General features: G+C 41.8%; 1 protein-coding gene and 1 non-coding gene across 2 annotated transcripts; both read right to left on the minus strand.

Annotated features, from left to right (window-relative positions):
* Nucleotides 1-2620: 2620 nt before the first annotated feature.
* On the minus strand, nt 2621-34528 carry LOC145394106 (uncharacterized). Its single transcript, XM_080268085.1, has 11 exons — nt 34396-34528; nt 33637-33828; nt 22877-22921; nt 17004-17142; nt 13503-14065; nt 12806-13216; nt 11389-11545; nt 8372-8503; nt 7420-7529; nt 6011-6154; nt 2621-3819 (listed from the first exon to the last, which is right to left on the minus strand). The coding sequence occupies exons 1-11, from the start codon at nt 34420-34422 to the stop codon at nt 3538-3540; spliced, it is 2202 nt and encodes a 733-aa protein (XP_080124211.1). The 5' UTR covers nt 34423-34528; the 3' UTR covers nt 2621-3537.
* Nucleotides 34529-37357: 2829 nt separating this feature from the next.
* On the minus strand, nt 37358-37476 carry LOC145394319 (5S ribosomal RNA). The gene has a single exon (XR_013896392.1). It is a non-coding gene; the product is annotated as a 5S ribosomal RNA (ribosomal RNA).
* Nucleotides 37477-72089: the final 34613 nt, after the last annotated feature.

Here is a 72089-nt window from a genome sequence, read left to right on the forward strand (position 1 = left end):
CTCATAGGCTCTGCATCTTCCTCAACAATGTTTCTATTGTTGACTAATTATCAGCATTATAGCTGAGCCTGCTATATAAATATAAAACATCAGATGAGTTTCACTGATAAACATATTTTAATCAACCAGACAGGTAAGTGCTACTTAACACTACAGGACTAGAGACATAACTGGAATTTGTTCTAAGGCTAAAATATCTCTTGACCAGAATAACAGTAATTCAGCTTACAAAATCTTAGGGCTAATCATATTGACCTGCCTAGTTCTCCATCATTATTCTCCAGGCTCAGCCCAACAGAAACATTCACATATAACTGCATTAATCCATTTCATGGGCAACAACTATTTAGGTTAAGGGAGGACAATATGAATACGGTTTAAAAAGCATAAAATTAATAATACTGTACACTACGTATCCAAAAAATAAAGACAACTAGAAAGCACTTTGAGAGCGCATACCTTCGCCAATGCCAGTGCTGTTAAAAGGGATCCAGATCCAAATCAGTGGAGATATTGTGTGGAATACATGGATGTGGATCTGCCCCCAGATTTAATCACTTGTTCCTTGACATGACTCACTCTTCCACATAATTTTTTTGAAATTCATTGAGAAATTTTGGAGATGATATACCTAGGATCCGGATCTGGATCAGCCCCCAAAATTAATCACATCTTTCTTGGCCTATGGCCCACCCTATTACAAAATTTCATTGAATTCATTGAGAAATTTTGGAGATACGTGCGGACAAACAGACAAGCTTAGGTGAATACATAACCTCCTCCAACTTGGTTGGTGGAGGTAACTGTGCTCAGATTAACCCATGCTGAGCTGCAGACCTCATATGAGACACAATGAAGGTCTGTGTAGGCCAAGCTGCAAGCCTCACAAAGTACTTGAAACCAATGAATCCCAGGAGGTACACTACTTTACAAAGAATCAGATGGCAGGGATTAAAAATAACAAACCCAGTAAATATCACCCACCGAAGTTTTTTTTTTTTTTTTTCTTGTCTCTGAATCCCTACATTAATTTTTTTGGATTATTGAGGGCTAATCTCATCATCATCATCTTAACCCCACTTTCTACATCTACACCAGGTGGGAAAATCCAGGGCATGACTCTTGGATCTCACTAGGTGATGTCTGCATTAAAAGAAAATGGAAGCCCATGGTTAAATCTTGTTCAGTACTGTGTGCTACATTAATTATGAGGCTTCTTGCAGCCAGAGTGCTTAGCAGTTGGGTCACCACACCATTAAGCTGATGAAATTCTTGTAATTTAGCATACCTGTATAATTATCACTGAACTAAGCTGCAAATGCTCTTAACTGATTACTCCCTATTTTGTACTGTACTTCTGTTCTTGGCCCATTCAGTTTCCTGACCTTAAATGTCAGAACCAACTTACCTAGCCCCAGGCTCCTAATCTCCTCATGGGGCAACATAGGATTGGATAATGGATGGATGGATGGATTCTAAATATCACCTCTCTTTCTAAGTTTCCCCCATGCTCTGCACTCCCTAAATATTTCCATTATTTTTATGCCACCTCCTCTTCCTTATTCCCAAAATCCAAAACACTGTCAACCTGCACACACTTGAGATGTTTATTCACAATCTTTATCATCAACTTTGTCCAATTTCCCACATTCACACTGGGTGGAGAGATCCAAAATGTGGATCTCTGGTCTCCATTAGGGACATGAAACAGAGGAGAAAGTCTACAAACAACCCTCCTGCCTCCCCCCCCCTCCCCATTTCTGTGCCACTGCAGATATAAGGATGTTTGCAACAGAAGTCAGGGGTGGCTAGATTACCGCATTCCTACACGAACATGAGTTAGCCTCTCCATTTCATAGAACATAACACTAAATCATATCTCCCCTCGTACTTCCTCTTCTTTCAGATACGACACCTCTCTTAAACAACACCCTTATTTCACCTCATTGTTTCCTTCACTGCAAGAGCTTCAGTTTACTTTTTATCCCGTTATTTCTTTCTTTCCATTTGTCTTTCCCCTCTTCTTCTTTTATTTACCTCATCTCATGCTGTACTCACGCAGTTGCAAGCGCTGGTTCGAATCCCCGCAATATTTAATTTATCCCTACGTGTAAAGTGGGGTTGGTGGAGGATTAGTGCCCCTCCCTGTAAAACAATTAACTCTAAAGCCCTTGGCCACCCCGTCTGGGATACATGGCGTCTGGCAATGAATGAATGAATGAATCTCATACTTCCTTTTATCTTTTCTCAACCCAACCTTGTTTGCTTCATCCTCCCTCCTCTTTTTGAGTTTTATGCCGTGTCCCCTTTTTTCAATAAGGGCTAAGGCGTTGTCCCTAAGTAGAGGACTTTGGTCTGGAGGGTGTAGAACTTTTTGACCAGATGCCCTTCCTGATGTCTACCAATGATCCTTGAGTGGACTTGAACCTCTGACCCTTCAGTCAGAGCGGAGCACTCTAACCCACTGAGCCACAGCTGCTATTTCTTTATTATATTTATATATACTGTATTTATAATTTATATATACTGTACAGTAGATGACAGCCAATCCCCGCTCCCTTTTCTTGAATTTTACACAAAATTGAGTTCTGTAACCAAGGCTTAATATAAAAGAAAATTTTTCCGATATTTCAAGCTATTTTCTGCTAAATCCTTGAAGCCAACCCAAACCTAGCAAACTATGCTAACTCTCAGTGCTACACACAGCAGTCTGAACCCATAATTAATACCCCCAGAAATGCATTATTGTGTATGGAATTTCCCTAATGGAATTATGCTTGATTTAACGGAAATTTTCCATTAGATAGGGCAAAAATACCAGAAAAAAATAATTCCGTTATCTCAGGCTGCTGAGCTTCTACTGTATATATTTATATGTTTTTAAATATCATTATTTCATTTTATATCCCTGCTCCTTGTTCCATTCTTTATCTAATTTTCTCCTGTCCTTCACCTGTCTCCTGCCTTACCCCATCTCATTCTTCTCTCTTAATTTCTTTCCTCATATTTTTCCATACTTCTGTTCTCTCCTGTCTCCTCCCCACTCTCCTGCTTTTCTTACCTTTTAACTAAGCTCTTTTATCCTCACTGGCCTCTTCACCAGTCTTTCTTCTTTCTTCTCTTCCCTCTACTATTTCTTCTCCTGCTGCCATGTGTCTCATCTCTCTTTTCTTTGTTCTGGCCTCTCCTTCCTTTTCTCTCTCATTAGCATCTTCTCTTTCATATTTCTCCTTACAGCCACTGAACTCATCTTAAGGAGAGAAAAGCACCAAATAATGAAACTGATAATAAGAGTATTTACATACATCACTGCATTTTAACATACAGAAAGACTAATGTATCTACAAGAATCATATTCCTTATACCCCATTTTTAAAGAAAAACTGCCAGACAAAAATCTAGTTATCCCCTAAACTACCACTGTACAGACCTTTATACACTCATGATTCAATGTACTGTACATGAAAAGACAGCTAGTCTTCTCAAAAGCTACATTTTTTACATACCTTCACTACCGACTATATACAGTACAGTACTTTATCTACGTCCGCGTTTTCGACGGAGCTTGGGAAACAGTGGTGGTGGGGAAGGGATGCGAGATGAAGCTACAGGAGACACGGCAACTCCCTCACCATTCTGCTCCTCTCCTCCAGCTTCCTGAATACCCCTATAGTGAAGGTTGAGGAGAAGGGGGATCCGTGCCTGCACTCGCCGCACTGCTCCCAAAGTTAATCGTCGGCACCCACTCACATCCAAGTATCGCAATGTCCTACACCCACTTAGGCTATCCAGGGAATCATCTGTTAGTTGCACACATTTCTGCAAGTGAGAGAGACAAGATTTTGTTTCTTTTCAAAGTAAAGGCTGTTTCATGCACATTTGCATCAACTTAACTGCTAAATGGGAAGATACTTTACTATCCATCACAAAAGAAATTATGGCACCAGTGCCACCAGTTTTCCTTGGAGACTGACAATATGCAAAGGAAGTCTGATCAGACAAACAGTTTAGATGGAGGTAGGTCTAGGTTATGTGAGTACAGTACATGTACTGATGTTATTTACCCTCAACAATTAGTCTTATTAATCTTTCAGAAGCCTGGCTTAATTTCAAAAATGGTACAATACAAAGATTTCTGCCAAGTCAAAAAGACATTTTTCACACACAACATGTGAGTTTTGCAGGCACTCTTATGATGAGCCTTTACAGTAACTAAAGTCATCACACACGCATTTAAAGTGGTTTGTTCATATTGTTTATAAAGGCTCCAATATTTTCATGCATCGGCCTTGGCCACCTAATGGCAGCTCTCCATATTGCTCAGTCTCTAGCAGCCTGCCTGTTCAGTCCCTTATTCCTGATGTCACACTCTATGACCTTGTTCCAGGTCTTTTTCGGCTTACCTCTCGCAATCTTACCCCCGCTGTTCACACTTTCCACCTTCCACCCCCAGCTGTCATCCTCTATCCTCTCAACATGCCCAAACCATTTCACTCTACCCCTTCTCATCACAGCATCAATACACTCCAGTCCCATCCCACTTTCAATTATTCAGTCATAATCCAATTCCCCCCAGGCCTCGCATTCAAGGATGCATTATGCAGTACATCCATCTAATCGCTGTCGTTTCTGTACATTTGAGCCTACAAATATGCTCTTCCTTTACTGCCCAGGTCTCACTACCATACAGCATTACACTTCCAACAAATGCCATATACAAGGATCCCTTAGCACAGAGGGGAGAGCCCTCTCAATGTTAGAAGAGGCAACAGCTCCCTGAACTTCCTCCAACCACTCCTTACCCTGGCCACATAGCTAGGTCCAGCCCTACCTTCAGCATATACCATGTCCCCCAAATAACAAAACTCCACACACTCAAGATACTCTCCACCAAGATCAGTCCTTTCGCACCTGACAATTTCTACATCCTCTTCCTAACACACCACACACACAAAATCAGCATTATTTCACAGTCTACCTCTAATACCACTAGTCTCTTTTGCACCCACTTGTCACAAACGCTGCATACAATAGGGTTACTTCCCGCACCCTTGTGGCAGACTGCATGTGGCCACACTCCTTCTACTTTAACATTTACCGCCACCAGCCCTAGTTATCAAAGTTACAATTTTTTCATTCTAATATTTTTCTCTTTACCTTTCTCTCTTAGACAGAGGGTGGAGGAACCCCAAATCCCTGCCACATTCTGCCCCTTTGCCCTCAGGCCTGCAGAGATTAAAGAGGGATTTTTCTCTCTCTCTCTCTTTCTCTCTCTCCCCCCCCCCCCATATCATAAGGACTGGTTTTAAGGTATTCAGTCCACAGGGATGGAGGAAATATTTTCTCTTCCTTACCCCATAGACTGTTATAACGTAATCCCCCAACACTGTAAACTCACTCAATGTTGAGTCAACCTGAAGCTAGCACTACTTCAAGTGAGTGTTTGATGGATACCCTACCTGCCATGAAAGTTATGTAAGAAAACCTTGATTAGCCGACCCCGCAGAAAGCTGAATTTCCAGTAAGTCGAACTCTGACCAGGGTGTGACTTAGTGTTTATTCAAAGGGTTACATAATAGTTTCCTATATTACAAGTGCTACAGTTTAGTTTATTATATTCCAAGTGTTACATTTAGTTTAACTGATTGTAAACTGAAGTAAATAAGTGCAGAACTTTAAATAATTAAGTGACTTGCACCCCTCCACCAATGCTACCTCCTATCCTAGTGTAGCCTATGACATGCACCGAATTGTTTATTGTTTATTTTTATTGCTTTATAAATGCTTCTTTTGTTAGTGTTAATAAACAAGTAATCACATATAATTTGCAATTATTGGGGGGGTTAATATAGGTTTTTTGCAATTATTTCCAGGCAGTCAGAAAATTCAGTAAGTCAAACTACCCTAGAGCCCCATATAGTTGAACTTATGAAGGGTTTACTGTAGTTCTAAAATTATGTACAGTGAGGTAGAAAAAAAAAATGTTCTAATAGAGGAATGGGTACCCTACCTGAAGGTCAAGCGTTTTAATGCGCCTGAGGTAGTGTGCAAAGACAAGGACAACATGATCAGTTGTATTGCCACATTCCTCCAACATGACCACCTCAAGGCTTGGACAGTACCGTGCCACAGCCTCCAGCCCACTTTCACCCACCTGCATCAGAATGAGACTTAAATTAGTAGACAATTATTTTTAAAACTACAATCAAAACTTAACTTCTGTATTCTTTTTACTTATTACATGGCCAAACATAATGGGCTGTGAAATTCGTCAGCTGTTTATGAGGAACTCCATAATGGAGTGAGGTAGTTGACCGAGCTAACAAACTGAGGTGCAGGTGTTTATAGTTGACTGACCACTTCCATGACTATACAGTACTGGGTACAATGCACTAGTATATTTGACCATTTGTCACATGACTCTGGAGTCTCAGGCTCTTATTGGTTGCATCTGCCCCTGAGTGCACTTCATCTCTATGGAATGGTGGAAAAAAGATGGAATATGTATGTTTGTAGGTATCTACAAACAACACCCTTACAGACATGGCTGTTCGATTCTAGGGCAACTTTCAATTCCTGCATGTTTAGCAAGCTCTGCCATATCTGATGCAAGGTATATAGTCGATAAATTTTGACCACCAGTTGCTCACTTAACATCACTCCAGAAGGAGGCCTCGCATACAGTATCTACAGTGTTGGAGGTGACTTCCAATGGACTGCATACAGATAATGCTCTTCTGCATCAACAGATGAACAAAAAAAAAAGGAGTACGCAAACTGTTTTGTTTCTGGACTGTAAATGAATCTGTAATTACTAGAATTTTGCAACAAACATTGCTGACATGAAAGCTTTTTTGGAATCATGAAAGGTCATGAGTAAGTGGATTAACCCCCTGACATCGGTACACATCCGAGGACGTGTGGTTGACTGGCGCCAGTTCACGTCTGAGGACGTTTTCATATTTCACAGGCATGTTTTGTTACTTTCTAGTGAAATTTTCCAATTTTAGTTATAATACTGTGTTCATTTGGCATTCAGAATGAGTGCTTGCCATGAAGAGACCCTCAACCACGTCCACCATCCATGTAGGCTATAGCTGGACTAGTGTTGTTTTACTGTGGCCTCCCATACAATACTGACCGCCACCACGCACCTCCTCCTTCCACTACACTTTTCATCCCATACCACGACCTTTGCAATGGCAGGAGAGGGTAAGTACACACTTTTTTGTGTGTGTTTTTACCATTTGTGATTTTTTTTTTAAAATCCAAATTATGAAAATGTGCCCAGTTGTGGGAAGGGGATAGGGTACAGGGAGCCCAGCATCAGGGGGTTAAATAACAGCATGCTTATACCAGGAAATATGGTACACTGTACATACAATACGACAATACAAACTGGGGAATGGTATGACTTACCCCTTGGCAATAGGAGAGGTTGAGGTACTGAAGCTCTCTCAGGGAGAAGGAGTGGGTAAGTGTGATGTCTGTCATCCGCTTGCATCCACAAAGGTTCAGTTCACGAAGTCCTGGTGTAGAAATGTTGGGTCAAAATGATGTAAGTACAATAATCACTACAGTACACTACACACCTATCATTCAGCAACAATGAGCAGTCAAATGACGGAAAAGTGAAAACTGCACATCTGGTTATTAACCGTTTCAAAGTTTTGGATGTGTCTGCAGCATACTATCTTTTTAGGGTCCTTTCTGCAATGGCCTGGATCATCATCATTGTCATCGTCATTGTCATCGTCATTGTCATCTAATCCTGTGTTGCCCCATGAGGAGTGTAGGAGCCCAAGGCTAGGCAAGTTGGTCCTGACATTTGAGATGAAAGTGACGAGCTGTACTTATCCCTGAGTGGCATTATGTGAGCAGTAAACCCCAACCATCTCTTGGATATAAACCTGCACAGGCTCAGTCTGATTAAGGATGCTCCAAATTCACATAACTTGCTCCAGACGCAAAACTTTTCAAAAATGTAGCTTATATTATACTGCACTCTCCTGCATCATAGCTGTACATGGGATACAAGGAAACAATCAGCATTTTCTCTAATCCCACCCAAGGTCATAAGTGATATGGCAAAAGCTTGCAACTCAGGTGTCATGCTCTGCTAGATTTTTTAAATTTTGTGTGTGTTTCCGTAAGCAGAGGGAAGTACTGATCACATAACAAATTTGAAACAAGCTCAAGAAATTGTGTTTCTTGATGTACTGTTGCCGGTACATCACAACAGTACTATAATGAGTTTCTAGAAATGTTGTTACTGTGTGTATTAATTCCCAGAACTTTTTAGCGATAACATTAAGAACATATTTACATGCTGTAATGCTCATTAATATATCTAACATTATATCCTACACACCTGCAAGGTTGGCGAGGCCATACTCTGAAGACTTCACAATCTCCTCCACATTGGCTTCCAAGTAGCGCTTCACCTCTGCTTCTTGCCTGATGATTTGTTCTGCTTTTGACCCTAGGCTTACTTTCAGTGGATCTGGGGAAGAAAAGATTAAAGAGTAAATTGCCCTTCTACACCTTACATGACTACTAATCAGAACATTCTTCAGTTTTATTTTATTAAACCACTTCTTTCCTCCCTAACACATTTTTTATTTTCTCTTTCAGTTCTTTTTCCTTTCTCTAAATGAAACTACTGTTAGATAACCATAAATATTAAGAAACAAGACCATGATCAGGCTACTGCAATTAAAGGAACATACTGTACAGAGCAGTTACTGTCATCCTGTGCAGAGCTGAATTTATGAACCATCATTTATACCATTACATTATCAAGAATATACTACATCCTGTACTTAGATTTTCTAAGAGTGTTCCATGAATGCGTGGACTAGAATATTTTTTTCAGCTGATTCCTGCTTTCCTAGCTGTGCAGTCTCTTGCAACATTCTGATCAAGTCTCTTAAACCTGAGGTCCCTTCTCACAACTTAATTCCATGTGTTCCTTATCTGTCAACAAGGGTCCTTTCCACATTCATTTCTATGCAGCACTTAATTCACTTACTCTCACACAATCTCTTTACATATTCAAATCAGTTTTTCACAACCACACAGTGTGTTTCCACTTAAGGAAACCATAGGCGAACCAAAAATTGTCAGCAGTGGCAAAAGCACTTATGCATCTAACATCCACTTCCCACTCTCCCAACTCCATCTCCAATGCTAGATACATTTCTAACAAGGCAAAGCTCATCAGCATACATGTGTAGGTCCCTTTAGGTCCATCTGATTAAATAAAAATGTAAACTGTTTTATATCATACCTATGGATGCATATGCCAAAAGTCAACCATATCAGTGCAGTGGTTTTTGAGATACACTAAATTACCTTTAAACAAACTTCAGTTTACCCAACTTTAGCTCTAACAAATTCTTTAAGCTAACTGAACAATTTATTCATACACCTTAAAACGTTACAAGCACACAGTAGATATGGTCCACCCACTAACCAGCCAAATGATGCCCTAGTGCCTAATGAAGGTCAGAGATAATTATTATACATTTGCTATCCCTGGTATCCACAGGGGTTGGACCAATTCATTTATTATTATTCTGGCTTGTTTTGTTTTTATCATATTACTGTACTTTTATGGTGGTAAGCAGCTGCTCCATGGAGATATAATTTAATTTCCCTGTCATGTTACTTCACTTTCCCGACGTGTTTTGTTTCTCAGATATACTCTACTGGTGGGCACTTACTAAAATTAGCCTAAAACTACCAAAATTCATTTATTTTTGCATTTTACTGGTTTAGGACTGATGGATTGAAATAATTGTTATAAATTACTGTAAGTTAGGTTGGGTTAGATTAGAATAGGTTCAATTTGGTTGTTTGGTTAGAATAGGTTAGGCAAAGTTAAGTTGGGTTTATTTGTCAGATAAGAGCAGTGTTGTTTGGTTAGGTTAGAAAAGGTAATGTTATGTTTAGAAGGTTAGCATAGTCTCAAAAATTTTCAGCAGATTTGAGGCGTTTTTTCTAGTCTCCCATCATTATGCTTGGGAAACATACACACACACACTGGGAAGCTGAACACAGATAAAAACAATAGGAAAGCAGAATCAGTAAACAGTTATTTTCCATCAAAAAATGATCAGAAAAATACAGAAAGCAACCAGAAGGATGAGGAGGTGAACTGGTATTTCTGTTACTTGAACTAAGCCATAACTTGACCATGTTAGTTCAGCAAATGGTTTTTCAGATACTGAAGTGGTTATAATGGTAATCTCCAGGGAGACATTGAACATCCCATAGTGTTTTATATCCTTTATAGTGTTTTATCCTTTATTTACTTTTTTTTTTTTTTTCATTCATTAGGAAGATCATTTATTCATTTGTAACATGCATCAGTTTCATAACATTACAGTTAAAAATTGGGGCAGGGGAATGAAATGATCGTAATCATTTTTCGATGTCGCACAAATCACTGAGTGAGGATTGTGGGGAGCGTGAGGTCTGGGCGGGCGAGAGTGAAATGATAGGAAACAGTTCACTCAAAGCAGCCAGGAGTGATGAATGACTATTGTTATTCCGTATGCCATAAAAAATTTTCTAGCATAGCTAGAAGTGTCATTTTTTTACTAAATGGATCGCAGATAAGTGTTCTACAATATTCCATAATCATTGCTGAAATGTTTATGTGTCTGTAAGTAAATGAGCATTGAATAAATGAGTGAATGATACAATATGGTGATTCCTTTTTTTTTTTTTTTTTTTAGATTTTTTTTCATTCATTAGGAAGATCAAACAAATTGTTGTGGGGGGGGAAAAAAAAAAAAAAAAAAAAAAATACAGCAAATTATATGGTTGGACTCAACCTACGTCAAAAGAGTGCGAGTGGTTGATTTTACTTGGACGAATCCTGAGTCAAAAGAGTGCGAGCGGTTGGATTTCACTTTGATGAATCCTGTGTCGAAAGAGTGTGGGTAGTTGGATTCTTCACTGGGACCCCTTGTATGAAAGGGTTAAATTATGGTCCAAAATAATTGTGAAAACTTAGCTGGATACACTACTTTATCGTGTACTGTATAGAACTAATCAAGAATTATAGGGGGATCATCAGGATCATGAGATGAGGATTCAGACAGTGGAATATTTCTGATATCCAGAATATTCTTGACCCCATGCCGGATCGAATTTGTGTTCCAGTTATACGGATGTGCCGATGCATCGGATGCCTGTTAATCGAGCTTTTACTGTGTGTGGTACTAAGCCTGATTTTTTTTTTTTTTTTTTATATAATTATGGCAGCACCCAATCCTATATTGCCCCTTTCAGGTACAGGGACCCCAAGGCTGGTACAGGGACCCCAAGGCTGTCATTGCAGTCCTGTGCAATACATACAGGAAAAAAATTAACACTTACCTCTTTCCCTAATGCCAAGAGCTTCCAATGACAGTCCAGTGCCAGTAATGTTGGGTTCCCTCTGGCCCAGCCCATGCCCTGCCAGGCCGATGTCTGACACCCCCATACATCCATTCAGGTTCAGCGTTCTCAACAGTCTCAAGGACTTGCACACTGCCTGCAATTCATTGCACACTTTTTTTTTTACAGAAAGGAAAGACAGGAGGAGCAAAGAACATGGAGAGAGAGAGAGAGTGTGTGTGTGTGTGTGTGTGTGTGTGTGTGTGTGTAATTTACCGGATTCACCGGGTCGGTCAGGATCACTTGATGGTCGTGATCGTCAGCTTTTACGCTCCCGGAAGGGAGCTGAGAGCTCATATAGTCCGATCTAAGGGCAAGGCTGTGACCTTCACACACGCACACACCCGTCCCCTTGCTCAAGGGGGACAGTAACCACCCACTTCGTCAGTGAAACTTTTTCGCAACCTGAGCGAGGCACGAACTCTTGTCCACTAGTTGGCAAGTGAGAGCGTTACCACTGCACCAGCGAGCGGTGTGTGTGTGTGTGTGTGTGTGTGTGTGTGTGTATAAAGAAACCAGCCAGTAGTTACCAAGAACTCCAATATGGCTCAGAGAACAATAATTGTACAGTACAGTACTAAGTTTCAAGTGAATTGGTGAAGAAAGGAGAGAATGGCACCAAACTGAAGTGTTTACAAGAGGGAAGCAAGAAACTAGAAAAAGCAAATACAACAGTCTTCACTGTAGTGTAGAGACTTCAAATGGGAAAGAAAGGATGAATAATAGGAAGGGAGAGAGGAATATAAAAGAAGAAATAAGAAAAACAAAATAGAAGGAAATGAGAAAAAGTAAAAAGAAGAAAAATAAGGAGAGAATAGACAGAACAAAGAGAAAATGAGACTCGATAATCTGAGGAAAAAACAAAGAAAGGATAGTGGTCACAAACATGATACAGTAATCCTTATGCTATAGTATGAGCAAGGCAACAATTGTGAGGAAGGAAATAAACATGGAACTGGAAGTGCTGTATAAGGCAAAAGAACAGCAAAGTGAAAGCAGAGACTCTGAGAGGGAAGGAAAATATTGCAAGCCCTGCTGATAATGTAGACAAAGTCAGGTGGTCAGGTAAGATGAGAAGTTTTTCTTCCTCTAGCCTTATCTTTCCTATTATGGTTTTAGCACAGAAGCACAGCCAGAGTTCTTTCTGCATGCCAGAGCCTGAGGGGTGTGGTAGCTTATTACCCATAGTAGCTGCATTTGGTGGATCTGAGTATCAAAGTTTACATGAAATGATCAAAACGAGTGTATAATTTTTTCAGGTACTGTCAGTAGGTGGGGCTGCCCACCATCCACTAACTCAATGCTGTGCTACCTTCGTGTAATTCTGTATTACACAACTGTACCCACAAACTCTTACCTGTATACTTTTGTCATTTACACCAGCGACACACATGGAGAGGTCAAGGTGTGTGAGTGAGGGAGCCAGGGAGGGGAGCTGCGCTACTGTCTGCCATCCCAAAGGAAGTGAAGCCAGGTTTAGTACACGCAGGTGGGGTCGTGCAACCTCCTTGCCACTATTTGCTGAAACCTCAGTACCATCATTACAATTTTTCTCACTGTCATTGTTGGTAGTGTCTGCAAGAGCTGCCTTGTTATTGACACCACAAAGGCTATATCGGCCATTACCTTCGTATGTTATGCCTTCTGTTACCTCGTTACCCACGCCACCACCCAAAGCTACCAAGACACTCTCTGATGTGACATTTTCCAAGTGTGAGATGTTGAGCTCTTCTAAGCAGCTTAGTTGTGCCAATGCACGAAGACCATACTGGGGGAAATAAAAAGGAATTTTCAGTCAGTCTCTAGTGCTGATTTGGGAGGCTGCCTTACTCTAGCACTGTTATTGGTTATTTCAGTCAAACTGTATGACACTACCTCATGCTAAACTATGCACCGTACTGTATTACACTAATACTGGTGTATTTGTAAGATACATAAAATTTTGTGCGCAGTACAGAATGCTTCGAAACAGGTGCAAGTTTCAGTATTGTACTTATGACCAGACTAACTATCCATCTGACATCATACATTACATGGGTAGTTTAGTGCCTCACCTCAGTGATCCCTCTACACCTGCGTAAGTTGAGTGACTTGATATGAGGAAGGTGGTATGCAATGGCCATGACAGCATAGTCAGTCACTCGAGAACACAAGCTCAGGTCCAGGTGAGTGAGGGAGGGCTGGTTTTCACACAAAAGCTGCACACCACTCTTAGACAGCTGCTCACATGACATAAGATGCAGCGACTCCAGTTTTAACCTGGGCACAATGGCCAGGCGATGGAGTGACTCACTGTCTATGTAAGTCCGCCCAAAACTCAGCTCCTTCAGTGTATGAGCATTAGCTTCGATATACTTGAGTATGTGCGTGAAGGTGAGCACATGTTCTGATGGATGCTTATGCTCTCTGTCATGTGGATAGAAGCGCTTATGGAGGGAACGTTGGAAGGAGATCTGGCAGCCAGCAAGGGACAGGCGAGTAAGAGACCCAACCACAGAAGTTAGGCGAGTGAAGAGGGCATCAGTAAGGTAGCGGGAGCATGCCAGGTGCAGATGCTTCACATTAGCCAAACTCTTGGAAAGAAGAGCACGGTCCTCAGGGTCACTTAGCAGGGTCCCTACATGTGAAGTTAATAAGCATCAGCAAAAGACTGTAACAAGATATCACACAGGCAATGCAAAAAACTAATGGCTCCAAGGTACTTCACTACAATTATTGTACATCATAATCATCATGAGTGAGTTTAGTTCAAAACTGTAAGTGCAGCTGACAATGGCAATGGAACATAAAGAAACAAATCTTTTCTTGTGTGATGCAAACATGTTCCAGTGCATGTTCTGTGCAGTTCAGTACTATCACCTTTGGTACAATTGTGAAATTCCATAATTTCAAAATGCAATAGACTGTGGAGCAGTTGGCTGACAAAATAGTCGAGTGGAGCCAAGCTGTTAAGAGAGCATAAGTATTATGAAATAAAAGGTGGTTTCAAAATGTTGCACTGCACGCCTGCATATACTCTTACATCAAAGCTCCTATGTTTAAATGGAGTAAAGAGATCTAGAACAAAACCATCTAGCCACTTTAAAGACACAGTACGGATGGGAAAGAAGTTACAGGTGGAGTCTATCCTCCATAATGTACAGTATTAAGTGAATTCCAAAGTTACACAACAAATATGCTAGGAAGGAAGGTCACCACACCACTAAAAAGAGGCATGGTGTCTAGTTTCCCCTCCCCCCTCCCAATCTTCCTTTTCTCATATTAACCTTATATGTCATGCAGTGGATGTATGGATAATATTTTTAAATAACTTCTTTATCTATTTAAAAAAAAAAAAAAAAAAAGACAGGCTTCGTCTATCACCATCACCATGATCATGATAGTAATCATCATCCCATCCATACTGGCCATCAATAAGATGAATTGATGTAGGATCCAGGTGCAAGAAAACTACAAAAGTAGAACCATCAAACAGCACGTTCAGTGAAATGGGCCACACAATCAGACACACATCATCTATGCCTTCAACTTCCAGGCAACACCTCGCATGCAAAACAATCTGCACGTTCCCTAGTGTTGAAAAAGAGCAGCACAATCATTTGCTCAAGTGGGAAGAAGCTACAATCACTGAGAAATATCTGAATAAACAATTGAGAAAAATGCTGGATGCAGCAAAATATAACTAACCATAGGTAAGGATTTTTCAGTCTAAGTAGGTAAACAGCAAGAACAGCATTAATGTCGCAATCAGGTGTGGGGGAGGATGACAGAATTTTCCTAGAGGTAGCCAAGCAGGCTACAAGATGAGAAGGGGTAGGGAATTTCCTGGGGTATAAATGTCTCAGCTATATCACTTTCTATTCAAACTCTCTGAAGACGGGTTGTGTGTAGCCCAAAATGTTAGAGAAAATGAAGATTCAAGCTCAAACCTTTGTCTTTCTCCCGCTCATTTCCATTAACGACAGTGCAACAGAAAGACCTTACGAACTCTTATTCTTTCAGTTTTTTTTTTTTTGTAAATATCTGCTTCATGATGCTTTCGTTTCCTTGTTGTTCTTATACATGCTTCGCTTTCCTGACACATCTGTTTCTCTGGCATAATGGTAGACTCTTATAATAACTTGCTATAATCCACTGAAATTTTCTTTTTGCACTTGGCAGGTTAGGATGTCAGAACATTCATTTTTATCTACCTATCTATCTACTGCCAGATGCTTTAATCCAGTAAGGAATAGGCACAGACAAATTGCCTTCACAACACCCTTCCTTCTGCCATGTGCTTACCCCCTCCAACTCATACCTCCCTTTCGCATATACCATCATTCCATCCCTCCATCTTACCAACACTGTGGGGTAGCATACATTCTTTTGCATTCTTTATCAAAATATTAGACAATAACCATGGCCTATATTCAAGTATCTGATGCCCTTAAGCAAGGTGAGAAGTATGGTAGAAGTCCAAAACTTTGGCAGTGAACAAAAGGCTAAATGTGACTGAAAAAATATAACAAAAAGGTTTACTCCCTCACATATGTTTACAGGTATTGAAAAATGGAATTTTGAAGCAGCGTCAGATACTGTATCCTTAATTCCATAAAATTAAATAGGGAATGGGAAACGTCTGATATGAGAGTAAGAAAGGTTGGGAATATGAACATGGAAGAGATTGTGTATAAATGGTACATATGGGACCATGCAAGTAGACCTCCACAAAACCCTTTCTTTCTATCCACCCCAACCACTTTCTTTTTACTAGATTATAAGTGTTCAATTTCTTTAAATATACAGTATGCATCTATGAACTCTGGACAAATGCATTTCAGTATTCATATCTATAGTATATTCTCTGAAGCTGCATACTGGACAGCTGTATGGATGGATTAGATGAGGACTGCAAAGGAGCAACAACATCAGACTGATGGATTATAGGAGGACTGCAAAGGAGCAACAAAATCAGACTGAATCATCTTGAAGTCCAAGGGAAGTGAGATCTTCAAGAAACCTAGAAAAGTTTTTTTAAAAAGTCACAAGTACTGTATAAAGCACTAACACTTACCATGCACAAGGGGAAACATGCAGTAAAGATGGCAAAGGATCAAAATGTGAACAAAGGAACTAAAAGACCATGAGAGGGCTACAAGAGGTATTTAGAAAATGCATGATATGGCTAGAAGTGATCTGGAAAGAATAAGAGTGGATTACCAGAGATCATAAAGAAGGTGGAATAGGCTATCAGTAAGCTAAAGAACACATGAGAGAGCTAAAAGATCTCTAAAGAAGCATACAATGGCTACAATAGATTTAAGAGCAAGAGAGTCCTACAAAAATTTTAAGAGCATGAGACCTACATAAGAAATAAAAAATATTAGAAGGCTACAGGCGATCTAAAAGGAGGACGAGAGGACTATCAGTGATGCAGAAGATTAGAAGATACCATTAAAGGGATGGGAGATTTAGAAAAAGCATGGGAAGGCTACAAGATATCTAGAGGGTACATAGGAGGACTGATGGAACATGGAAGGGCTACAAGAAATCTAGAAGGGAGCACATTCTACCTGGCATAAGGAGATGTGGAAGCGAGTCTAGAGAGAGACGCTGGAGAGAGACACAGGACTGCAGGAGGGTCACAAGTTCCCGAGGGGTAACGTCTGCTTCCTCTGCCAGCCCTAAGTACTGCACCCCTCCCGCCACCCGCTGCCACAACTCCCCCAGACTACCATCGCACCGGATTTCACACCTCTGCAACCAGTCTTTAGGTGCTAGATATTCTAGTACAGGCTTATGAGTGTGCACACGCATCAGTGTATATGGAAATGTCAGTACTGTATACAGTTAAATGATTGCATTAATAATATTTTCCACCATGATCAGTATTTTATAAAAACCCTTCTGATTTTGCTCTTTAAAACATTATCTATATACTGACATTTCAGCATTATTATGATAGCTGTTGTTGTTATAGTTGAGACTTCAGACTCATGTGGATGTGAACCTGGTGGACTATAGGCTGAAGCTGCCCTTCTTATGCAGTCCAACATTTTCCTCTCAGGGGACAGGGAAAGGTTGAGGGAAAAGCTATAACTGGAAAAAAAAAAAAAAGGTTATATCTGTGCAGCTGCAGGAAGCTGTCCCTCTCCATCTTCATACAAGGTCATATATGAGCTTAACCAAGTACACATGCTTTGAGAACATCTAAATTACAAAGGAAATACTCAGAAATGTCAAAAAGGTGCTTGGTAATACAGCAGACCCTTGTTTCACAGTGAACTGATTTGCAATGAACTGCTTATACAATGAAAAGTCAGGATCTTTTTTTTGACACGAGATAGCATTTTTACTTATATGATCCCTTATGGGATTAAGGCGTCTGGCCACAGATAGAGACATAGGCAGTTGATGATCTAGTGATTTCAGATGGATATGGCATCTTATGTTGAAGTAGAGACATAGGTAGCTGATGATCTAGTGATTTCAGATGGATATGGCATCTTATGTTGAAGAAGAGACATAGGTAGCTGATGATCTAGTGATTTCAGATGGATATTGTATCTTATGTTGAAGTAGAAACATAGGTAGCTGATGATCTAGTGATTTCAGATGGATATGGCATCTTATGTTGAAGTATGCATAGATGATCCCAAGGATGTGAATCGCTGAATCCTAGTTTTGCATATTATGCCTGTAGTAGTACCATTGTAACCTCAATCTCCTTGACTAAGCTGACCCATCTACCACCATCAAGCCATCACCTTTGCAGGGCAATCCAATGTATAGAAGTGAACCAGTGTTCCTTTGCAATAAACAGTGCCTTGTCACAGCAAGATGCAGGGAAAAATGTGGAGGTTTGGTTCCTAGATCGAAACCACAATTGCATCTCTCAAGCCAGTTAACAGGGCTATCATAGTAGGCTCCACATCACCTAATTAATATAATGACAGTATTTTACATAGAATATGCTGTATCCATTTACAATTTATTATTACACGGTATGCTACAAATTAGACTTTTAGTCATTATCAGAGGATATTTACAAAATAAACAAGTCGCCAGGCATTTGCATAAACATGGATGAAAATGAATTCTGACATGACATACTGTACCATTAGGTTCGTGGGATATGACATCACCCTGTAAAAAAAAAAAAAAAAAAAAAATTCTGCCTGCTTTCTAGCATAGGGGCCCTAAGCTAGGTCATCGTTAGTCGAGAACATTTAAGGGTAAGAAACTGACTCCCCCTGCAACATCAACATGGCAGGAAGACCTCGGGCCACCTCTTGGACAAACCAAAACATGTAAGCCATAGTACACTCCAACCTGAGTGCTCTTCTAATCACACCACCAGGCATCTCTTAATTTTAAGTGTGAGGAGGATTTTCTGCCATGATCAGCCCATGAACTGTGTAACTCAGTTTGGAAACCATGCAACAAGGTTTGAGGTCACAGTTGTGGTTCCTGCATACAGGAACTGGGAATCATGTGACTATAACTCGGGGGGCCACTGCAACTAGGTTTGGGATCACAGTTTTGGTTCCTGCAAACATTAACTGGGAATGTGTCTATAACTGTACATGTATTTTGAAGCCCTAATAAGAATATACTGTACAATATACTCTAAATGTTGGAAGCAGACAGGGAATGCAAGAAGACAAATAGTTTGCTAGTTACCCTGTGCTGAGGCTCAGGGTACATTCGGCCACCTAGAATTTACTAGACAAAATGTTACAACATTAAGCTGAAGAAAAAATATAAAGATATTCAGAGAAATACAGCAGCGGCAAGAGAAGATGCATAACATGGCAAGCAATGCCAAGATTACGTAGACAGAGTTAACATGTAACCAAGCCATTGATCCAGGCAGTCAGTTTACTGTATATAAACACTTCTAGGTAGCTAAGAAATGATTGGAAACAATCAGGTACGAAAGAGTGGTGCAACTTGAGTAGTCCTGTGCAGCTATAAAGGCTGCAACATAGGGGTGATTGTAAGACACCTCATGGTTATGTGCAAAGGAATATTAGTATATAGCAGCAGTACTTGTAACCCCAGGCTCATCTGAATGTGAATCTATTAAACTGCAAGCTGAAGTTGCCCCCCTCAGGCAGTCCACCATCCCCCTTTCAGGGGATAGAGAGGGAGGTGAGGGGTGTTTGCATTACCAGGCAGCATAGCCACCCAGCTGTCAGAGTCAATATGAGAAGCACCCTTCTCCAGGAAAACAAGATAGACTCCTAACACTTAGAGTACAGGGCAACTGAACTGTGAAGAGGGACCATGCAGGGGCAAGCAGCTGCAGAAAGATAACCAAAAGACAAGAAGAGTCAGTAACAGCAGTTACCATCTCAGGAATGAACCTCTCAGCACTTTTCCAAGGGAAGTGTTTGAAGTGCACTGAACTGCACTTGATTTGAATAAACAGACAACACACTGACAACTCCGTGGGAAACTCACCATGCCTCGCGAGGCATTTTAACTGGAGATGTGAGGTAATGCAATCTAGCATCGTCTCTCCTTGTCTCAAATGATCCATGCCATTACCATATACTGTATAACACTTGGATGGTGTCACAAAATGGCTAACAGCCCCTTCAAGATGCCACCAAAGAGGGAGCACAGCATGAAAACCAAAAAAACAAAAAAGAGCATTATTTCCAAAGACAGAAATACCTGTTACTGTGCTATTGTAGGGTATGAACTGGAGCCACCCAACACCATCACCTGTCCAAGATTCATTGGCTCCTTTCCATTTTATATTTTTGGTCAATAGGGATCCTTCTCCTTTTCTTTAATCATTAATTATTATCATATGAACTGACAGCCAATAAGGGCTACATGGTGAAGGCTGTGCTAGATATATTTTCTATGAACAATATTATTGCAGTCCAGCCACTGCCTCAAACTTTCTACCATTGAGATGTGTTTCTCCATTAGCTAGGATGGAAGGCTGTGTGAAGTACTCACTTCCAGTGGGTGACTTCCAGTCCAGTACCTATGACAAAAAGTGATTCTTGTTTATGCAAAGTTGTTATTTAGCTGCAATACAGGTCTTGACTTATTCTGTTTTTCTGTCTTCCTAATACATATCTTCTTACAAAACTCAACACAAAGCATAACACAATACTTATGTAATACATACATGAAATCATGTGTAGTGACATGGGAACACTTCAGTGTGCTTGCATCTGAGACTGGTAAGTCTGTCAATGACGTGTGTTAGTAAGGCTTGTTCTCACAGGATGTCTCTCTGTTATAGCCTATGTATGAAAAAAAAAAAAAAAAAAAAAAAAAAAATTATTCCAACGAAACATCAAGACTTGGTCCCTGTTCACTGCAGTACTGCACTGATATCATTTAACAACCACTGCATTTTCTCTTACCACTACAAAATTACATTAATATTAGGAAACAACTTTTGGACTGAGGTTTGCAACCACCACCATTTATCCTGTCATTACAATGACATAAATTTTGTCTTGTTCTTGCTACTTTCAGAATATAGTCAGCTTACGTGAGAACCATTAGACAAAAGCAGCTCAGTTGCAGTAATTCTTGCCCAGTCTGTACAAACTGTTGCCCTACATCCCTGGCCTAAAGCATTGATCTTAGTCTATCAGGTGCTGATGTAAAATATTGGAGCCTATAAACACCTTCATGTCTGTTTAAACATTTCATTACAGTATATGAACTAACTCTCTTTTGTTGTCCTAACACTCCTTTATTACCCAAACCTTTATATAGTACCTCCCCATGAGCTTGAATTTTATTTTAATGTGTTCTGGTTATCACTAGATAATGTAACTCTGATAGAAAGGTGCCACCTGTACTAATGGGAATATACAATACTATCTTCATCAACATACTCAGCATGGAAAATAATTTTCTGTTTTATTCTGGCTCATATCAGAGGATTCTGATCAATATAAGATGCAACTCAGAAACTTGTACTCCATGGGAGATGTAAAGAAACTAATTGTACTTTTTAATCCAATAATTCATTTCCCTTCTCCTATCAAGGCTTCCTTATTTAACCTGTAGGTGGATTAGTATGTACATATACTCAATTTGAAGCACATCGCTTAAGGTTCAGTATGTATATATACCCCTTGGGTATTTAAAATTCCCACTTGGTCACCGGTGGGGGGGGAACAACTTGGTGTGTCACAAACTCAATAATGGCATATTTGTACCCCCTTGATTTTTTTGTTTTTTAAAGATCAAAATATATATCTATATCTATCTATCTGTGTATATATATGTATGATATTATCCATACCCTTAATTAAACAATCTATGGGTTAAAGTATCTATTTTGCTAATACTTTCCTTTGACACAAACACCTTTCACCATACCCTATAAATGGTACCACACTTCCTGGCTATCCCTTGCTTCATTTTGATATACTATATCAAAGAAAGTACAGCATGAGAGCATATCAGACCTTCCAACTCCTGATACCCAGTGTTGTCATCACTGGTCAGCACTAACAGAATAGTTTACACAGTACATGACTTGACAGTGATAAGAGAATTGATAATGAACCAACCAGTGTGTCTGCTATTTCTGATAAGTGGTCAGGTGATTAAAGATAACCTCCACCAATGTTTTGATAGTGACTAGTAATAGTTTCAAGGCACCATACACAAACACTGCCTACACTAACTTTTTTTTTTTTTTTTTTTTTTAATAAAAGGCACAGTAGGTACTTTACATCACCTCTTGTTTTCTTGGGTGATTTCCCCCCCCCCCTCATACTGTTTATAATGGCAAATGTACACTGCTGGCTTTGTTACTGTTTGCTCTGTAAAGTGAGTCTGAAAACAAAATAACACGACTGACTGCATTTCTGTAATCTTTATTAAAAAAAAAAAAAAAATAGTTTTCACAACTCATTCAAAACTCTGCCCATTGGAATTTTGGTGTGCCTTTTAAAGGTAGTTTCATATTTTATATTTGACCAACAGTTCCCCCAAAGAGGAGAAGACTTTTAAGCATTAGCAATGCTTAGTAACTTGCCTACAAGCTTTTGGCATGTCTCTCATGACTCAAGGACTGTTCACTGTCTTTATTAAGTGAAGTGCGTCCAAGTGATATACAGTAACTCAATTCCATTTTTTTTTTCTTTTCAAAGAACAGACAGTATCATGATACTGATGAAAAACATTTCATGGATTCCCTTCAGCAGAAAGAACAATATAATGCATCAAAATACTTTAGAGGGCTGATAATGACAGTCACCTTCACATTCACAGCCAATCATCTCAAGTCAGCACTCCCTTTACCTCCTCAACATCACTCACCCGCCCTAAAGAGGTGGCGTGACCCAATGCGGAGGGTGGTGAGACGAGGACAGCAAGCCAGCATGGTGACACAGTCGTCCTCACTCATGGTGATATTAAACAGACCAAGTGAGCGTACGCTAGGACCGGCCACCCTCCACTCTTGCCGAAACTCACACGTAAGATGGATGTCCACCTCCTTCCATACACATGGATCAAAGTCATTAATGACTGCTTGCTGTTATTGAAAGATATGACTGAACTCATAATTTCAAGTTGTCCAGAACAGTTCTATACTGACGATAGTTTGTCCAGTACTGCCTTCTGCTGTCCACTGTATTTATGAACCGAAACATTACAATGAATATATTAACAAGTCCACTACTTAGGCCACAAGGAGCTTAAAATGATGCTGTATATGAAAAATACAGATAAGGTTCCCCACGTTCATTTACCACTATCATTAGACATGAATTAGGTTTATTACAAAGTGTTTTATTTACATTTGCAGAGATTCTGTATGGTGGGAAAGTATCAAGCTGTGTGAAGGTATTTAGTTTTGAAGTTCCTGTGAAAGTACAGTGTACTGTACATACCAGTATGATGTGTAATGTCTCAATTTCCATAAAGTAACCTATATACTGAATTCTGTCAGGAGGATTGTGCAGCCATCTCACCAAATAAAATACACAATAAGGAGGAGTCTGTAGCACCAGTCGATCAGGGTGGTACTCCCTAGGGGAATGAGAATGCTGGTGATAGGGATAGCTGGAGCTCCTGCTTCTCTAGCTACCTAACAATCCCCCTTTGTTGACCTTTTCAGTGTGGCATTAACTTGGAGAATAACTCAGCATGCTGTTCCAAACATTTCCTCTGTGTCACACACTACACCACATGTGCTTTACATATCACACAACGTACCCCACTACGTCACAGAGTTTGACGCCAACAAGGGCATGCAGCCGGAAAACTTTGTCCCTGCTATCTAGTGGCGGACCATTTAAGGAGAGGCATGACGAGGGCTTTGTCAGCACAGATCGTAGGGGCCAGGGTGAGATGAGGCTCGAACCTGTGCTGGGAAATGCAGTTCCCAGGCTGCCGTTTCTTCCCAACAGAGAGGGGCCCGAACCTGGGAGCAGCACCCCAGGAGGCCGCCCTATCAATGGGTGTATAATGGTGGGGCAGTTACAGTGCCAATGTGCACTTGGAGGGTGTCCCTCCAGCTGTCCTGGCAGGGTGCCCCGAGGCCACTACCACAGCCACTGATCAAGGCTGGTGGGCTAGAAATCCCAGATCCATTGCCTGGACCTGGGACTGTGCAGTGGGTTGGGCCTGTGGCATGACTTTCCCCTTCATTATTCTTACTAATTATGACCAAATTAGAGAATGAAATTCAGTGCAAGCCTGGGAACACTAAATCATCCAGGGGGATCAGAATGGCATCGTGGAATATGGGAAGTCTGAGGGGTAGAGCGGGGGAAGTGGTCAAGGCATTGAATAGGAGGTGGGTGTATGTGGGATGTGTGCAAGAAGTCAGGTTTAGGGGGTGGATCAGCCAGAAAGATTGCTGGGAGGGATTGCTATTATAGGTTTTTTGGCAGGGTAGGACAGACAGAAATGGTGGTGTGGCTGTATTGGTTGGGGAGAAATGGGTGGAATATGCCATGAATGTTATGAGTAATGGTAGGACAATAGTAGTGAAAATTTTGTTCAGTGGGAAAATGGTTGCATTTATATCGACATATGCTTCACAGGCAGGCTTGGATGATGTAGAGAAGGATAGATTTTTGGATGTCTTAAAACGTGTAGTAAGTGGTATGGGGGATGATGAGATTGAAGTTCTGGGAGGGGGACTTAAATGGTCATGTAGGTGAAACAGCTCAAGGATATCAAGGCAAAGGGACCACTGATGCCATATTCATTGTTTGACAGCTTCAGGAAAAATATATAGGAAAGAAAAGGGAACTGGACTTTGTTTTTGTTGATTTGGAGAAGGCTTTTCACAGAGCCTCTAGAGAGGCGGTGAAGTGGGCAATGAGAAAGCTTGGGATCTAGGAGTGGCTGGTTAGGGTGGTTATGGCTATGTATGTGGGTGCTCGCACCCAGGTAACGGTGAATGGAGATTTAAGTGATGAGTTTTCTGTGAATGTTGGTGTGCACCAGGGGTCAGTTTTGAGCCCCTTCTTGTTTATCATGGTACTTGAAGCCCACTCACGTGACCAGAAATGGACTCCTGTAGGAGATGTTATATGCTGATGATTTTGTATTGATTGCAGAGAATGAAAGGGAGGCAGAGGAAAGATTTAGGAAATGGAGAGATGGTATGGGACACAAGGGCTTAAGAGAAAATGTAGATACAACAAAAGTGATGGTATCTAGGACTGGAGGTGGTACTGTCAAAGAAGAGGGAGAGTGCCTATGCGCCATTTGCCACAAGGGTGTGGGAAGTAATTCCATCTTGTGCAGAGTCTGTGGTAAGTGGGTGCATAAGAGGTTTAGTGGTGTTAGAGGTAGACTACGAGATAATGCAGCTTTCATGTGTGCGGTGTGTCAGGGAGTGCAGGTGGAGATTGTCAGGCATGAAAGGACTGAACTTGCTGGTGTGTCTCTTGAATGTGTGGAAGAGCTCTGTTATTTGGGAGATATGTTATGTGCTGGAGGTGGGGCTGGAGCTAGCTCTGTGGCTAGAGTGAGGAGTGATTGTTGATAAGAAGTCCAGGGAGCTGTTGCCTCTCCTGACATTGAGAGGGCTCTCTTTGTGCTTAAGGATCTTTGTATGCGGCATGTGTTAGAAGCGTAATGCTGTATGGTAGTGAGAGCTGGGTAGTAAAAGAGGAGGATATTTGCAGGCTCAAACATAAGAAATGACCATGATTAGGTGGATGTTCAGTGCATCCCTAAGTGTGAGGCCTGGGAAGGCTAAGTTTATGTTGGATGAAGTGAGGGGTAAGTTGGAACTGGAGTGTATTCGTGTTGTGATAAGGAGGAGGAAATTGAGATGGTCTGGGCATGTGGAGAGGATGGAGGATGATAACTGGGTGCAGAAAGTGAGAAGTGTTAATATTGGGGGTAGGGTTGCGAGAGGTAGAATGAAAAAGACATGGGACAAGGTCATTAAGTGTGACCTCAGGGATAAGGGACTGAATAGGGAAGCAGCCAGAGATCAAACAGCATGGAAAGCCGCCATTAGGTGACCAAGGCTGACGTATGCAAGCATGCTGAGCCTTCAAAAACTAAACGAAACGAGACGAGTAGTATGACCAACTGAAGCGGGGGGGAGGGGGGGATATAACTCATAAACTGTGACTTGGTGTACCTCAACAGATGTAGCTTTGTAACCACTTCAGCAGCAGAGACTAATTAAAATTGAAACTTCCAAAATTTCTTTTTCTCATTATTACAAGAACAAGTATGGAAGCTATATATTGACCTGAAAATCTGCATTCTCATGTTTCATGATATCGTCTTCCATATCATGCCCATTAAAATGATCTTTGATGAAATAAAAAAATACGTACATAGAATCCTTCCCTGGAAGTTCATACTTCAAGACCATAGCAACTAAACTATTGCAAACATGAACCTAAACACTTACATGCAAATACTTCAACCCATTCTGCATGCATGCCAAAACATCAGTTTCTTCTTTTTTTCTTTGCACAACTGGGAAACGGCAGATCTTCCTTAAGCCAAGGACATTTTATGAATTACCAGGATTACCACATATCACTTAAAAGTAGTTACATACTAAGGGGTTTGGAATGCAAAGGGAGAGAAGGAGAAGCTGGCCTAGCCTTAACTACTTGCCTTTTCCTTTTGTTGCCAAGAGTTATACAAAAATGACACTGCTAGAAAATCAGCCAGTGTAATATGCATTCAAAATTTAATCAGGAAGTCTGGATCAGTTAATATTCTGTCATTAAGATGAACGTGCCAAATCAATTTAATTCATTTCAGTCATTCTTGTTGACGACATGACAGTGAATGCAGAACCTGATAACTTTCCCTGAAATTTGGAACACTGTTATGCTGTAGTTTGTTCACTCAGTGGTACATGACTAGGTATTTGTATCTTTTCATAATAAACCAGCTAATCCTCTTTAAATATACAGTTTCATTCCTGACAGTCTGTTTTTACCTTGCAGTTCTGAACATCAGGGAAAAAAAAAAAAAAAAAAAAAAAAAACTTTCACATAGACATACTGTAGCTAACATAAGCACATCCACTGCAAGACAAAGAAATCTATATATGTTTTTTCCCTCTTCCAAAGTTCAGCTTAAACTGTAATTCCAAACTCAGGAAAATTTCTTAGGATGATGTCAATTGATGACATTTGATAAGCAGGGTGCAAGTACACAAGAGTACTATGCTTTCAATACTAGCACAATCTAAGAAAAATAAATACCCGGTACTGTAACTGAGAACGGCAGAATAAGTAAAATAGCATGACTGTGCTGAATTAGGTAAACTGTATAAGGGATCAAGCTTACCAGTGGAAATACTGACCACACATATTGTACAAACAAACAAGCACAGTGCAATACATTACTGTATTACAGAAGTAGATGTGTTATTGTTTTTTCATGAAGAATGAAAAAAAGAAAAAATGAATAGACTAAAGAGAACTTTTTTTTTTTTTTCTGCAATGCTACAAAATATATATAATAACTTTCTACACCAAATGTCAGGATGCACTGACCCTCCCTGAACAAGCCACGTGCCCCATTGAGGTTGAGAGTATGGAGACTGATGCAGGGTGAGAGGAGTGCCACAAGATCCCTTTGCCCCATGCCTGCACTGTGGAGGCCTAGGGACCTCACCTCATCCCCAACACCTGCCCACCAGTCCACCCAATCACTCACACTGCTCAAGTCCACTTCCTGAGGAGCAATTGGACATCATCACATCTTTTACTGCTTCATTTTAATCTATAAGCTCTGTCAAGCTCCCAGGCAGAGTAAGCCGAGTACTGTATTGATTACAGTGGGATCAGCAGCTTTGCAATTTTAGTCACTGCAATTCAATGGTATAGCAAAATATTTTTAGACAAACATTTTAATGGCATTGCAGTTTTCTTAAACATACTACTGTACTGTGGGTCACAAACTCAAAAGGCTGTTGGGTATATAGTCAACTCTTCAGGCATATGTTTATTCCCAGTATAATATACACATGTTAGTGCATGTATCTCTCCATAACAAATGATTGACTGACTGATTTCTTTTTTCCCCAAAAAACCTAAAACCTATAACTAAATAAACAATTCAACTGGTAAGTTTATTATGAATATAAATTGTAACAATGCTACTGCAGTTAACTCCCCCAAACAGCTGATAGCTATATACTTAAACATTATCAGAGCTACAACTTTGCTGACAGTACATACATCCACCCTTAGCAAATGGGAAGGATTACAGAGTGTGTGAGAGGCATATATGTGGGGGAGACTGCTGAGGGGAAAAAAAAAAAAAAATCCTTTTATGAAGGTATTGTAGTATTGTTCCTTAGGTATCAAGGTGGGCAAGAAGCATAGTGGCCCTTTCAACATTAATGTAGGTGTAAGACAGGGATGTGTTATGTCAACCTAATTGTTCAGCATATATACAAGAAAGTGTATATGGATGACATAGTGAAAAACATGAAAATAAGGACAGCAGGTATAGGAACACAGCTGAAGCTACATGGCAATGAATGGTGTCTTGTAACCTGCTTGTATGCTGCTGATGCAGTTTTAATAATAGAAAGTGAGAGTGGCTTGCAAAAGGTAGTGGATGAATTTGATAGATTCTGCACTAGAGGAAAATCAAACATGAATACTGTATGAAGAAAATTAAGATAACAGTAAGTGAGAGAATGGAGTGTGACGACAGATTTTGGTGGGCAATGCAGGGCAGTAAAGAAGTAACAGTGAACTGCCAGGTATAGATGGGAGGTGAAATATTTGAGGAGGTTGACAATTTAAAGTATCTGGGAGCTGTATTGAGCAAATATGGCAGGAGAGAAAAGGTAAGGAGAGATGATTTAATGGGATATGAATAAATGGAGAGCTCAGTTGTTGAATACTTCAGAGGGTAGCAGAGTTAGCAAGGAGGTTAAGAGAGCCCTACATGAGTGTCTTACTGCCAACTCTCATATGAGAGTGAAACCTGGGCAGTGATTAACAGCTGTAATATTGCAAACTGTTGAAGTTAATTTCTTGGAACAGCTGCAGTCATGGGGAGCATGGAGGGTGTAGGAAATAATGAAACTTATGGGTATTATGGAAAAGAAAAGTGTACTGGAGTATGGTGTGCACTGAGTGGATAAATATGAATACAATGAGATGGAATGGGCATCTACAAAGAATGCACACAGGCAGGGTGCCAAAGAAAGTGTGTGAAAGTGATAAAGACGGCAATGCTGCTGGTAGAGGCAGATCTTATGTGGTGTGGAAGAGAGTGAAATTGTACACTGAACAAAGAGTAGGAAGAGGAAGGGGAGTGTTTGAGAAAGTGAGAATGGTGTGTGATGATTAGGCAGCCTAGGGGCACTTCTACCTAGACCATTCCCTGTCTGGGGGTTCTGAGGAGGGAGCAAATATTTACAGATGATGATGATGATGCAAAATTTAACTGAAAATGTACTGGTACCAGTATTCTATTAAATTAACAGGAAAAAGATGAGATTTGTAGGGGGAGATTGATGTCAAACTGCACATACACCAAGCCCTCTGTTTACACAGGTTCAGTATGTTGTTGTGAATTTGTGCAGCATGGCAAATCTATACCAGGGTAGTCCCAAACATGGCCATGTGGATCATTTGCATAGCACCAATAAAAAAGTTTACACCACTTGTCTCATCAGGACAAGTCTGTGATGACTCCAGAGGGAATGAGTCTGAGGGCTCTGAGGAGTAATTTCAGTCATTGGTGAGTTAGAGGCACTGCTCAATCCTTCCACCTTTAACCCCACTGTCTCAGATCCTCCCCTTAAACAACCTTGTAGCACTTAATCATCCATCAAAGTAAGGGAGAAATCTCACTTATTTGCCAATTATTATTAATTAATTATGCTTACTGATGATCAAGTCTTGGGGGGGGGGGGAGAGGAACAAAACACCAATTTTTTATCCATCCACCCTTCATCCAATCCTATGTTGCCCCATGAGGAGCACAGGAGCCCCGGGCTAGGCAAGTTGGTCCTGACATTTAAGATGAGAGTGACCAGCCTCACTCATCCCTGAGTGGCATTACATGAGAAATAAACCACAACTGCCAATTGGATATAAACCTACAATGGCTCATTCCCACAGGAGTGCCTTAATTGCCCACTAAACCACCAGGTGCAATAATTTGATTACATGGTTACCACCCAGCATAGGAAATGGTTTCCTGGTATACAGGAAACCATTTGGCTTGTCACTCAGTGTAGAGTCACCCACAGACAGAAGGAAAAGGAATGAATGAAGGAAAGAAAGACAGTGGAGGGAGTGTAAAGTCACACATAGGCAGAAGGGAGAGGAAAGAATGAAGGAAATAAGGACAGAAGAGGAAGGAGGGGTGAGAAGAATGGGCAGACACCCAAAGCAGCACAGAACTGAGTAAGTGGATGATGAATGCCCCCACCTACCTGGCATTTTCTCTCCTATAGTTGTTTTTAAAAAGCAGTTATTAAAGAACAGTTGTCTTGATTCTGTTTGTGCGATACTTTCTCATGATACATCAGCTGTGCAAATGGCAGGCCTATTTTGGTATTCTGGCAATTAAAAACTTTACAGTATATAAAGATGACACACTCAGATGATTTCCAAAGGATGAGAGACAATGGCAACATGAAAAGAACAAATCAAACATCAGTACAAGCACTACAAATCAACACAAGCTCCCAAGCACAGATCAGTGGGGAAAAAAAAACAAAAAAAAACTATGAAGCACTTAATAATACACACTGTGGCAACTACAATGAACAATACTGGTATAGTATCTAATATACCGTATTGGTAGTCCACCTGAAACTAGTAACACATTTAGGACTCCCATCATGTCATGTGTGTGACATACTCAAAATGCAAATTACATACTGGTATCTAAATAACCATCCATCAATTACACTCAACAAATCATCTGGTAGCTATGCATCACTGGAGAGAAAAAGATACTATTAATCTTTGGCCCAATCAATCTGATAAAATGCAGCAGACAGATCAGAAGCTTCAGTAAGTCTTTCTGTCAGAGACATGCTGGACAACCAACTAGAAATATAATGAAAAGGAAATACCTATCTATATATCAATTGCAAGATGCCATAATCCCATAAGGGGTGGTCATTTGACTATGAGTTAGATGTTTTACAGGGAAGGACACTAACCCTCCACCAACCCACTTGTTGACACATAGGGAACATGTATGGGTTGGTTATATGGTTACCATCCAGCACTGTAAATGGTTTCCTGACTTACAGGAAACCATTTGGCTTGTCACGCATTGTAAAGTCACCTGTAAAGGAAAGAAGAGTACAGTAATAGAAGGTGACAGGAAAGATGGGAGAAATAAGAAGAGAAGAGAGCAGACACAAAAAAAGAATGATAATGGTGAAGGAAGAAGTACGCAGCACTATATCATGTGAGACGATGATGGTCTACCCCCTACCACAAAGGAACTACGTACTTCCTTAATTATTCCCACAACAGAGTTGTTTGCCAAAACTAAATATACAGGATAATTTTACACACACACACACACACAAAAAAAGTAAGAACAGTGACCATAAAATTAACAAGCATAGCCAAAGATGTTTATGACAATAATATAAACACTCATGGGTTAATGACAGACAGAAAAATACAACGAACTATGATTACTGTGAATGTGCTGGCAGTGTATTATATTCTCATTCTGTAGTCATTAGTGTATAGTCCCATAAAATCACATCCCCATGTGTGTGTGTGTGTGTGTGTGTGTGTGTGTGTGTGTGTGTGTGTGTGTGTGTGTGTGTGTGTGTGTGTGTATGCGCATGCACTTGTCCCATCATGGTAAGTGATCACACTGATATACCACTTTGTACACTATAATTAACCATTCTTTATGCCCAGTCATGTTCCTAGAGGTTGTATGTTGAGTTTAATTAATTCTTTATGCCCAGTCATGTTCCTAGAGGTTGTATGTTGAGTTTAATTAATGTTATATAAGATCAGAAAGGAGTAAAACATTTTCAAGAGGACCAAAGGGAGACTTTGGGAAAAGTGTGGGAATTCACCTTACCAATGGGGTGCTTTCAAAGCTAGTATTCAATACAGGGCACTGTGGACTCTAGTTTAACACATTCCAGCTCTGTTTATAAAGCCTACTTCTCTCTGTTAAATATTTACACTTGTGTGAAACTGTGCATCAGCGTATTGTCACATACCATAATACAAATAGAAAATGTGATTATAATGTAGTGTGAATTGTTTTATTTATCACGTACAGAAATGAAATATTCATTGAGGGCAACCCCATCATGTCACTGGTCCTGTAATATTACATTTCCACTACATGTGGTGGAAGTGAAGTTCTTAATACATAGTTGGCTCAGACTGTAAATAAGCCTAGTGGGTATCTTGATTCATTCAGTCTCTGTGTTGGCTTAAATTTAATGTTGAGTAAATACTGTACTGGTATTCAATGTTTTGCCCACCCAAGTCACGCATGTGCAGAACAGGATGGTCCCCTGTTTTGTTCTAAACTTCTCTCTCATTCCACAGTCACATACCTTGAACTCTCCTACATCCAGATATGTAGATCGTGAAAATAGAACTTAACTTCCTATATGTGTAGCGAAGGCAGATGTCTTGGCTTGCTTTACCTTCAACGTCCGTCCTCATCCTGTTTTAGGGACGGTCTCCAAAATCGGATGAAATGTGATGAGGAATGCCAGTATTTATACAACATTAAATTTAAGCCAACACAGAGATTGAATGAAGCACGATACCCACTAGGCTTAATTTGCAGTCTGAGCCAACTACTGTATATATTAACAACCTCACTTCCACCACATGTAGTAGAAATGTAATATTACAGGACCAATGAAATGGTGGGGTTGACCTCAATAAATTTCACTTCCATTTATGATAAATAAAACAATTCATGCTATGTTATAATGATGTTTTCTTTTTCTACTATATATATAGTATTTGGTACGTGGCATTACTGTGATTCACAGTTTCACACAGCAGTGAAGATATTTAACAAGGAGAAATTGGCTTTATAAACAGCATGGGAATGTGTTAGAGTCTGCAGTGCCCTCAGTTGGCTTGATGCTCTTTAGAGGCACCCCATTAGCCACATAACATGGTTTTAATGGCACGAATTGCATTGTAAAATTCCCAGAAACATCAGTTGTGCAAATTTAGGGTCTACTGTATCCAAATAATGTGCATGTCTATCTGTCTATCCAGATAGACAGGCAGACACAAAGATCTATCTATCTATCTATTGCCAGACGCCATAATCCCATAAGGAGTAGCCATTTGACTTTGAGTTATTTGTTTTACGGGAAGGGGCACTAACCCTCCACCAACCCACTTGCTGACACGTAGGGAGCACGTATGGTTTGGTTATATGGTTACCACCCAGCGTTGTAAATGGTTTCTTGGCTTACAGGAAACCATTTGGCTTGTCACTCAATGTAAAGCCACCTGTAAAGGAAAGAAATGCAATAAGAAGTGACAGGAAAGATGGGAGAAATAGGAAGAGAGGAGAGTAGGCACAGAAAAAGAATGAAAGAGGCTAAGGAAGAAGTAGGCAGCACTACATCAAGTGAGTGGTATTGATCGATATATTTTCTGATAGTATATTCTGAATGCTACATTCAAGAAGCCTCAAATGAAACGATTAAAGAACACATTCAACTTTGGTACAGACAGTATGCCACTTCCAACATGTCTCATTACTGACCTTGAAGACCCAGTTGCAATAGGGGATGGTGGCAGACCTGAATGTCTCAATGGCAGGTGTGGCATCATCTGTGATCATAACTGTGACACGGTTGGCCAATAAGATCCCTGCCACCTCCCGCCAAAGCCGACACACACATGATGCCACTTGCAGATCACTCACCCCCAGGTAGCTGAACAGATTGACCAGTACCTAAGATGAGAAAGGCATTACTAAAAATTACCATACTAGTGAAAGAAAAGGTATCTTTGTTTTTGTTAATGTGGCAATGCAATCAGTGACAAATGGTAATCACTCATGTCTGACTGTCTGGATGATTCAGCTGCAAAGTCAGTCCATTACTAATCATTCATCCCCACTAACCTAACTAACCTTAATGATTTGGGGATGAATGAATTTCAGGTTTGCATTGACCCACTGCCCTCTACTATAGGATACCACTGTCAGTGTCGACAAACCTAAATTGTTATGAACATAGGTATTATTTCTGCAGAATCTGGTAGTCATTAATGATACAACTATGAAAGATAATCCGTCACAAAATTTTCATAATTTGTTAATGGGAGCTCTCCTTTGCTCAGTCTTTTAAAATTTTGTTACCAATAAATGCTACCATTCCACATCAACTGCCCAAGATGGTCCACTGCAAAAAGGTCTCTCCCAGCTTTCTCCATTTGATCTATGAACAATTTATCATACCCCATCCAATCCCTGCAAATATCAGGTTAGCCTATTCACATAGATAAATGAAGACCTTACCTCGTGTGGCAGCTGCTGAAGAGACATGATTGCAGTAACTATTTTTTGTAATCCTCCAAGACACAATACAGTTTAAACTCTTTACGCCCATTATTATGGCATCGCTACACCTAGTACCCATCAAGCCATGAACTTGACGGATGAACGAAGGTCGGAAGATTACACATTACTCAACTTTACTGCTTGATTACCATACAGTTATCTGATGTTAACTGATTTTTTTTATTTTTGAATATGTTGCTGTAATTTTATTCTTATTTCTAATGATTATTTGTCCAATAAAACTGTTATTTGGAGCTTCTGGAATATGACATTTATGTAGGAAACTGTGCTGGATGCTTAACTATGACGTCATGTTTTCGCATCAGCTGACTAGCTCTCGTTTCCAACTAGGGATTTCTTGCGTGATTAACCCCTTCAATTCAGTGTTCTTCGTAAGTTCCAAAAAATCGTCTAGATGCAAGAATCGACTGATAAACACCATCAGACAAACGGTTAACGTTACCACTATTTAGATCTTATATTCACCGAAAGGCCATTATTTTAGTGCCTTTCTCAACAGATGTTCCTACCTTTATTTGACTATTCAGCGTAGGACTGGAGGATTTATTGCACGGTTATTTGCTACATCTTATTTAAGTATCAATGAATCAAGCAACGAAAGTGACAGGCTAACGGACTTTCGTATTTGTATTCAGAATTCTGAACTGTAGTTAGTGAAAGCTCTTATTACCAAGGATATTTGCTTATAACTACCTATCCCACCAACTACTGACTTTTATCGCAGTCACGGTACTTGCTCCAGCTCAAATACTATGTAATTCTCCCTTGTAAACCAATTCTGAATGTGTTGGATACAGTGTTAGTACACTTGGTTAATTCACTCCTCTCTCTCCCAAACGAGTTTAATATCAATCCCCATTGTGAGTATCGAACATACGCAGGTAACTAGCTCGCATACCTAAGGCGCTACACATTAGCTAGCGAGCAATCTCCGCCCATAAAAATCGCTACAAACGTTTCTTTACTAAACCTCAAAAGTAATCAGAAAAATATAACAGACTATCAAAAAGAAGAACTGGTTTGGTAAGGTGCATCTACTTGCTATATTCTAGCGGGTTGGATACTTTGATCTGGGAACACGGGATGGCCGGATAGAGTTCCACACTGACGCCATTTTGTTGACAAGTTCTCGTTGCAAGTAGTGTAAATAGTGACTAGTGGGTGCTGAGAGACTTTCTTGCGTTGCTGGCACCTTTCTGGCAGCGAGGAAGGCCGTTGTGACTCACGAGGGTGACGAGGGAGGTGTTGAAAGTTGTGGAAGACGACCCATGAGTGTAACATGCCATCGGACTCCGACCGATTTGGAAAATTCAGTCGAACTCGGCTGATGAGGAGGACGGGGTGGCAGTGACATCCTCATGGAAGCTTGTGAGGGTGCCGACGCAGGTAGCAACAGGATCCATTCAACACTGGATCAGCCAGCTAGGTTACCAAAGTAAGCTCAGTCTGCCCAGTGACGTTACACATCCTCCACAGCCTACTTGGTCCACTCATTCGGTAAGTCTCCTGCATTCATGACTTTATGTATTATATTCATCATATATCTCAGTGAAAATTGATTCCTCTCACGTGATATATCGTCCATTCACCCATTAATCTGGTTATCTTACGTGTACAGTACTAACAAGTTCAGTGGAGGAATAGAGATGGAATGAATACATGGAGTCGGTCTTTTCACCGAGGGCCACCAAATAGTTTTTTTTTTTTTTTTTTTTTTTTGTCCGACTCTGGGCATAGGCTTCACAGCCTGCTATCAAGGCCCAGCAGTCCTACGTACCATACACCTCTACATGTCACCACTTCGGCGCTAACACCCACCGTCCATATTGAATACATGCTAGGGCTGTCTCATACAGGACTGGTGTATTGGTATTAGCGGGGGTAATTTTACGACATGTCGGCGGGACTTTTGGTAGATCAGTAAAGCCTGATTTAATGAAATTCAAATCCTTAACTGTTCCCTGCCCCAGCCGGGATTCGAACCTGGGTCCGTTAGGACTGCGGGCCATCTCTCTACCGATTGAGCCACCGCTATACCAGCTATTTCATGTCGATACAATACCGATTACTTTTTTGACTGATATCGGTGGTATCGATTACCGACACCTTGACCTTTGCTTAAAGCTGTACTTTAATATATAGTCTAGGGGTGCCAGCACTACTGTGAGTGATTTCTGGTCAAGGTCAGTGGTGTGGCTGTAATACAGTACAGTCACACGCCTGGTGACGTGGGATGACAGGAGACAGACACCAGGGTGCCAGACGTAAAACTATTATCCATGCATTTCAGCATACTAAATAAGTATTTCTCTGCATACTGAAATTACTTAATTTCTCCTTAAAAATTGCCAAATTGAAACATTTTTCTTTAGTAATCGAAGTATCGATACTTAAGCTTTAATAGCTGGTAACGAAAGTATCGATATTTTGGTATCGATACGCCCACCCCTGCCACCAAACCTTGCTTCTCCTGTGGCTCATGGTGCACCACGATTTGGCCCTTGGTGGTTTTTGGAGTGTGGTCTTTTCACCGAGAGCCACTTAACCTAACCTAACCCTTCTTCTCCAGTGGCCCTCTGTTTCTCAGTGGCCCTTGATGAAAAGACCTGCTCAGTACAAGAGATTAGCATTTGAATGCAGATACTGTACTTCAGATTTCTAGGAATACGAATATATGTACAAGAAATACTTGATTCAAATACAAGTACTTTATGAAAGTATTCATAAATGCATTCATGAATACTCTTAAAAAAATAACATCAAGTTGTTGGTCAACCTAGTCCATCCATCCATCCATTGCCAGACGCCATATATCCCAGACAGGGTGGCCAAGGGCTTAGAGTTAATTGTTCTACAGGGAGGGGCACTAATCCTCCACCAACCCCACTTGACGTAGGGATGCCAACAGCATCTGGTGTTCCAAGGCGGTCACCCATCCAAGTACTAACCAGACCCAACGTTGCTTAACTTCGCTGATCGAACGGGAAGCGGTGTACTCAACGCGGTATGGCCGTTACAAAAACAATGCAGTGGTGAATGACCTCATAATCTGTGTCAGTATTCAGTACCAGAATATCGGACTTATCCGTTGTATAACAGTAAAAATATATGTTTATGTTTTCTTAATAGGATAGTTACAATAAGATATACAAGTATTGTCAAGTCTCGAGTAGTCCCATCTTGTAGGCCTCATTTTTCTTCAGAGTTTTAAAGCTATTTTCAGTTACGTCATCTTATTTGATGGAAATGGTAATATTGTGCAGCAGTTTCAAATTTCATGATAATGTGGCCAACAGACCAAGAAAATCTGATGAAAGGCAACAGAAAAAGAGATTTTTTGATAAATTTGTGTAGGCTAATGCTAGATAAGTACAAGCTACTGGTAAATTAACAGAAATGCTGTCTTGAAATAATATTGTTTTTGTATGTGTAACATAAAAAAAATGCAATTACTACTACACCCACAAAGCAAAGGAAAATGGTTTATTATTGCACTTCTGACAGATGTCCGTTATTCTTAACCCGCGGCGTCCTGTCAACGTGAATTAACGTCGACACGTTTTGTCACTGCCAGTCCCGTAGACGTACATAAACGCGAATCAATTGCAAGGTCCCTAATTTGCACAATTTTCGATTTTCGCGAGTGATTTTTGGTATGTATAAATGGGACATCTTCTACAAGATGCCAGGCAAGGACAATGCCTTACCCAGCATGACCTCCCCCCCCCTGCATGCCATTGTCTCAGCAATTCACCTGTTACCAGTGACCTGGCTAGTAAAGCCATGTCATGCCACGGTACGAAATTCAGGGCCAGAGTGATTCCCCAATCGCTGTCAGTGTTGAGGACAAACTTTATATAGCATTAGAGGAAGAAACAGTCAAAAATGATGATCAGGTAATGCACCCAAAAAGGTCAGGTATGTTGATGTGTTTCATGAGTGAAACAATGCTTACATTGCCTATATTACCATGGGAAAACCAATATTCTCTCGTACTACATATAAATTCGTACCAAATAAATAAATAAATACCGTTTATGAGTGGTGTGGAATGGTTACTCTCCCATAGATCTAATTTTCTTTGGAGCCAGCCTGATAGAAAACACAGTAAGATGAGGAGGTACTGCTACCTGTTTCAAGTATTTTAAACCACAGGTGAGCAATTTCTTTATGATTTTTCGATGTTTCTCACCAAAAGCGGAGGTTTGAGCCAAAAAAAAAAAAATCCAAAAATGGTCAGGATTGGGGGGGAGTCAGTGGTGGAAAAGTGGTCAGGATGGGGCAGGTTAATGAACATAAACATCTCAAATGTATTAGCACTGAGCCTACAACTTTCACTTCTACAAATCTTCCCTCCAGTACTAAATATGCATATCACTGGAACAAAGGAGGCGGGAACACTTCGATAGCGCTTGGCTAGTCCTGATGTGTATGGGTAATCATCTCATGAGCATACCAGAATTGCAGTGGGTTACTGCCTTCTGAATTGCAAGGGCTCTCTAAGAAGTTTTTCAGTTCTGCATCTGCAGGGGATAAAGTGGACATTACTGGTTGACTAGTTTTTGCTATAAAGCTAAACAGTTTGCTTCTTTTACTTGGGACTGGGAATGAGTGGATTTTTTTCTTTTTGTGAGTTTACTATGTCATCTGTAGTACTTTGTAGCAGCTTTTCATTTTCTTGCATTAACAGCCTATGCATACAGTCATGTGTACCTTAATTATTAACCTACTGGCAGCAGAGGTGATGGCATAACTGTATCCATACAAGGGAGCTGAGACTTAACCATGATATTGCCAACATGATCTAGATGCTTCTGTTCCAAGCGGGTTCGCAGCTTGTTTGGTATTGTTTTTACATGTTGCCAGCACTTGTTCCGTGGTCCACCACATAGGCCTGTGTGGGTACGCCATAACAATGTTACAAACATCTTGGATTGCCCTCCTGTGATCTTGGGGATAGTTGCATGATCTTTGGCCACATTGTCAGGAGTTTAACTGGTGGAAGGGTGACCAGAATATGCATCATCATGTGTTGAGTTTCGGTCATTTTTAGAACACTTAAAGCAGTTGTAGGTTTGTGTAACTCCCATAGCATTGTCACCAAATGCTTGTTCTAACATTTTCTGTATTCCTGCCGCGTTCTTCCCGAGTTTGACACAAAACTTGATGCACACATGTTGCTCTTTCACATCTTTCAATTTTGGATCATTTGCAGACTAACCCAGACAACGAAAAAAGAACATACACAAAGCAAACGCATCCACCCTACACAGTCTACCTATCTATTGCCAGGTGTCACAGTCCCATAAAATTGCCACAAATTGTTCACCTCCACGTTGTTCTCTCTTTTGCGGTTTGGCTGTCCTCCTTCTTACATACCCTTCCTCATATATCTCTACAAACCATCCTTCCATCTCCTCCTTGGTTTCCCCCTCCACCTCACTCACATACACACTTCTAGTAGTCAGTCTCACATTCTTCATCCTCTCTACATGGTCAAACTATCTATCTATCTATCTGTATACCTAGGCTGCTTCCACCAGGGAAAGGGAGGTAGCCGAGACAGGACGACACACTCCCCATTTACTCATCCATTCAAACACATTCATTCGCATCTTAGCCCCAAAGGGGAGAAGGGACAGATCCTCACCGTACCACACTGCACAAGGGTCAACTGCGCAGTGCAATCAGTGACATCCGCAGCAGGGCCTGACAGCAGAGTTGGCTTACCCCTGCCACATCATAATAGACCCATCCCCTTACCCGCACCTGACCTGACTAACTGATCAAACCAAATGAGGGAGAATATCCTCTCAGGGCTGCGTCATCATTTATTCTTTCACAATTTCTCCATTTATTTCTGTCATGCACAGCCACTCTTCCTTGCTCAACAGACATCCCTCTTGCATCCAGCGCTCTCTTCACACTGTCCATCCATCATATGCCTCTCCACCCCATCCCTCCAGCTCATCCTCGGCCTCCCCCTCCCTCTTCCTCCCTCCACCTCACTCACATACACTCTCTTCGTCAGTCTTTCACTCTCCATCCTCTCCACATGGCCAAACCACCTCAGTGTATTCTTCCTAACGCTTCCTATTACATCCACATCCACACCACGCTCCTTTATATCCTCATTTGTCAGCCTGTCTCTCCATTTGACTCCACAGGCTCCTCTTAAATAACTCATTTCCACTGCTCTCACTCTTGACTTGTGTCCTTCCAGCAACGTCCAAGCTTCACTTCCATTCGTTAGAGTTGGTATCACAATACTGTCATGTAGTAACTTTTTCACTTCCATGCTCACTTCCCTGCTTCTTATCACTGCTTTCAAGGAACCAGCAACCTTTCTTCCCTGCTGTACCCTTTCAAGCACTTCACCCTCCAAACCTCCATCCTTACTCATCACACTACCCAAGTACCGGTACTTAAATGTACTCACATTTCCAATTCCTCACCATTCAACCTCGCTGTACATTCACTGACTTCACCTCTCTCAAAGACCATCACTTTACTCTTCCCTACATTCACCTTTCGATTCCGTTTCTTACACACACTCCCAAACTCATCCACCAAGCCTTGCAGCTCTTCTTCTTCTTCACTCAACAACACAGTATCATCTGCAAACAACAGTACAGGGAGTTTCCATCACTACCCTCACACACCAGGGCCACTCCAACATCCACTACCCTACCTTGTATCTTTTTTATTATCCCATTCATACACAGATTGAACAACCATGGAGACATGACGCATCCCTGTTTCAACCCAACCTTCAAAGAGAAAAATTCACTCAGTTCACCATCCACACGCACTGCAGCCTTAGCACCATCATACATACTCTTCACAGCATTCAACAACTTCCCATCTACTCCATATATTCTTGATACTTTCAACAATCCTTGTTTATCCACCCTGTCATATGCTTTCTCCAAATCCATGAAAGCCGCATACAACTTCTTTCCCTTCTCTAGAAACTTTTCCACTAAAGATCTAAGAATGAATATCTGGTCTACACAACCTCTTCCCTTCCTAAAGCCTCCTTGTTCTTCTCCAACTAATTCCTCTGTTCTTTCTCTAACTGTCAGTAAGTATCCTACCATACACTTTTCCTATTATACTAAGAAGACAGATGCCCCTATGATTACCGCACACTTCTTTTCCCCTTTACCTTTGTACAAACGAATAATTATACCTGACTCCCAATCCTCCGGGACTCTACCTTCCTCCCAGGCCAGTCTGCACATTTTCCACATCCATTCTACTACTGTCTCTTCCCCATACTTCAGCATTTCACCACACACTCCAGTTCCTTGGGCTTTCTGCAATTTAACTTTCTTCATTTCTTCCACAATTTCCATCCTACTGATTTCTTCCTGTCTTCTCACCTCCCTCCTCCTCCCAGTCATTCCCCAGCCACTTATAATCACATGACTTCCATCGTCTATGTTCAACAATTCCTTAAAGTGTTCTCTCCATCTGCTCACTTTTTCTCCCTTCTCCACTAGTAATCTACTATTTTTATCTTTCACTCCCCTGCTAACTTCACTTCCACCCTGTCTTACTCTTTTCACCTTTTTCCAGAACATTTTCTTACAGTCCCTCCACTTTACACTCAAATTCCTTCCAAATTCCTCATCCTCTCTCTTCTTCTATCTATCTATTGCCAGACGCCTCAATCCTGTTTGGGGTGGCCACTAACAAATCGCCTCCAAGTCGCCCTGTCCCCCGCCATTTCACTGCCCTGCTCCCAACTCACACCCCCCTCTCTCTTATACCTCTCCACCCCATCCCTCCATCTCATCCTCGGCCTCCCCCTCCCTCTTCCCCCCTCCACCTCACTCACATACACTCTCTTCGTCAGTCTTTCACCCTCCATCCTCTCCACATGGCCAAACCATCTCAGTGTGTTCCTCATAATTCTTCCTATCACATCCACATCAACACCACAACGCTTCTTTATATCCTCTCTTCTTACTCTTACTAATCTTTTCACCTCTTTCTTTCTACATATAACTCTCTCTTCCACCACTCAACTTCTTCCACGCCCCTATTTCTCATCCATTCATTGTATGTTTTCTTCTTTTGTGTCACAGCCTGTCTCACCTCTTCATTCCACCACGCTCTTCCTTGCACATAGCTCCATCTTCTCTTCATCCCACACACCACATCACATGCTGCACATATTTCTTCTGTAAATATCCTGTACACACCTTCCACATCCCCCATCTGCTCCAATTCATATTTGCTCAATCGTTCCTCCACTGCTCTCTTATACTCTGCCTTTTTCTCATCTTCTTGTAACCTTTCCACCCTCCTTACAAATACTCCTCCTTCCCGTCCTTCCCTTCTTCTATTTCTCCATGCTAATTGAACCTTGATTCTAGCCACCACCAAGTAGTGGTCAGAAAGTCCACTCCCCCAACCTCTATAAGCTCTTGCATCCATTACACATTTTCGCATCCTTTCATCCACACACATAATCAATCATTGCCTTCCTTTCATTCAGTTCACCACCCACCCTTATCATCACTCGCCATGTATACCTGTGGATCATTTTGTGCCTGAAGAGGGTATTGGCTATCACCAACCCCCTCCCAGCACAAATGTCCACTAAAGCACTGCTATTCTCATCTGCCTCAACAGGCACACCCTATGCAAAAGTTTGTAATGTGTTGTTAGTGATACGCAAAAGATCGTTATGTGTTATTGGTGATGCTCAAAAGATTGGAATGGGTTCATGTGTTACTGAAAAGATTGGAATATGTTAATGTGTTACTCAGTGATCGGAATGTGTTAATAATGTTACTCAAAAGATTGTAATATGTTAATGATATGTTACAGAAACGATACGAATTAATGATGCCTCCCCTGCTCACAGAATTATTGTTTGTTTATGTTCAGGAGATGAATTGATTGTTAGAAGATAGGTAGAGTGATTGTTTACTGGGTAGATACATGAACAGATAGATAGGGTAGATCAGATGGATATATAGGTAGATAGATGGTTCGATAAAACCTGCCATGAGAGCGAGAGAGTTCCTTAACTTGATATCGTTTGCTAAAATCAGATTATTTTTTCAGTTGTTGGTTACCCCAGTTGTCTAAAGGAGCAGACCCATCAACCACAGGCAAGGAGCACTCCTGCAAGGCCATCCTGTGTAGTGACGATGATGAGGAAATTGTCAGCACTACTACTACGACTACTACTACTACTACTGCTGCTGCTACTACTACTACTACTGCTGCTGCTACTACTACTACTACTGCTGCTGCTACTACTACTGCTGCTGCTGCCACTACTAGTATTGCTGCTACTACTACTACTACTACTACTACTGCTGCTGCTGCTGCTGCTGCTGCTGCTGCTGCTGCTGCTGCTGCTGCTTCTACCACCACCACCACCATCATCACTACTACAGTGCATCAAAATCGTGAGTTATTCAATATTTCTTTCAGTTTAACTTGGCCAGTATATTGTAATTTTGTGGCAATACATCCCCACATAGCACTTCTTTGTGACTAGCATCATATTCCAGTGTTAATACTATGCTGTACATCCCCACATAGCACTTTTTTGTGACAAGCATAATATTCTAGTGCAAATACTATGCTATATATTCCTCCATAGCACTTCTTTGTGACTAGCATCATATTCTAGTGTTATTACTATGCAATACATCCCTCCATAGCACTTCTTTGTGACTAGCATTTTCTTTGACCAAGTTAAAGTATGTTGACAGTTGCACCAGCGCTTATGATAGATATATTGATAGATAGATAGATGTTAGTTTCTCCACCATATGAGCTCCTATGAAATAGATATGTTAAGTTGCTGCACCTTTTAGATAGACTGATAGGCAGATAGATAAGTGTAATAGATAGATTGATAGATTGGTGGATAGGATAGATAAGTTCTATAGATAGACAGACTGATAGATTGGTGGCTAGGATAAATGTAATAGATAGACTGATAAATTGGTGGATAGGATAGATAATGTTAAAAGTTTCTTCACCTTTTAGGTAGACTGATGGGCAGATAGATAAATGTTATAGATAGATAGACTGAGATAGTTGGATAGATATGTTGAGAGTTGCTTCATCACTAAATTGAGTTCCTCTGATAGATAGATTGATAGATACAATTGTGATGGATATTGATGGATAGACAGTTGTGATGATGTTGATAGATAGATAGATGGTGATAGACAATGATGGATTGTTGTGATGATGGTGATGATAGATACAATTGTGATAGATAATAATGGATAGACAGTTGTGATGATGATGATTAGATAGATGATGATAGATAGTGATGGACAGACAGTTGTGATGATGGTGATAATGATGGATAGACATTTTTTTTTAATGCGAGGAAGAAGGAACCAAATGCCATGAGCCCGCAATAACAGTTCCCTCCAAGAGAAAGACAAAATACAAGAGAAAGCCAAATTCAAGATCCAATCATTTCGAGATGCCTAGACATTGCGTTTAAAGGACTGGAGATCATAGGCAGTTGTGATGATAATGATTAGATAGATAATGATGGATAGACAGTTGTGATGATGATAGATAGATATATGGTGATAGATAATGATGGATAGACAGTTGTGATGATGATAGATAGATATATGGGATAGATAATGATGGATAGACAGTTGTGATGATGATGATTAGATAGATGGTGATAATGATGGATAGACAGTTATGATAGGTAGTGGTGATGATAGATAGAAGGTGATAGGTAATTTATAGATAGTGATATATAAACTAATATAGATAAATGAACAATGACAGATAGACATGATAGATAGATAATGACAGTGATGATGATAATTATAATTTCATAAGTGGAGGAGCAGCTTGTCATTATTGTTATCATTATTATTATTATTATTATTTTATTATTATGTGGCTAAGTATTTTATAACCTGTCTTTTTTTTTATTCAAACCAAATTAATTTCTGGACTGTTAAAAAAATATTATAGGCTAAGTTCATTAAGAGCCTCCTTGGTTACTAGTCGTATCAAACCTATTTCCAGCAATCGTTCTGTACAATCTCCTTGGTTACTTGTCAAATCAAACCTCCCCAGCGTTCATACTCTAGATTCTCCTTGGTTACTAGTCAGACCTTCCCAGCGATCATACTCCTTGGTTACTAGTCAAATAAAAAATCCCCAGCGATCAAACTCTAGAACTTCCATGGTTACTAGTCAAATCAAACCTCATTCATGTGATTGTACACTAGTCTCCTTGGTTACTAGTCAAATGAATCTTCTGTTTCTTGCAGTCAGGCTTCAGAATCTCCTTGGTTACTAGTGAAATAAAGCCACTGAGCTGAAAGGGGTCATGTTTTTACGTTAAAACAGTAAACTTACAATCAGACAGAGAAAAGAGAAAGAGAGAAAGAAAAGAAGAAGAGGGAAACAGCCTCAGGTTATAAAATGCTTATTGAATTGGCTTGCAGTAAATGTAGGGGAGTTATTCGTTTTCTCACCCTGTTATTATGCATTTGCTGTACATTATTATTATTATTATTATTATTGTTTTGTGATGTACGATTTTTCTGATTACTCGTGTAGATTTTTTCCTATTGTAATTTCCATTGATATATTTGCATTATTATTGCTGTTGTTATGTATATGTATATGGAGTACAGAGAGTGGATAGGATACGAAATAATGTGATTCATGAAAGTTGCAGAGTGAGGAAGTCTGGGGACACCAGAGTCGAAGAGAGTGTACTGAGATGGTATGGTCATGTGGAGAGAATGGATAACAATAGAGTGGTGAAAAAGGTTAACCTGAGTGAATTTGAAGGAGGGAGGAGGCGAGGTAGGCCAAGCAGAAGGTGGAGGGATCTGATGGATGAGTGTGTGAGGAAGAGAGGTATGGAAGTCAGTGAGGCTAGGGAACTGACAAGAGATCGAGCTGGCCGGATGAATATTGTGAGAAGTGCATGATCAGGGAATTGGCAACCCTTTTTTTAGTGTGACAGTGTCCAGATTGACTATTGGATATGTTTATGTGAAGCTGCAGAACGTGTTGAATGTTTTTGGCATATCCGATACAGCCAGGATTCCGTGGGCTTGAATGATGAGTGAATGGAAGCGTGGCCCATTGGCTTGGACAAATTTGGGCTGTCTGGACATTTCTACTCCTCACCCTGCCCTGGGTGGGCAGGGAGGTCCCAATGATGATGATGATTATATAATAACAGAACAGAGGGAGGAAAATTTTAAAAAAATAATCCTTACACCAGATGACAGGTGCTTGTCAACCTTGCAGGGAATCTTGGGTAGATGGCAGTTTTAGGCCAAGTTAAATTAGAAGGAGTATATGACATTTTAACCCAGCCATTGAGTTGCGTTTGATCCCAGGAGGATGCCGGCTCAACTCAATGCCGGTCCCAAGCCCGGATGAATTGGGGAGGGTTGGTGTCAGGAGTGGGTGTCCGGCCGTAAAACTTTGCCAAGCCCAGACACGGTATGGTTTACCGTACCGTTTAGCTGACTGAATATCAGGTGTTTTCCCTGGCTGAGTCATGTCCCCCCCTCCCTCCCCCTTACCTCTCTCTCACTATCTCTCTTCGTGTGAGGCCTGGGTGGCTGGGTACTTAGAATAGACCACACATACACCTCCCCCCAGTTTCTGCCAATTTGATGTCGTCTCGCCATGCTTGTTTGTTGTGTGGGGATGGTCTTCTTACGAGGGGGTCGCTAAGATGGGGTCTTAAATGTGATGCCCTGGCCCTAGGATGTACTGCGCGAACCCACAACAGGCACGTAAGGTGAACGGCGAGATGTCACAAAGGGGGGATGTTCCTGCCATCACATGCACTCGGCCCTTGCGTGTGACAATCACGTGGTTGCTTGGTTTTTATTTTTTTCCATTGAATAATGTATTTTCAATTTTGATTTTAGTAATTTTTATCACAAATGTTTATTATGTGCCGTGTGGGTGTTGGATGTACCTGAGAGGACGCTTTTGAGGCCATAACCCCTGGGTACAACAAACAATCGGACTATATGCCATTTTCACCCTGCCTGGCACCATATCTGTGGGGTCATCAACACCTAAGGCACTGATGTCATTCCTGATGGTGTCGGACTTGTTGAATTTAGTATAGTCTGGGCCGATGTGTTGCTCGTTAATCAGGGCACCAGCACTTATCTGAATGTCATACGTGGGACGCTGATACATATTTCACATCCACCCAGTCTTCACACACCATTGCTCTGATGGCTATGGTTCACACTCCATTGCTCTGATGGCTCTGGTTCACTCCATTGCTCTGATGGCAATGATTTATGCACCATTGCTCTGATGGGCATGGCACCCCAAACACCCCTTGAGTTAGATCGCTTTTGATCACAGCCACATGTACCACCTGAATATTCTGTAGTAACTGGCAAGCCTTTAGAAAGGCATTTGTGTGTGTGTGTGTGTGTGTCTTCCAGGGTGCCTCCAATTCATTAGCTTCCTAAATGGATGAGATTTTTAATTGTTAAAAATGTCACCAAGCTGCTAGGTTTCCAGATTAGATGTACTTTTATATATTATAAAAGTACGATGTCACCGAAACGTCACCAAGGTATTCTAAAGTACGATGTCACCAAAATGTCACCAAGCTACTCTGTATAAAAAATATATCCGGATAAAGCCTGTGGTATGGGCCATCTGATTCGCTAGCTAGAACTTTTCGATGTACATTCATTTGGAAGGTGCTAAGCTTGCGCCAGCGAGGATTGCTTTGCGGCCAGCATTCGATTCCGTTCTCAGCGTTAGCTTACAATTCCACACACACACTCCTGTTCCTGGTGTGGTTTCTTTGCGTCACACACACCAGTTCCTGTTCTTGGTGTGGTTTCTTTGCGTCACACACACCAGTTCCTGTTCCTGGTGTGGTTTCTTTGCGTCACACACCAGTTCCTGTTCCTGGTGTGGTTTCTTTGCATCACACACACCAGTTCCTGTTCTTGGTGTGATGTCTTTGCATCACACACACCAGTTCCTGTTCCTGGTGTGGTTTCTTTGCGTCACACACACCAGTTCCTGTTCTTGGTGTGGTTTCTTTGCGTCACACACACCAGTTCCTGTTCTTGGTGTGGTTTCTTTGCATCACACACACCAGTTCCTGTTCTTGGTGTGATGTCTTTGCGTCACACACACCAGTTCCTGTTCCTGGTGTGGTTTCTTTGCGTCACACACCAGTTCCTGTTCTTGGCGTGGTTTCTTTGCGTCACACACACCAGTTCCTGTTCCTGGTGTGGTTTCTTTGCATTTCAAACCAGGTCCTGTTCTTGGTGTTTTTTTTTTTTTCATCACACACACCAGTTCCTGTTCCTGGTGTGGTTTCTTTGCATCACACACACCAGTTCCTGTTCCTGGTGTGGTTTCTTTGCGTCGCACACACACCAGTTCCTGTTCCTGGTGTGGTTTCTTTGCGTCTCACACACACCAGTTCCTGCTCTTGGTGTGGTTTCTTTGTCACACACACCACTTCCTGTTCTCGGAGTGTTCCAAAGACAAAGATCAAGAAGAAATTGAAGGCTAAACTTAATGCTTCCAGTTTGAAACGTTTCTCCAAATGTCAAACGTCTATTGCCATCGTTCAACACAGATTTCAGCATATCAAACTGCAAGGCCTATGCAATGATGATGATGGCAGCATGTCCAATGGAAGGGTGGTTGGGACGGGCATGGTGTGGGTCCGAGCAGCTTACCTCCTCGTGGTGGACCTGGGTAGAGTGATCTTCATGTATATATTGTTACTGTGGCTCCAGGTTCATTAGAAATATAAACCCTGTGGATTGCAGCCTGAAATTGCCTTCCTGCAGCCCATAACTGTTGTTTGGAAGATGAGGCGAGGGATGTTGAAATTGTTCTCCTGCAGGGTACGACTCTTGTTTGGGAGATAGTTGAGGGATGTTTGTGTGGGTGGGCAGTAGAAGCACCCAGTTACATCAGCGCCACCACATGAAGGCGTCCCTCACTATGACCATATTTTAGAGAAGCTAGAAGCATATGAATGAAGATCACTCTAGCTGAAAGCTGCAATTTTTGACAAAGTTTGTCTAGTAACACAATTACTTAGTGGCATTAAAAAATGGTTGTTGGCATTAAAATCTATGCTTGGTGACGAAGTACAAGTATATGCTTGGTGACATTACAGTATATGCTTGGTGACATAATACTTGGTGACGTTACTTAAAGGTTTAGTTATAAGAGGTACTTGGATTATCTTGTCGTTTGGTGACATCTTATAATAAGGGTGACATTGTAAAGTGATTCAGTTTCATTAAAAAAAAAAAAAATGTACAGCAAAGCATGGTGTGATAATTTTGTATCTTCTATATATATATATATATATATATATATATATATATATATATATATATATATATATATATATATATATATATATATGTTTGAAATGGGATTTTATAGGTCAGTATGAAGTCACAGTATTTGTCTCTTTGTGCCTCATATTGCTTCTTTTTGGTACCTTCTGTTATATCCCAAAGCCAGTATTATGCTTTTTGTTATTCCACATACATGCTTCTGGTATATTTCCTGTTATACCACAAGTCTGGTATTATGCTTGTTTTATTTTCTTATATATGTTGCCTTGTTATACCTCGTCACTTCTTTTGGTATATTTCCTGTTATACTGCAAGTCTTGTATTATGCTTGTTATATTTTTCTGATATATTTTGTCTCATACCTCATATAATTTCTTTTGGTATATTTTAGTTATACCACAAGTCTGGTATTATGCTTGTTATATTTTTCTGATATATATTGTCTCATCTCAACTAGCTTCTATTGGTATATTACCTGTTATACCACGAATATATGAATTGTTAAGAAACAGTTGTTGTTCTTACTTGGGAATCTAATAGTGTTCCAGACGTACTATTTGATGTTGCATCTTTAATATAGTGGACACAAAATGTTGTGCTGTTAGCTTCACAGTAAACTAAGGTGGTTTGCATTGAATGTATGCCTATTGTAAAATTAGTTACCGTCCACTCTGAAGGACATCTGAGTTAATTTGAGTTCAGTTTTTGTGACAGAACCAGCACAGAATACTAATGTTGCAGTTTACACCAAAATAGATCAATGCATTATGTTTTTAGTTATGTTTTTTGACTCACCACTTGATGATTCATGGTTAGTTAACTCATAAGAAAGCATTAGAAAACTATAGTTACCAGCATAAAAGAGCGTAAATTTTAATTGCCAGTGTCGTAAAATAATAATGAAATTTGCCTGAAAAGAGCATAAGATTTCTGAAAAGTTTATGGGAGGCATGAGATATAGCCATCTAAACATATCAATATCTGAAGACTATAGTGATGTGTATCATTAATAGTGTGGTGGTAGTTATGACATCTGGTTTTATATTTCTTGTCTAGTTAATTATATATATACAGTATATAAATTATTTATAGCAATAGATTGTGGTAGGTGGGGGCGCTCACCATCCACTCACTCGATGTAATGCTGCTCTCGGTTGTCTGCCCATTCCTCTCCATCCTTCTTTCCTTCCATTCTCTTCTGTCTTTCTTTCCTTCGTTCTTTCCTTGCCCTTCTGCCTACGGGTGACTTTACTCTTCCTCTTCTGTCTTTCTTTCCTTCTTTCTTTCCACTTCCTTCAGCCTGTGGGTGACTCTACACTAAGTGATAAGTCAAATGGTTTCCTGTGCACCAGGAAACCATTTACTATGCTGAGTGGTAACCATATAACCAAATTTTGGCTCCTGGTGGTTTAGTGGGTAATTATTGCACTCCAATCGGATTGAGCAGGTGAAGGTTTATATCCAAGGGGTGGTTGGGGTTGATTGCTCATGTAATGCCACTGAGGGATGAGTGAGGCTGATCATTCTCATCTTAAATGTCAGGACCAACTGCCTAGCCCCGGGCTCCTATGCTCCCCATGGGGCAATGTAAGATTGGATGATGGATGGATGGATATAGCAATAGATTGTCTATATTATGGTGGTTTATATGATTGTATAATTATCACATTAGTTAATTATAATTCCCCCAAAATCTCATCAGGCCAGAGTATGATGGTTTATAAGTTAGAGTTGGTTTTATATTTATACATACAGTATGTCTCTCTCCATTTTATATTTGTATGTATCTACTTTTTAGGTTAAGAATATGCTTATTCCAGCTGTATGTATAATTAGTATCTTTATTTAAAGTAGTATGTTGGCTATACACCCAGTACTTATAAGGAGGACACAGAAAAACCATAGTGTATGCATTAATTTATTTTGTACTTTTAAGTAATTACAAGATATATGAAGTTCAGGGTAACAATATAGTCTTTTCATGTTAACCTGGCCTAAAAGGGACGTCAGTGTGTCTAGTAATCCTGAGTAAACAGCACGAGAATATGGTGCTAATCATGCAGAACTGATATGGAGAAAAAGCAGATGCATAAGTGGAAAACCTTGGCCAAGTTAAAATGAAAGACATATAGCCACACAATCATCATTGTTAAGTAGAAGACATTATTTTAGTCTAAGCCCAAACAAAGATTTTCACATTTACAAGTACTATGTATCTTTAGTTTTCCCAGCAATTTCTTGCAACTGTTGGAAATTAATTGCTTTTGGCAGTTTAGCTTTCAGTAAATAGAAAACATTGTTAATACCTAGATATAGCATTTGTAAGCTGCTTCAGCCCAATGTCTGTTATAATGTCTTTCAAGCTACCTGTCCTTCCTCCATCCCTCTGCTTTGTAACTCTCATCCCAGCATGTCTCCGTCTTTCCCCTTACTTCCCTCCCTCCCTTTACATCTCCCCCCTCTCTCTACCCTTTGACCTCCCCCTCTCCCTGTTTCCTTGCATCTCCACCTCCTGTTCCTCCCTTTCTCTCTCTCTCTCTCTCTAACCCCCCCCCCCTTCTGTCCTGTCTCCCTCAACCCACCCTCCTCTCTCCCCCTCTACCTCCCTCTCTCTACATCTTTCATGGTGCTCCCTCTACTTATCCCTCCCTCCTTTACCGCTCTTTCTCTTCCCCTTTACCTCCCCCCCTCCTCTCCCTCTCTGTCCTCTCTCCTTCAACCCACCCTCTTACTCTTTACATCCCCCCCTTTCTCTACATTTCTTCTTTCATGTCGCTCCCTTTACTTACCCCTCCCCCCTTTACCACTCTCTTCTCCTCTAGTTCTCTCTCCCCCCCCTTTACTTCCCCCCCACCTCTTTCCCTCTCCTTTGTTTCTTTCGTCTCTCCCTCAACCTCCTCTCTCTTCCCCCCCCCCCTCTTTTTACCTTCCCTTTCTCCTTCCTCCCTCCCTCCCTGTACTTTCCCTCTCTTCCCCTTCCTCCTCCTGCCTCTTCCCCCTCCTCCTGTCTCTTCCCCCTTCTTCTCCTCCTGCTGCCTCTTCCCCTCCCTCCTCCTGCTGCCTCTTCCTCTCCCTCCTCCTGCTGCCTCTTCCCACTCCTCCTCCTGCTGCCTCTTCCCACTCCTTCTCCTCACCCTGCCTCTTCCCTCTCCTCCTCCTCCTGCCTCTTCCCCTCCTGCCTCTTCCCACTCCTTCTCCTCACCCTGCCTCTTCCCTCTCCTCCTCACCCTGCCTCTTCCCTCTCCTCCAACTCCTGCCCCTTCCCCTCCCTCCTCCTCCTGCCTCTTCCCCTCCCTCCTCCTCCTGCCTCTTCCCCCTCCCTCCTCCTCCTGCCTCTTCCCCCTCCCTCCTCCTCCTGCCTCTTCCCCACCCTCCTCCTCCTGCCTCTTCCCCTTCCTCCTCCTCCTGCCTCTTCCCCTCCCTCCTCCTCCTGCCTCTTCCCCTTCCTCCTACTTCTCCCTCCTCCTCCTGCCTCTTCCCCTTCCTCCTGCCTCTTCCCACTCCTCCTCCTCCTCCTGCCTCTTCCCACTCCTTCTCCTCACCCTGCCTCTTCCCTCTCCTCCTCACCCTGCCTCTTCCCTCTCCTCCTCATTCTGCCTCTTCCCCCTCCTCCTCCCAACCTCTATAAGCTCTTGCATCCATTACACATTTTCGCATCCTTTCATCCACACACACATAATCAACAAGATTGTTCTATTCAACTGAGGGATGTCTTTAATTATGAGAGTTTTTTTTATCAGTGCATTATTGTTTTATTCAGCTTAGGAAAGGTTTAATTATGAAAGTTTTAACTGAAGCTGCATTGAACTCCTTCAATTTAAAGAGCTTATCCCAAGATAGAATAAAAGACTAATAATAACATTAATATTAATAATAATACTGTAACATGAAAATGACATCTTGCTCAGTGGGTTCATATTTATATTAAGAATCGTTTTAGTAGATCATTTTAGCTATTATGGTACGCTGGTATGTAGATGTTATTTTTTGTTGTAACATAAGTATCACACTAGTCTAATTAATGCAGTTTATGGGTCACACCTTCCATGATAGCCAAATGTCTTTACGTGATTTGTTTATGTTGATAACGCTTGTTAATATAGTCAGCACTGTGATGTACATATGCAGACATAAATACAGATCTACTTGTCATAATAATGATTCAGCATTTGCTTTCAAATGCCAGTAATGCAGTTTAGGACTTTTTTTTTTTTTTTTTTTTTTTTAACAGAAAAAAAGGAAGCTGTCTGCATTTGTGCATTACTCTGCGCCAACCCCAGAAAGTATCATAAGTCAGGTGGCTGATAGTTGTCCAGTAAGCAGTATTTATTTATTTACTCCAAGTATTTGTGAATGGATTTTGTTGAAAGTAATTCTTGATGTATTAAAAATGCCCCTTTTAATTTCTCCCTCCGCCTTTTGCCATCTTCCCTCCCTCCTCTTCACTCTCCCTTTTCTCCCCATCCTCTTCCCCTCTTACTCTTACCCTCCCTCTTCCCTCTGCCTCTCCTCCCTTCCTACTCCCTCTCCTCTCCTCCCCTCCTATCTCTCCTCTCCTCCTCCTTCCTGTTGTTCCCTCCTCCTCCTCATTCCTTCTGTCCCCTCGCCCTCTTCCGTCTTCCTTTCCTCTTCCCTTTCGCTCTCCTCCTCCTCCTCCTCCATCTTTCTCTCCTCCCCTCCTTCCCATTCTTCTACCTCTCCTCCCTCTTGCACTCATCCCCTTCCCCTCCTTCCTTTCTTCCCCTCCTTACCTCCTCCTCCATCTTTCTCTCCTCCCCTCCTTCCCATTCTTCTACCTCTCCTCCCTCTTGCACTCATCCCCTTCCCCTCCTCCTTCCTTTCTTCCCCTCCTTACCTCCTCCTCCTTCCCTACTATCCTTCTACCTCTTCCCCCCTCCTCCTCTCCTCCCCCCCTGTCCCTCCCTCATATTCTTCCTCTTCTTCCCTTTTCTCCTCCCCTTTCCCTCCCCCACTCCTCCCTCTTCCTCTCTCCCTCCTCCTCCTCCTTCCTCTTCCTCTCCTTCTTCCTTTCCTCTCCTCCTCTTTCCTTTCGTCTCCTCTCCTCCTCCCTTTCGTCTCCTCTCCTCCCCTTCCCTCCCCCTTCCTCCTGTTCTTTCCCCCTCCTTCTACCTCTTCCCTCCTCCTTCCTCTTCCTCTCTCCTTTCATCTCCTCCTCCTCTCTCCTTTCATCTCCTCCTCCTCTCTCCTTTCATCTCCTCCTCCTCCTCCCTCCTTTCATCTCCTCCTCCTCGTCCCTTCTTTCATCTCCTCCTCCTCCTCCTCGTCCCTTCTTTCATCTCCTCCTCCTCCTCCTCGTCCCTTCTTTCATCTCCTCCTCCTCCTCCTCCTCCCTTCTTTCATCTCCTCCTCCTCCTCCCTTCTTTCATCTCCTCCTCCTCCTCCTCGTCCCTTCTTTCATCTCCTCCTCCTCCTCCTCGTCCCTTCTTTCATCTCCTCCTCCTCCTCCTCGTCCCTTCTTTCATCTCCTCCTCCTCCTCCTCGTCCCTTCTTTCATCTCCTCCTCCTCCTCCTCGTCCCTTCTTTCATCTCCTCCTCCTCCTCCTCGTCCCTTCTTTCATCTCCTCCTCCTCCTCCTCGTCCCTTCTTTCATCTCCTCCTCCTCCTCCTCGTCCCTTCTTTCATCTCCTCCTCCTCCTCCTCGTCCCTTCTTTCATCTCCTCCTCCTCCTCCTCGTCCCTTCTTTCATCTCCTCCTCCTCCTCCTCGTCCCTTCTTTCATCTCCTCCTCCCTGTCCCTTCTTTCATCTCCTCCTCCCTTTCTTCTTCTCCCCTCTCCTTCCTCTCTCCCTTGCTTCTCCCTCCACCTCCTTGTCCCTCCTCCACCTCCCCCTCCTTTTCCTCCCCCCTCCTCCCTTTGCTTATCCTCCCTCCTCCTCTCATCTCCCCCTCCTATCCCTCCCCCATCTTATATGAACAAAGCCAACAGGTGCTAGCAAGAATTAAATAGAATCGTCTGGCGTTGGTAAGAAGTAAATAAATTCGTCTGGCGTTGGCAAGAAGTAAATAAAATCGTCTGACAGCAAGAATTAAGTAAAATCGTCTGGCGTCAGCAAGAATTAAGTAAAATCGTCTGGCATCAGCAAGAATTAAGTAAAATCGTCTGGCGTCAGCAAGAATTAAATAAAATCGTCTGGCGTCAGCAAGAATTAAGTAAAATCGTCTGGCGTCAGCAAGAATTAAATAAAATCGTCTGGCGTCAGCAAGAATTAAATAAAATCGTCTGGCGTCAGCAAGAATTAAGTAAAATCGTCTGGCGTCAGCAAGAATTAAATAAAATGGATTGGTAAGCCTATACCATTTTATTATTCAACACACAGCACAAGCTACATGAGAGTAGTTGGATAAAAAAAATTAGGAAGGGGGGGGAGGGCAGAAGGAGAAAGTGTGGGACTAGAAGAGGGAGGGGGGGTGGAAGGGGGGTAAAACGAAGTGGAAAGGAGGGTAGATGAGGAGAGGAAGGGGAAGGGTAGAAGAGGAGAGGAAAGGGGAAGGGTAGAAGAGGAGAGGAAAGGGGAAGGGTAGAAGAGGAGAGGAAAGGGGAAGGGTAGAAGAGGAGAGGAAAGGGGAAGGGTAGAAGAGGAGAGGAAAGGGGAAGGGTAGAAGAGGAGAGGAAAGGGAAGGGTAGAAGAGGAGAGGAAAGGAAGGGTAGAAGAGGAGAGGAAAGGGGAAGGGTAGAAGAGGAGAGGAAAGGGGAAGGGTAGAAGAGGAGAGGAAAGGGGAAGGGTAGAAGAGGAGAGGAAAGGGGAAGGGTAGAAGAGGAGAGGAAAGGGGAAGGGTAGAAGAGGAGAGGAAAGGGGAAGGGTAGAAGAGGAGAGGAAAGGGTAGAAGAGAAGAGGAGAGGAAAGGGTAGAAGAGAAGAGGAGAGGAAGAGGGGTACAAAAGGAGAGGAAGGGGGGAGAAGTAGAAGGGGGAATGGAAGGAGGAACAGAAGAGGAGAGGAAGGGGGAGGGTATAAGAGAAGGGGTGGGAAGAACAGGAGGAGAAGAAGGGAGGAGAAGAAGGGGGACGTAGAACAGGAGTAGAAATGAGAAAGAGGGTATAAGAAGAGGAAAGGAAGGGGGGGGGGGTAGAAGAGGAAAGGAAGGGAGAGAGAAGTAGGAAAGGCAGGGGGAAGTAGAAGAGGAGGAGGAAGGGGTACAAGATGAGAAAGAGAAGTTGTAGGAGCGGAAAAGTGTAAAGCAAACGGTGGAGGTGGTGGAAGGGAAAAGGTGAGGAAGGGGGGGTAGAAGAGATGAGAAATGAATGTTAGAGGAAAGGAAAGAGGGGGAGGGGAGGGGAATATGGGATAGGGAAGACGGGGTAGGAAAAGAATGAAGGTGGAGGAGAAAGAGAACGAGAGGAATAGGGGGAAGAGGAGAAAGGGGGGTGCAAACAGAAAGGATGGGAAAAGAAGATGAAGAAAAACAGGGGAGAGGGGGGGGGGAAGGAAGAGGGGAGAGGGGGGGGGAAGGAAGAGGGTGGAGGAGGATGTGGAAGGAAGAGAAAGGAGAATGAAAAGAATACAGGGAAGGAAGAATAGCAGAAAGAAGGGGTAGAAGAGGCAGAGAGAAAGAGAGCAGAGGAGGAATGACAGAAGAGAAAAAGATAAAGAGTAAAGATGGAAGAAAGGGGAAGGTGAGAAGAGATGGACAGGAGGAGGAAGAGGAGAGGGAAAGGAGGAGGAGGAAAGTTGGAGTGGAAGAGGGAGAGGAGGAGGAAAGTTAGAAAGGAAGAACGAGAAGAAAATAAGTTAGGTGGAGGATGAGATGGAAAAAAAGATGAGAAAGAGGATGAAGGGGTGGAAAAGATGAAAAGCAGAAGGAAGAAAGGGTAGAAGAGGAAAAGAAGAGAGCAAGGAGGAAGAGGGTAAAGACAGGATGGGAAGGAGAAGATGGTGGAAGAAGGATATCGAAAGAGTGATAAACATAACAGGGCAGGACAGGACAGAGCAAGGCAAGAACAGCAGAGATGGCAGGACAGGACAGAGGAAGCCAAGAATAGCAGAGATGGCAGGACAGGACAGATGAAGGCAAGAACAGCAGAACATAGCAGAGATGACAGGGCAAGGCAAAGCTAGGCAAGAATAGCAGAGAACAGCAAGTATATGAAGGAGAATATGACTGCGTACAGGGATGGCAGGGGATAGCAAGGGTGCAGAGGAAGTAAGAGATAGCTTGACAGGGTTGGCAGGATAGGACAGGGCAGGGATGGCAGGAATAGCAGGGCATAGTAAGGGTGCAGGGAAGGGAATGGCTGTGTATTGCATGGGTGCAGGGCAGGAAAGAGATGGCAGGGCAGGGGAAATGTGGCAGGGCATAGGTATGGCTGGATATGGCAATGGTGCAGGGGAGGGAATGGCTGCATCTTGCAAGGGTGCAGGGGAAGGTATGGCTGTGTATTGCAAGGGTGTAGGGGAGGGCATGGCTGTGTATTGAAAGGGTGTAGGGAAGGGCATGGCTGTGTATTGCAAGGGTGCAGGGGAGGTCATGGTTGTGTATTATAAGGGTGCAGGTGAGGAAATGGCTGTATATTGCAAAGGTGCAGGTGAGGAAATTCCTGTATATTGCAAGAATGCAGGGCAGGATGGGGATGGCAGCACAGGGGTGATAGGACAGGACAAGGATAACAGGGCAGGAGAGGGATGGCAGGACAAGGATAACAGGACAGGACAGAGATGGCAGGACAGGAGAGGGATGGCAGGACAAGAGAGGGATGGCAGGACAAGGATAACAGGACAGGAGAGGGATGGCAGGACAAGGATAACAGGACAGGGCAGGGATGGCAGGACAGGACAGAGATGATAGGACAAGGATGACAGGAAAGTGATAGCAGAGCAGGTATGGGATAGCAGGAATAGCATGGCTTTGTACTGCATGGGTGCAGGGAAAGGAATGGCTGTGTATTGCAAGGATGCAGGGGAGGGTATGGCTGTATTCCAAGGGTGCAGGGGAGGGCATGGCTGTATTTCAAGGGTACAGGGGAGGGCATGGCTGTGTATTGCAAGAGTGCAGAGGAAGGAATGGCTGTGTACTGCAAGGGTGCAGGAGAGGGCATGGCTCTGTATTGCAAGGGTGCATGGGAGGGTATGACTATGTTCTACAAGGGTGCAGGGGAGGGCATGGCTGTGTATTGCAAGGGTGCCGGGGAGGGCATGACTGTATTGCATGGGTGCAAGGGAGTGCATGGCTGTGTATTGCAAGGGTGCAGGGGAGGGCATGACTGTGTATTGCAAGGGTGGAAGGGGTGGCATGGCTGTGTATTACGAAGGTGCATGGGAAGGCATGTGAATGATGGTAAGGCAGCAGTCCAGGGGGAGAAGGGACAGCAAAGCAGGGTAGGGCAAGGTTGCACAACAGGGCAGAGGTACACAGCAAGGATGCAACAAAGGGCATGGCAGGGCAAAGACTGGGAAGAGAAGGGAAGGGAAAAGGGCAGGCCTGGAAGGACAGCAGAGCAGGGTGATGGTAGGGTGAGTTGCAAGGTGGTGATGGTGGTAGTGGTGGTGGCAAGGTGGATTACAGGGTGGTGGTGGTGGTAGGGTGGGTGCAGGGTGATGGTGGTAGTGGTAGGGTGCATTGCAGGGTGGTGGTGGTAGTGGTAGGGTGGGTTGCAAGGTGGTGGTGGTAGTGGTAGGGTGGGTTGCAAGGTCGTGGTGGTAATGGTAGGGTGGGTTGCAAGGTCGTGGTGGTAATGGTAGGGTAGATTGCAGGGTCGTGATGGTAGGATGAGTTGCAGGGTTGTGGTGGTGGTGGTGGTTGTAGGGTGATAGTGGTGGTGGTAGGGTGGGTTGCAGGGTACTGGTGGTGGTGGCAGGGTGGGTTGCAGGGTACTGGTGGTGGTGGTAGGGTGGGTTGCAGGGTGGTTGTGGTGGTGGCAGGGTGGGTTGCAGGGTACTGGTGGTGGTGGCAGGGTGGGTTGCAGGGTACTGGTGGTGGTGGCAGGGTGGGTTGCAGGGTGGTGGTGGTGGTGGCAGGGTACTGGTGGTGGTGGTGGCAGGGTGGGTTGCAGGGTACTGGTGGTGGTGGTGGCAGGGTGGGTTGCAGGGTACTGGTGGTGGTGGTGGAAGGGTGGGTTGCAGGGTACTGGTGGTGGCAGGGTGGGTTGCAGGGTACTGGTGGTGGCAGGGTGGGTTGCAGGGTACTGGTGGTGGTGGTGGCAGGGTGGGTTGCAGGGTACTGGTGGCAGGGCGGGTTGCAGGGTACTGGTGGTGGTGGCAGGGTGGGTTGCAGGGTACTGGTGGTGGTGGTAGGGTGGGTTGCAGGGTACTGGTGGTGGCAGGGTGGGTTGCAGGGTACTGGTGGTGGTGGTAGGGTGGGTTGCAGGGTACTGGTGGTGGTGGTAGGGTGGGTTGCAGGGTACTGGTGGTGGTGGTAGGGCAGGATGCAAGGTGGTGGTAGGGTGGGTTGCAGGGTATTAGTGGTGGTGGTGGTAGGGTGGGTTGCAGGGTATTAGTGGTGGTGGTGGTAAGGTGGGTTGCAGGGTGATGGTAGGGGTAGGGTGGGTTGCAGGGTGGTAATGGTGATGGTAGGGAGGGTTGCAGGGTGGTGGTAGTAGGGTGGGATGCAGGGTGGTGGCGGTAGTAGGGTGGGATGCAGGGTGGTGGCGGTGGTAGGGCAGGATGCAAGGTGGTGGTGGTGGTGGTGGTAGGGTGGGTTGCAGGGTGCTGGTGGTGGTGGTAGGGTGGGTTGCAGGGTGGTGATGGTGGTGGGAAGGTAGGTTGTAGGGTGGTGGTAGTAGGGTAGTGGTGGTGGTAGGGTGGGTTGCAGGGTGCTGGTGGTGGTAGGGTGGGTTGCAGGGTGGTGGTGGTGGTAGGGTGGGTTGTAGGGCGGTGGTGGTGGTAGGGTGGGTTGCAGGGTGGTGGTGGTGGTAGGGTGGTTGGATGGGTGGTATGGTGAGAAGGAAGAGAAGAGGAGGAGGAAGAAAGGGAACAAGGAGGAGGAGGAGGAAGAAAAAGAACAAGGAGGAGGAGGAGGAAGAAAAAGAACAAGGAGGAGGAGGAGGAAGAAAAAGAACAAGGAGGAGGAGGAGGAAGAAAAAGAACAAGGAGGAGGAGGAGGAAGAAAAAGAACAAGGAGGAGGAGGAGGAAGAAAAAGAACAAGGAGGAGGAGGAGGAAGAAAAAGAACAAGGAGGAGGAGGAGGAAGAAAAAGAACAAGGAGGAGAAGAGAAAATAGATGGAAGGAGGGAGCCTAATACAATACTTAACTATATAAATACTAAAACACAGAGAATAACACTCAAAATGTTTTAATTTTTAGTATAATGCCAACAAGAGGAATCACTAGTTTAAGCTTCAGAAAGTGCTTATATAATAATAATAATAAAAGCAAGACTAATAATAATAAAAACCTACTGGAAAACTCCAATCAGTAATTCCTCATTTAAGATACTTTCACTGAGCACGATTCCACTATTAATCTGTCAGTCAAAAATACACTTTTCACATAATATACTTCATTAAGCTCAAAAGTGTGCTGTGAAAGATCAAGGTTAATTCATCTACAAATATTAATTCAAATTTAACACAAATACATAATCTGATAATTAGTAGCTGTCTTGCATATGATCCTTAAATGCTTGAGAAAAAGTCTCTCTTGCTGGGACCTAACCCTAACTTAAACAATGTTTACCTATCAGCAATTTATGGAGATATTTATCAATTATTAAATGAGGAATTACTTTTTGCTGGCATTATACACAAACAAAATTCACAATTCACACCTATTTAGTTTGTAATAGTGTGGAAAATGTGCCCTTACATCTCAGATGCTGTGTTTTAATATAATTCAATCCTATGCATATATAAACTGAGCTTCTTTAATTACCTTGAAATTAAGAGTGCATGGTGGGCCTGTTGAAATGGTTCAGTATTTTCGTATTGGTCATATATTGTTTATAAAGGCTCCAACATAGCTTGTGATGGCCTTGGTCACCTAATGGCTGCTTGATCTCTGGCAGCTCCAACATAGCTTGTGATGGCCTTGGTCACCTAATGGCTGCTTGATCTCTGGCAGCCTTCCCTATTCAGTTCCTTATCCCTGAGTTCACACACTATGACCTCACCCCAGGTCTTTTTCAGTCTGCCTCTCACAACCCTACCCCCAATTCTCACCTTCTGCACCCAGTTGTTATAAAAATGAGGTGCTAAGCAGAAACCTTCAGGTGGTGGCACTGATATAACCAGGCCATATTGAGTAAAAAGGGCCAGATGCTCACTCACTGACCTTAAATATTTAAGCCCCTGGAATCCTGACTACCTCACAAGTTTCTCTACATAAGCGCTTCGGAATTATCAACTTCATGACTTTCCCATTCAACATCAACACCAATACAATGCCAGCTGGTGTTCTCAGTGCCAAAAATCCCTCGTGGCTAAACACACACATGCAGGACAACCAAGGGATTCTCAATCCAATAAAACACGAACACATAAACCACCACCACACCCCAACGAGACCTCCACACAGATTTATAAGGCTGCCTCCTTCCCCCAGCCTCACTATGTACCTCTTCATAATGTTATTTTTATCTAACAGAACTGGACTAATCTCATGAAACAGTGAAATTTAGTCATGAGACAGGAATGAGCCTCCTTGATTACTAGTTAAACTGACCCTCCAGTCTGGCCCCACTTTGTCAGAGGTAAATAAAAGCATTATGACCATTCAAACCACCAAGGAATCTGTATTAGACCTATCATTTGATCACTGCCCCAAATTAATTTAAATGTGACCTCCATCCAAATAAAAATTACAACCATTTTTGTTTTATTTTTCTTCCTTTTTTCTTATTCCTTGTTTTCTGTTAATAATTTATTCTGTACATACTCACTACCTAGTCACTACAGCCATTCAAAGCCTGTAACACCAAATGCACTGCCTCAACGACATCCCTCTTCCTCCTCTAACCAACACTACATTTTCCTCTTCTTCCTCTACCCAACACAACACCTCTCTATTCCCCCTCTACCCAACATTTCACTTTTCCTCCTCTACTACACTTCCCTCTTCTTCCTATACCCAACACTACACTTCCCTCTTCTTCCTCTGCCCAACACTACACTTCCCTCTTCTTCCTCTACCTAACATAACACCTCATACAATTTTTTTCCCCCTACCTAAATGACCTCCACCCTAAAGGGACTGTTCTGAAAAGCATATTATTTTTTTCATACTGTTGAGTGGCTAAAACAAGTATATGTGCATACTACATGAGGAGGAATTTCTTTCTTTTTCTTTTTTTATGCAAAGAGGTAACTGAAAGCCAGAAGCCTGCATGATTGTCCCCCCCCCTCCCCCCAAAAAAAGAGACAAATTCAAGATCTGTTCATTTTGAGATGCCTGGACAAACTGCCTTAAAACTGAATTTTGGGTGATAATGTCTGGGGCATCAAGCTGTAGTATTGTAAACAGGTGTATGATACTCACACTAATACACTTTATGATGCAATAATCTCGTATAAGTCTGACCTTCCATTTTTGTACTGGCCGATATCTTCCAGTAAATGGTAATACTCTTTCTAAACAGTATATACTCATAATTTCTCTCTATACTGATTAGCATCTGATGTGGCATCCTAAATACAGTGAAATGTGATATTGCCACAAGCTGGTCCTGGTAGAGCTCTGGCAGTGGGATGTTTGGTGAATCAGGCTCCTGAATAACAAACTTGGTCTTATGATTCAATTATTACGTGGCATTCAGTGTCAAGGCAACTTGTATGCACTAACTCCAGGGCTATATAAATCCATTCCATCACTTTTTATTACTCTTTCCATTTCAGGTGGCTTTACATTAAGTGACAAGCCTAAAGGTTTCTTGTAAGCCAGGAAACCATTTACAACGCTGGGTGGTAACCATATAACCCAACCATACATGTTTCCTGCGTGTGAACAAATTCTTGGTGGGGGGGGGGTTAGTGCCCCTCCCCGTAAAATAACCAACTCAAAGACAATTAATGACCACCCCTTATGGGACAAAGGTGTCTGGCTATAGACAGATAGACTATGTACACCAAATATTAGCTGTAGTAAGAACTGTCTCCTTATACTGAGAGTCAGTAATCAAATGTAATACTGTTATTGTACAGTAACACTAAAGAGAGGTGGGTGAAATCATGTATATGAGCCTTCCTGTGATATCACTCATTACATTTTGACTTTTGGGAACACTGACTCCCTCCTCCACAGATACTTGCTTTAGCTACTGTCCATAGTCACTACCCAGCACCTACACCCATTGAAATGTTAACCTTCCTTTTTTTTTTTTTTTTTTTAACAGAACTTTATTATTTCAGACTGTACATAGCTACTACCTATACACAAAAAGCCACAACAGCCATCCAAAAATCTCCGGCCAAACAGGAATTTTCAAAAACCATCACCAGACACCCACCCTTCAGAAACACGCCTACCCAAAGAAACATGAATACACCTACTGTCGCTCTCTCTCTTTACTCTAACTTGGTCTAAAAATGCCTTGTGCTCTCTCATGGATGCTGAGTTGTAAGAATACAATTCATAAGCACTAAAATTTGATCCTGCTTATGAAGAAATGCTATGGAATGAATGTATTCAAAACCTACACAACAAAGAGTGCTTCAAAAACATCTGTTCTTATCCTATACCCAACACTAAATTTCACAGATACATACTTTTTTCCTAACCCCTTAAAACGGCCCCCATTCCAACGGAACTGTGCTGTGAAAAGCGTATGTTCACAGTACAGGTCACCGGCTCCGACCATCTGCAATACCAGTAGCCTAAGTGCAATCCGCCAGTGGCTGTGGCCGTCATCCACTTTTTTTTTTTTTTTTTTTTTCAACTTTACTATTTCAGACAGTACATAGCTAATACCTAGATATACATGGCCACTACAGCCACATAACAGAAGCCTTCAAAAACCATCACGAGATACCCACCCTTCAGATACAACCATACCCAGGGAACACAATTACATCTATACTCTCTCTGCCTCTCTTTACTCTAACTTGGTGTAAAAATGGCTTATGCTCTCTCATGAATGCAGAGTTGTGAGAATACGGTAAACAAGCATTAAGATATGCCTGTCACGAATAAAAACTATGGAAAGAATGTAGGTCTGTAATATTTTGTTTCTGCAAGTGGGGAATGTTAAAAAAAAGGCTACAAAAACATGAAAATTTGTGCCAAGTTAGAGTGACATGAGTATAACCAGACTTCAACACAATCATCATCTTTCTCTACTTCAGTGCCAAAACAATACAAAACTCACAGACAATACACTATGACCACAGTGTAATGCCTCCTCTCACACCACAACACACTCACCACACACAGGCATTACACACACTATCACACCACACTACCACAAAACACTCACCACATGTACCACAGTGTAAGGCCTCCTCCCACACCACAACACACTCACCACACTACCACAACAGATTATCCTTCAACATATATCTTTAGGACTGCAAGGATTTCTGTAGTCACTCAAGTGGGATTACAAGCCAAGATTTACTAATACACAGCAAATATTCTTCAAAACTGCATAATCTTGACCGAAAAGGTTTATCATGTACTGACAAAGGAATAAAATATAAGAATTAATTTTTATGCAAAGGGAAGGTGGGGGAGTGGGGGGGAACACTCTCAGTACAGGTGATGAGAGGGTCAGAGGTCTGTAATGATTTTTAGCACTAGGGCAAGGTTTCTCTCCAAATTCCTCTTTCTTTCAATTTTATTTCCAGTGAACAAGGAATGAAGAATAACAAGCTTTAAAGTGGGCAAATTATCAGTACCATGCCTAGTGAATGGGACTAATCATCATCATCACTATCTTCGTAACCAATTTTTCAATCATCATCGTAACCATTTTTTTCCTTTTTCACGCAGTTATCTCCTGTTCATTGTGTTTTTTACATATGGATGCAATGTATAGGGCTCATAAAGCAAAGAGGAAACCCAAAAGAGGAAGAAACTAGCCAACTGCAATCCCACTGAAATGACTCTGACACTCATTCACTCACCATTCAAATCCCAGTATCTTCATACACACACACACACAAAACCAAGGAGGCATCACACATCCTTGCTCATTCCAACACCGATATTAAATCACTGTCATTTACATACTTTCTCTCTCTCTCTCTCTTCAATTATAAACCACCACAACCCAACCCAACAGACACCAACACCATCACAAACACCCAAAGATCCACAGACTTTAGAAAAAGCAACAAAGTAGGAGAAACATCCACAGCAATGCCTTAGAATAAACATAATGATGGTTCTAAAATGTACAAACAACTGGCTGTGATGTTAGAGAACTTACAACTTTATACAACATAGTCTGTCTAACTTAATATTGCATACTGCACAAAATAATCTGCTCATCACATAATACCGCTGATTTCTGAGATGCTATGGGTTAATAGACGATAGGGACCTCACCAGCAAATTAGTTCTTGCACATGCTTAGGAAATTATGGCAAATGACTGTGTGATATGAAACAGTATATCAAAATAATTCTGTCCATTGGGCACCTTAGGAACTTCCCATATAGTTATAAAATTTTAAACACCTGAAAATGACATTACTAGCGCACATTCTCCCACACTACCACAAATAAGAATGGAGATATAAAAATTACATATTACAATAATAAACACATACATAGCTACAGTCAGTTTATTTTCATCTGACAAAACAGGGCAACTATTATAACTTCAGTACTTAACCACTGGTGTATAAAATTCAACAGGCCTTAGTGATGAGGTAGGGATGAGCCTCCTTGGTTACTATTCAAACTGAGGTAGAGATGAGCCTCCTTGGTTACTATTCAAATTAACTCTCAAGTTTGACTACACTTTGCCATAATCCAAGCTAACAGGTTATGAATCTCTGTGGCTACATAAAATCTGATAAGCCTTAGTGATGAAGCAGGGATGAGTCCTTGGTTACTAATCAAATTAACTCTCCAGTCTGATCACACGTGGCCATAATCCAAACTAGAGGTTATGAATCTCTGTCAGGTGAAAGCAAACTGACTACAGAATAAATCAACAGAAATAAACAGGCACCTAAAAAACATAACCACATCAATACATAAACAGTCAGCCACAGGGAAAAAAATATTAAAAACATACACTGTGTATTAATGACAAATGTTCGTATATATGCAGGGAAAAATCTCAACTCATTAACCTCTGACATAAATGAAGAGAATCAACTGGGGATGTTTAATAAAGATAACTCAGAATGATGATTATTCTTGGATAACTAAGGATGCTTGTTAGTTTTAAATTCTCAGTGATATTTTGCACAATACATTTTTCTTTTTAATGCTGTTATAAAAAAATAAGGGCTGCAAGAAATAATACACAAAGGAGAGACAAATTCAAGATTCATTAATTCTGAAATTCCTGCACACATTGTGTTTAAAAGACTGGAGGTCATAGGCAGAGGGAAATACAGACTGAGGAAAACAAAATCATAGCAGACCTGTTGCCAATTAAAATCAACCAAAGAAAAACAAGAGTACATATTTTTTCAGCCTCTTTTTTCCTGTGGCAGACTGTGCAGTACATCATTTTCAAATGGCAATAATAATAATGCAAAAATAACAAGAAAATGTGCATAAAAATAGGCATACAAATAAAACAACCAACATCAATACTTCAGGATGGATAATATATGCAAAACACCTATTTTTATTGTTCTGTAAAAAAAGCACTATGGCTTTTTGCGAAGTCCTTTTATATGCCATGGATATTTACGATCTTTTGGGCTGATAATACCTGCTGTTGTGGTGGTCTCAGGCTCATTTTAACTACTAAGAATCATAGTCAATGCTGGAGAAACTAAATACTGGAATTTAATCCAAGAAAAGGGGCAATATTGGCTTTTGCATGAGTTAAACTTCAAAATTATCTTTATAACAAATATTATCCTCTAATAATCTTTTTCAGAAATGTGTGTGCATCTTTCAGCAGTCTACTTTGGAAAATGACATGCATATAACATTAGCAAAATTTCTCAGCTAATTTAGCAACATCTCATTCAAGAAGCAAGATGATCAGCACACACAATTAAGCTACAAACAACTGACACTGTTTTACTTAAGGAGCAAATACTGTATTGGCAAAAATACTGAAACTGACACTACACTGGTTCAGAGAAGTGATTTGGTTACTGCACTACTACAAAGGAATACAGGACCACAGAACAGCAGCCCACAATTTACTAAACCAGAGTACAGGGCTGCCCATATGTATCTGGTGTTGTCGGCTCAGTCCGCGGGTAAGGGGGATGCATGTATTTTGACGACTTTATTCAATTATGCTCTGATTAACTGGGGATTAAATTACTATCTTTCCTTTGTAAATGCTAGTTGAAACAAGACTAATATGGTGCTAGTCATGAAGAAGTGCTATGGAAAGGAAGTTGGGCCACATTGCTATCTTATTCTGCCAGTGAGGTATGGGAAATGAATCTGCATAAGGACGAAAATCTCATGTCTCCTTGTGACATGTTTGTGTCATGCCTGTGTCATATACTGTGTCATGCTTTTGTGTGTCATGTCTCTGTCTGTCATGTATGTGTGTGTCATGTCTCCCTGTGTCATGTTTCCGCGTATCATGTCTCTGTGGTACTTCAAATTGTATATGGATGGAGCTATAGGAGAGATAATAGGAAGGGATGTGAATATATTGGAGTGTCCTGTGAGGGAGGGTAAGATGTGGAAACTTCCTCAGCTGTTGCTTGCTGATGATACTGTATTGTGAGGAATGTGAACTGCAAGGCTTGGTGAATGAGTCCGAGATGTACATAAGAAACAAAATCCAAAAGAGAATGTATGTATGGGTAAAGTTATGGTCTTGAGGGAAATCACAGCATACACAGTGAGACTGGACGGTAAGGAAACAGATAATGTGAGTGCATCCAAGTACTTAAGTAGTGTGCTGAGTAAGGATGGATGGAAGTGCTTGAATGGGTACAGCAGGGCAGAAAGGTTGCTGGATCACTGAAAGCTGTGATAGGGAGTTGGGAAGTGAGCACAGAAGTGAGGCTTGGATCCTGTTGCAAGGACACAAGTCAAAGTAAGAGCAGTGGAAATGAAGTGAGGAGTGTGTGGAGTTTTATGGACAGTCAGTTATACAAATGAGGAAGTAAAGATGCATTGTGGTGCTATTAGGAAAAATACTTTCAGATAGTTTGGCCATGTAGAGGATGGAGAACGTGAGACTGACTAGAAGAAGGTACCGTATGTGTATGACGTGGAGGGGGAGGGGAGGAGGGGAGACCATGGCTGAGATGGAAGAATGGAGTGGAGAGATACGAGGGAGGGGGGGTGGGGTGAGCTGGAGAGAGAGTAGCCAAATAGCAGATGACAGTGCAACATGGAGTTAATTTGTTTGTGGCCCCCCGTATGGGCCTGAGATGTCTGGCAGTAGATAGATAAAAGTTAGAGGGTAAAAATTTCTGCTTACTAAAATGAGTGAACTTTAAGCAATTACTGAAGCAAATGCAAGAGGAAATATTTAATTACTTAATAAAAAATGTAAACAATGGATGCAAACAAGCAATCACTATAAAGAGTTATGGGAAACAGAAAATGATGTAGGGTAGAGATGGTAAAGCTGACTGAGCCTTCACCATATCGATCATCCTAATCATCAAAATCAATATAATAATCATCAATCATTATTATCAAAATCATCATTGCAATCATCATCATCATCATCATCATCACCTTCACCTCTTCTTCCCACCTAAGGATGGGGTAAGGTATGGTTCAAAAGAGAAGGACAAAACACATGGGATCAGACATGTTATATATGAACCACCCTGTATTTTTTAGCATCTGTAGCATATAACCAGGACTTACTGCATCTGTTTGTGATGTACAGGCATGTGCAAAAGTATGCCAACAATACTCTGCCAGCACTAACTTGTATGTCATATTTATCACTCTTCCCCAAATGACAAGAGAGTAACATTCCTTCTCTTGCTTGTTTTACTGATGCTTGGAACAGACACCTTCATCTGGTACTGATCAGATATTGAAGTTGTCATGTTATACAAACGGCCTTCGGTTCCTTTACAATCCCCCTAAAGGAGAATGGTGGACTATGAAAGAATGCAGTCTTTATCACATAAAATATTTCAAACAACACCTTCCATTCCTACAGCCGGCAGAGAAGTGGCTACATACTTTTGCTCATGCTCAGGACAGGAGTCTTGCTAAACATTTCATAGCCTATGGCTGTATATGGCTGGCCAGTTGTCTATAACCTGAGTCGCTTTACTCGAATCTGGCGAAGAAGTCTTCTTTCAAAGCTGACAGCAGGATATAATGAAACTGGTTGTTTGATATGACTACCAATCAAAGTGGACAGCTTGTGACTACAATAAGTGACAAGCCAAGTGGCTTCTTGCTACCGAGGATATAAGTTACTACATTTGGTGGTAGCATACAACTAGACAGTCACATGATGGTGTAAGGAGTTATGGCACTCCCATAAGGTATGACATCAGTCAGTAGCTAGTCCCAGGTCTCTTGCAAAAAGGAGAAACAAAAAATTGGTGAATGAATGGGTGGCTGTGAATGTGTGGTCCAGCATCTCATAGATGTGAACAAAGTGTGCAACGTCCAGCTTGCAATATCCACTTAAGAGCGTATGCCCAATCCTTGAAGCATTGCCTGGGCCATAAAAAATAAAAAACAAAACAACCGTGAACACAACCCCCTCATAGAGCATTCCGCCCCCTTACTGTACGACCACAACGTGGTTATTGCAAGCAAGGGCTGCGTGCATGTTTACTTATATAATCATCCACCTGTGTGCCACTTATCCTTCCAACATATGCAATGAGGACCCCTTCTCTTTGAACTCCAGAAGCCCCCATTACCGATGTTAGAACCGATATATATCATGGCACACAATGGTGGGTTGTGTTTGCTGTATAAGTGATTTACCCAACCATCCACTCATCCCCAATTCCCTAAAACCCCACTAGTAGCAAAGGTACCTGGGGCCAAGTTACAAAACAGTAAAAGAGCAACTAATTTAGCATGAAATTTTACTTTTATGATGCAAACTTTTCATTCATTTACTGCCAGCACAAAACTTTAATCTTCTCAGTCCAATTTGGTGCTTATTTTTTTACACGTGTACTGGTACTTAGTGTTCTAACTTCCACACGGGGGAATTGACAGAGCCTAGGTTCGTAAACAACGAGTAACGCCGACACTACAGGGTCGATTGATGTGGGTGATTGAAACGGAAACCATAACAACAATATAAACAAGTACCTGAAACAACTGGCCAAACCACAGGCTATGAAAATTTGTCCACTATGCATCAAGTACAATACAAACATCATAATAATAATCAGTCAATACTCATATGCATAATTCACTGGAGTGTCTTTTAGGTGGCTTAGGAGGCTTGTTAAGAAATCATGTTAGGAAATCACCACAGCCACAAAGAAGACAAACCACTTTGACTGAACTAACACCAGACATTGTTCAACTGAGAGAAATACTGTACGGTACCAGCAGTCAAAGGCATCAAAAATAACATGAGGAATGTATCACAAAATTCCTGCAGTATAGCTAGCTAGCACTTACTGAAATCTCTCTACTATGTGTATCTGTGTAATGTTTATCTATCTGTGTACTTGTCTATCTATCTATCAACTTGAAATAATTCTGACCTGAGGCAAGGAGACATGCTAATCACGAAGAAGTGCAATGACAAGGTTTCAAAACTATCTGCTCCTGGTATACCTGGGGAAATTACTTACTGTACTCTCGTTATTCTAACCTGGCATACAATCAGCATCTTAGCAATAGTTTATCAAGCAGAATGCTAGTCATGAAGAAGTGCAATGGGATGGATGTAGACCTGTAGTACTGTGTTATTCTACCACTGAGCTACATGAAAAAAGCTGGCGAATGGACAAATCCTGGGCCAAGTTATGGTGCGAGAACTAGAATAACTGACCATTAATATAAGTAAACAGGTTAAAAATAAAGATCATCATCATCCTCAGACCCACAACAATCACTCTCAGCTGAATAAAACCACCTGGTTTCAGTTGGGATAAAGGCAGTTGCTCTCCCACTTACGAACATCTGAGTTACGAACACTGTTGTTAAGATTTAAGACTTACCAGATTAAGATTTTAATTGGCCTTGTGGTTAGCATTGTCCTTACTAAGCCCACAGCCTCATAGTGCCAGGGACTGATTCCTGGCACTGCAGCATCCTATCCTATCAGCC

This window comes from Coenobita brevimanus, chromosome 26 (genome assembly GCF_032717465.1).
Source record: "Coenobita brevimanus isolate Jiangsu-jjx chromosome 26, ASM3271746v2, whole genome shotgun sequence".
In the NCBI taxonomy this organism is placed as follows: domain Eukaryota; kingdom Metazoa; phylum Arthropoda; class Malacostraca; order Decapoda; family Coenobitidae; genus Coenobita; species Coenobita brevimanus.

Bases quoted from the DNA above. Each gene is read 5' to 3' on its own strand.
- LOC145394106 (XM_080268085.1), bottom strand. From the start codon at position 34,422: ATGTCTCTTCAGCAGCTGCCACACGAG. The intron at 33,829-34,395 runs GTAAGGTCTTCA...TTCTCATCTTAG, and splicing joins TTCAGCAGCTGCCACACGAG to GTACTGGTCAATCTGTTCAG. The intron at 17,143-22,876 runs GTGGCCGGTCCT...GAGTTGTGGCAG, and splicing joins AGTTTCGGCAAGAGTGGAGG to CGGGTGGCGGGAGGGGTGCA.